Here is a 72,089-nt window from a genome sequence, read left to right as displayed (position 1 = left end):
TGTAAATGTTTACATAGAACTTAAACTTTTTTTGTTACAAAAAGGAAAAGAGAGAGAGAGAGTGAGAGAGAGAGAGAGTGAGTGAGTGAATGAGAGAGAGAGGGAGAACGAGAGCGAGAGAGAGAGAGAGACGAGAGCGAGAGACGAGAGAGAGAGAGAGAGAGAGAGAGAGAGAGAGAGAGAGAGAGAGAGAGAGAGAGAGAGAGAGAGAGAGAGAGAGAGAGAGAGAGAGAGAGAGAGAGAGAGAGAGAGAGATCGTAAAATATTGCGATATTATTTTGATCGCAGTACTAAACATCAATTTGCCTTAAATATTTTTAGATTTCAACTCATTTATAATAGCATTATCATGGAAGATAATGTCACGCCCTGAAACGACGATTTTTGAATAACTTTCTATTTTACATTTTGAACACTCGTCCTTTCATTCCAAAGAACCCTACATAATTTTTCTTAAGTAAGTACTATAATTTTATAAAGTACTAGCAACCTCAGAATAAAAATCACGGAGTTTCATGTTGATCATTACACATTTTATTATTTAAATATTCGATTGTGTTAATCAAAAATTCTTTTGTTTAAACATTCGGTTGTTTCAACTGTTTTGCTGCTTCCTAGGCACAAGTTTTATTTCTCTGTCCAAAAGTTTCCGCATTGCCAGTCACCTTTCGCATTCTTTTTTTAACGAATCTTGAACTTTGCACTACAAGCACGCAATGTGATACACGTTACCGCAGTTCCTGGAACATTTGAGCATACGTTTTTCATTCTCACACACAAAACTACACGCAGAGCAGTTATCCGGCAATATTTAATTCATTATTTAAATATAAAAACAGATACACAAACAGGTTACGAACAAGCATGCAGGTTAAGTGATCAGGTTATTACGCGTCCGCACACTCGATTGACTGTTAACGATTGATAAGCACTGTCATTGTCTCTATCTTGTCTATATAGAAACAAGGTAACAAGGTAGAAGTGCTGATAGTACGAGATGAACATAGCTTTCTAGTAACACTTAGAAAAACCCAGTTCATGATTTGTATAGTCAAAATTTGACTCTTATAAGCGCTTCCAATATTTGTCTAGTTAGGTTTTGGTTCCATAAAATGTTTCCCTTAATGATCTTGTTTTCCTGTGATGGATCGATCCTGTGCAAGAAGGTAACTCAAATAACGATTCTCTCCTTTTGGGATTACTCGTGAATGGTATCACTTGTTTAAAACTCTAACCATGTGTGTGTGTGTGTGTTTTGTGTGCGTCTTCATGTGTCTGTTATTCAGTCACGTAAACACTACTAGACCGTTTGTATTGAAAGTTTATAAGGATAATCCTAAAAATGAGTTACATACGTATGTATATATGTCTGTGAAGTGATCTAGGCTATTGAATTTTTCATTACCAGCAATTCTATTCAATGTTTACAACTGTGTTTATTAACACCTCATTTTTTATATATTGAATTGCTTCTATTTGCTTTTACATTACATTTTATATTATTATTAAAAAAATAATTAGATTAATAATACTAAAGGCAAACCTGCTACCAGAGTGTAGTGTGGAGGCATTATTGGAACAGCTTTGTCGATCTGATTACTGCACGATCCATTCCATATCGTGAATGGAGGACTGGGTTTATTGGCATGCTGAATATGCGCTTGCACATCTCCGCAAGCTACTCTCACGTTTCGCTGATACATTTCATTACTATATCACGTATAAAATCTAGTGAATAATGATACATTTTATTTAGCACTCATGAATTAAGACAATATTGACGTAATTAGATATTTTATTCCGTAAAATAAACTTGGCCAATGACTTTCAACAAATGATTACGTCTTTTATAAGTGAACACTCATATTTGAGTAAAAGTTATTTTACTTTTAAGTAAAATTCCGTATACTTTTAATTCTTTTCATCCTTGTGTGTTTATGAGCATTTCTGGTTAGAATTAGTTGTATTTGTATCGCCATGATTGAGGTTAGATTTTTGCCCTGATCAAGATAATATATACACACACACACACATAAATACTAGGTTCTGACAAGCCCATTTCTCCCATGAAACGTCTATTTTGGCTACTATAATTTTATTCCTGTATTGATTTAAATTATGTTTGCCATCCCTATTAAGATAATGAACTCTGAGACTGTACCAACAGCAACAGGTTGTAACACTAACTGGTAAAAAGAAAGTTTCAGGAAGTTTTAGTTCAGTTTTATTTAGCCTCGTTTAATCGAGGAAAGTATATTTTATTTTGAATAATATTATAGATTTGATCTTATTTGAGATTTATAATAAAGTTAAATTTTTAGTTTGATTTTATTTTTGAGTAAAGAAGTTAACTTTAATTTAATTATTTTTATTTAAAGGAAGGTTACCTTTCTTGAGAAAACCTTTACAACAAAGGTTGTTTTGTTAATTTGTAAGAATTGAAATATAAATATCTATCAAGTACAACCATTGTTATTTTAATCCCAAATTACTGAACTGATAGTTAATAATCAGGTTTTAAAGTGATTTGAAAAATGATTCTCCTGTATATCTACCTAAACCAAAACAATTCAATAATTTTGAAAATGGATAATAAGTGCAGTTAAACTAACCATAAAATTATATACATGGATTTTGTCGATCTTGCGGATCTCCTTAAAATACATATTATAATTACTTGTAGATACGAAATGTTAAATTATTATTATTGAAATATATCATTTTAGTTAAAAAAATGTTAATATGCAATTGAATTAGGAATAATATTTTTAAAATGTGACATAATTTTAAAATTACTAATCAAAATGTTTATTCTTTTGTCTTGGAAAAAGATTTTGTATTGCAGTTAAACTAAATATATTACAATGCAAAAGTAATAAAAAAGTAACTAATTGTTATAGTGACAATATTATTCAACTTAAAATCACAGTTCATTTAAATTTGAATTTTATCAGTATTTAAAGACTGCTTCGTTTCTGCTCGACCAAACAGTAATTGAATTATAAATATTTTTGAAACTAGTGTTACAGAACTTTGCTATAAATTATTATTTATTCTTTCTATACATATTTTTAAACTAAGTTCCTTTATTCTTGATATGCAATATACTGAATAACTGAAAACATCACTAAATATCCCTATTAGCCACATTCTTCTAAAATGCATACTTTTTATACTAAACTTATATAAAAAACCAGCTATTTCCTGTGGCTTTCTCCTCAATCTACTACTGATAACCAACTACATCGTGGGCATATTCTTTTCAAATTACATTTCATACCCTCCCTATTTAATGTGATCTTCAGATAAACCTAATTTTAAGTTTTAAGAGCAATATTTTGGGACCATCAAGTTAAAGGAAGAAAACGTTTTAAAAATACCAGGAAATAACTTGAATTTCCTTCCAATATTTCTTGATAAACGATTTAAGTACCAATTAAACCATTAACCGGCATGGAGAAAATCCGCAAGACGAAGTTCTTAGCATTTAATTAATGCACTATTGATCTAAAGAATCATGAAGAGCTATATAATTTTAAAAGAAGTCGATTGTGCCATTGTAGAACTTCTGAGTTCATCAGTATTTACAGATAAGTTCAAAATAAGAAGTATTGTTACTTGTAAGCTGACTCTATGCTTTCAATATTGAAAACGTAAAGAAATTATAAATGCTATTTAAATTAACAAAACGTACGATTATTTTGTCATATTATAATTTTTACAAGAAATATTTGATAAGAATAGTAATTTTTTACCTGCTAATTAAGCCAAAAAGGAAGTTTTAAGACCGGTGGGGAGTAGCCTGTATGGATTTTCTAAGTACGAATTTTCTAAAGATGAATTATTAATTTAGACGTTCAATATGTACGAAATGATTAGGTATATAATTGTTACTCAGAAAACATTCGAATGTTAGAAACTTCTTCGCTTTGAAACCTTAGAACAGATATATCTTTTTTAAGCATATAAGTTTAATTGTTCAAAAATGGACTTAATTTAGTTTTAGAACAAATAATATGTATATACGTTATGTTTGTAATCGTACTCCACTTGTTACCATTAAAAGTTTTTTACACTTGCAAACATGTTGTGAAGACGTTTTGGTAAAAAATATCCAAACCATGTAAGTACACACTTTGAAATTTGAAAATAAATTAATTACCCCTTTTCCCAAACTCAATGTGTACACCATCTTAAGATATAACACATAAAAACTAAAAAAAGTGTTTAAAAACTTGTTAAATATTTTAAAGAAACGTGACATTTTTATTCTTTATAATTATTTACACATATATTCAAAAATTCAAAATATTAAAACCATTTTAAAGGATAAGTGTTGATAATCTGCACTAATTGGTGACTGGTTATCGAAGTACTGAAAGGTGTTTTTTTTATTTACCCTAACTTATCGAATTCGAAGCAAATATTTTATTATTAGAAAAGATACATTTATGATAATGAGTAATAGAACTATTTGTAATAACGCAAGTTTGAAATGTTTAAAATTTAGCAACCAACAATAGTAAGACAAAACTCGCAACTGTAATGTTTTGTAAATGTACTGTATGATTTTTTGTGCCTGTTCTAGTGTAAGAGTGGACCGTTGGTCAAAATCCAGGGCAGGCTAAAAGAAATAATTTATCAATTTCTCTCTCTCTCTCTCTCTCTCTCTCTCTGCTCTCTCTCTCTCTCTCTCTACTCTCTCTCTCCAAAATTCCTGAGGTAATTTTTGGGTTAGGAACTGATTACAAATTAAACAATATGTGGTGAGTCATATAACTTTTAAACGTATTACAGGATTAAGGGATTTGCATAGGAACTGGCTGGCTGTAATTTAGTTTTAACATTCCAACAAGAATATTCTGAACTAAAGAGTAACTCTGGAGTTTCAATGACTTTAAGAGAATGTAACTTAATTCCATGTCAAGGCTCCAGTGTAACCCGTCCTCAACACGCTCCCGACTTTCTTTAATGAGTTATTTTGGAGTTACCTTATGTTGTTTCGGTTTTAATGTATTCATTGTGTATTACATTCTACCGAGTTTGCTGTCGTAAACTTAGATTTTATAACAGTCGCAGTTCTCTTGTAGTTTGTGCATTATTTTACCTAATGACATTGATTTTAATATAAGACCGACCTGCCTCTAGACAAAAAAAAAGTTCTTTTGGAAAAATATAATACTCTATAAGGAAGGGAAAAGCACGTAACCACCACGTGCCGCTAAGGTTACATGAAACATTTCAAGTCTAAAGATTAGAAATGTTTCCCTCCTACCCCTCTCATCAAACGGCAAACAAAAGAGGTATTGTGTCAACCTACGGAGTGGTCCAGCTGAAATTCCTTTGTTAGATATGTATCACCTTATAAGTCATTCTAGTCTATGTAGAAATGAATTTAATCCAAAATATAGCGTCTGCCGTTGATCTTCACTATATATCTTACCACATGATAAATTCATACTTCGTTCATTGAGTTAGGTTTCATTATAGTGTTTTTAAATAATAAACGTGGTATTGAAGCCAGAATATACTGAATCAGGTTTATTAAAAAGTTTTAATATTGATATACCACTTTTATGTTACACATATTTACCCTGTAAATATGTTAAAATCAAATATGATTGTAAACCTAGATAGTTTTCAAAACTTGTTTTATACTGATATTTTCTCGTTCCCATCATGGTTACCCACAAGACAAATGTAAAAATACTTCATAATTCTTAGTAAAAATCACATGGAGTGACATGATATATTATCTAACTAAATTTTGATATGACGCTTAACATTTCACAGAGAAATTATTAGACACAACTAAAAACTACCGGGAATGATAGAAACGTGTTGTCATCGATGTGGTTTAGCAAGATGATGGGACAGTTAATTTTAAAATCATGTGACAATATAAAACTACATTCCTAAACGTATTCAAAGGATAGAAATTGAACCAATGTAATAAGTAATGTAATTTGGAACTATTTCAATAAACTGTTAAAAACGAAAACTAGTAGGATTTTTACGATTCTCTTCATACAAGCATAGAATTTCGCAAACAATCTAGGAAAATTCAATTCACAATTAAATCAAGAGTACCTACAACATAATTTGTCCAAGGTGACCCAAAGGATTATCAACTAAACTACATTATAGTGAGAAAAATCCAAACATATTGATAGTGGTGGATGTATGTAACCCTTAAAACGGATTCTTCACGATTGTGCCTGGAAAATTAGATCATTAAAAATGAGAGACTTGCAATCTCTAAGTTTCCCGATGGAGCTACTAAAGTTCAAATACTTGATGGTTATCAAACTAAATCGTAATTAGTGAAATTGTTAGAGATAATTAGAGGTTGGTCACACTGGCCTATATTGTTGGTATGTGGATCATTATTTCCTTGAAGTTATATGGAAATTAGTTTTAAATCCGCGTTTTGTCATTTTAGTATTTACCAGTGTAAGCAGTATAGAATGCTCTTTTAAAAACAGAGGCACGCAAATGTTTTAATCTGAACATTTTTTATTCGTATAGGTTAGAGGTTCATGCCAGTGAGTGGACTGGCCTCATTTAAATTTGATTATGTTCTTGCGCATCTGAGCATTAATGAAGGAAACAGGATGTTTCCGGACATTTTCCATCGTTCAGCGAAACAAAAAATTATTAAGACTACCTTTAGAGATTAGATTGCAGATCTCAAAACGTAGTGTTACAGATTTTTTGTTTCGCTGAACGATGAGGAATTTCCGGAAAATTTGTTTTTTCCTTCACTATGCTTCCATCGTAAAAAATAATCTTCAAGCAAAGAATTGATCATTCATTTCCAGATATACCTGTAGAAGACAATTTATTTGCTTACATATTACATAAGGCTGTCATCAATAACTACATTTTAGTGACTGCCTGAGTGTCTTACCTGTCTTCAGAAACCAGAGCTTTGAGTACTTATAGCTTACAACACTGATAACATCAAACAAAAGTAAATAGTAAATAAAACTACAACAGTTAGAGAGTGTAATGATGGTTTATCTCTGTACGAATCCAACTGTTTATTTATAACGAATTGAAATTGTATTAGCAGCAAATATACGTAAATCACTCCAACTGGAACTTCCCAAATACAGCTGTTGAGTTCGTTAGTGGATTTTACAGCCAATCAGTTGATATTTAGTAAATTGAGAATAAAGCCTCTATTAAGTCTGAATATCCCTTGCATATTTTGGAAATTATCTGTTTTTAAACTAAAAGTAATACTCTCATAGAAAATTAACGTAGAAACTTAGGAGGCACGTGGGACATACCTATATTGCAGGTTACATTATAAATCCACAAAAGACGCATCTAGAGCTTTTGATTACTGCATATGGAAGATATAAAAAAGCATGCTGGAGGAGATGAAGAGAGAAATCCTTGAAGGCCAAAGCAAGGTGGAGTCTGAACTCTGGCAAAAAATCCATAAACCACTGTCTGGAACTGATATCTGATAACAATAAGCTGATTGAGAACTCAGAAGAAATTAATAGATGACCAGCAAAAGAAAATTTCCAGTCTGCAGGAGGAAAATAACCGACTACAAAGTTAAATTCAAGGACATTTCGGATGCCAAGCTGAACTGGATCAGTACTCAAGACGGAACACCCTGGAGATTTTTGGAATTCCTGAGGAGGGTCCAGCTGAGTCGTCTGATGCCCTTAAGAAGAAGGTAATAGAGATCGGAACTGCTCTGGGAACTACATTGAGCGAGATGCCATAGACGCCTGTCATCGGATTGGAGGGGGCAATAACCGCCCAACATCGGGGATAATTGTGAAGTTTCTTCGCCGGGACGGACGCTGACAATCTACTACAGAAGCGGAAAGTGAAAAGAGACTTTTCTAACAAGACATCTGGCTGGCTACAAGAGCGACTCACCTGTGTACATCAACGTCTCCTTGGCTCCGGTAAAAAGAGTTCTCTTTGCAAAAGCTCGTAAATTAAAATCTGACTTTAACTACAAGTATGTATGGGTAGATAGGGCAGGGAGGGTGAAGGCTAGGAAATCGGATGACAGTTCAAGTAGAGTGGTAGTCATTGGCAATGAGGATATCTTGGCGAACTTGATTGATAAGGAAAATAAGAAACGTCAACCCCAATAAGTTCCGTTCTGCAAAGTTTGAGATGATTTTCATTTGTTGTTTTCCCTTTGTTACTGCCCAATGAAATTGTTCGCTAGTTTGTTACAATTTAGTTCGAAAGGCACGCTAGGCCTATTATTTGTTATTTAAATATGTTATATATTGGATAGTTTAAAACTAAGTATTTATTATCAAAACGTGCGGGGACTGAGAACCAAAACATTAGATTTATACGAGTCAGTGCTGGGCGAAAGATTACGATTTAATCGCTTTTACAGAAACCTGGCTTGAAACCCGGCATAGATAACAGTGAATTTTCGATTGTAGATACGAATGTTTCCGTGCAGACAGAGATCAAGTGACCACAGGTCAGGAGTATAGAGGGGGGGAGTAATGTATGTTTGGCGGTAAACAATAACGCAATATTCAAGCTGGTTGCAGCTGAATATTATAAAGATAAAAACTGGTTCCACATCTGATCGCGTCTAACATCGATTCACCTCACTGGGTCAAAACAGTCACAAGGCCTTGTGCCGTTCAAACACAGTAATTGTAAGTGTTGTATACATTCCTCCTGGCCAAGTTCTCAGTTTCCTACACAAATTATGGTAATTATCGCTGTTGATTTTAATTAATAGATGTTCATTATAATAATTTTATAATCCTTGGAGATTGTTTAACATTCCGACAATTTAATGGCAACTGCCTTTAGATTTTTTTCTGTTTGCATAAATCTTTCAGCTAACATTATTAACAATATAATGTGTGAACATAACCATTTCATTCATACAAATACACATTTTTTGAAAACTGTAGTAATGATTGTGAACTTTAGATTTAGGTGTTAAGTAAATTACACAATAATACCCATTGTTGAAAACGGGAGCTTTAGGCCCGTTTTATTGCCAGTTGAGCGGATTTCCACCCAGCTTTAATGTTATGAATTTGCAATAGATAAAACCCAATAGAGAGCACAAACCCATAGCTCCTGATATTTACATCACAGAGCAGTATTACTCCTTTTAAACATGCAACAATTATTTTCCGAGGCTGTACTGTAAACATTAGAGACTAATGATTGGGGACTTAATGTAACAAGTCTTAACCGTCTGGTTTAATGAAATTGATGTTAGATTATTACTCATAGTGTGATATTGTTCTCTTTGTATCAGTCAGTTGTGTTCCACGAGAAGAAGGTGAGAGTTCCAAATAAATATCCAGTACTGGTTTACCTCGTGAAATACATTATGGGATTTAAAATTAAAAAAACAAATGTGCTGGAAAAAAAAACTGAAGTCTATTACTCCTCGTCATCATTAATGAAATTTAATTTAAAGATCTTTTAAGACACGAACTGTTAAGGAATAAAAAATACAAGTAGCACATAGAGATATTACATTTCTTCTTCGTAGAGAAATAACATAAAAATTATAATTCCCTAATAATTTCTGGTCTTTTATCAAATCAAAACGAAAGTAATAAACCATTTGAGTGTGAGTGAAATTGAATAATATGTCCTTGTTTTGAATGACACATAATACTGGAGATAATATACCTGATGCTTTTGTCAAGTTACTTTTTCATCTGTTTATATGACCCACAAACCCTCCTGTTAACAGATCAGGACCAGTTCATTAGTAAGTCCCAACTCCTTAGACAATTTTTTTTTATACCCCAGTTTTTAATTTTCTAGGTGATGTAGTGAGTACCATAAGTAGAGATGAAAATCAAAAAGGTCTTCTGGGGGCCCAGATGGGAATTCCAGCGTATATTGTAAAAAGGTTGTGGGAGGAGCTATACTTAGCAAAACCACTGTGTTATTTAAATATTTTAATCTTTTCACTTTCGTTATAGTGTGTTTCCTCCGGACAAATGGAAGGAGTGCCAAAGTTACACCCTATTTTTTCAAATCTGGAGAAAAAAATAAAATTGAGCATTATCGATCCTATTTCGTTGATAAATTCATTCTGCAAAGGTTTAATGAGCTTCTTTTGTATACAGTGGATATTTAGTTGCGAATCCAAGTCTAGGATTTTCCTCAGAAACAAACATGGGTTCTTACCCCAAACGCTCTTCCAGTCAACAAACTTTAATTGGAGCTTTCTATGAATATATCTGGGGGGGGGGGGTGGGGGGGGGGGGGGGTGGGGGGGGGGGGGGGTGGGGGGGGGGGGGGGTGGGGGGGGGGGGGGGTGGGGGGGGGGGGGGGTGGGGGGAACACCCTCAAAAATAGACCCCAGTGTGTCATTTACCCCCGGTAACATTAACCCCCCCCCCCGGGAATTTACTGGTAAGACCAGATAACCTCCTGAGTAAAATAAACCCCCTGATGTCTTAACCCCCGATAACATTAAACCCCCCAAGGGAATTTCTCGGCATGACCTCATGTCCGAATTTTACCAATCACCAAATCCCTCTCATCCCCGATTTTGCCTAGCGTACATCAGATCTACCAATCACCAAATCCTTTAACCACCCCCGGGAATTTCCTGTTATGACTAGATAACCTCCTGAGTAAATTAAACCCCCTGATGGCTTAACCTCGGTAAGATTAACTTCCCCCCTGGGAATTTCCTGGCATGACTATATACACTCCTGAGCAAATAAAACCCCCTAAGCAACTTAAAAATGTTGACTTAGGGTAGGTGTTTTACTATATTTCCACTCAACAATTTACAATAGTTGACAGGTGCAGACTTTACTACCACACTCTGTACTTCCTAAACCAGAGCTCGTAGCTCAAATCTGATGGCATAATCGAAACACAAAATTAAATTTCCGACAAGAAAGGTCCGGTCACTTTTTGTCGTATCTCTAACGGTTTAGCCGCAAAATGCCCTCAAAGTCAAAAGTTTGGACGAATCGGAAAAAAATCAATAAAAAGGTCAATTTTTAAATCCCTTGTCATTTACCTAATGTCCGGACTTAACCCAGTCCACCGAATTCCGCTTATCCCCGAATTTTAAGCATCTACCTTGGGGGCCTGGGGGCGTAGCCCCAGCGAGCCGAAGGCGAGTCTAATATATATACAACCGCATGCGTGTAACTGGACTGACTCACTCACTCACGTATAGACTAATTCTAACCTACTTCCAGATGAGTTTAGAGACCTTGAAATTTGGTACACAGATAGCTTTCCACGTGTAACCACCAGGAAAATCCCGAAAAAGTGAGAATTTTTCATTTTCAAACCCCCTCAAAAAAATTTCCCAAAAAATCGCGCATTCTTAAACCCCTGCAGGCATTTTTTGTAAGCCCGATAGCGGGCCGAAACCGTTGGAGCTAGCTCGGATCTGACGGAAAATTCGATGGTCAGGAAAATGAAGTGAACTACAAAAAAGGTCTAATGACTTTTTGCTCTATCTTCCATGGTTAAGCGGACAAAACGCTCGAACATTTGAAATTCCAGAGATTTTGTTTCGATAAAAAATAATGTTTTCAAGCCCGATAGCGGCCGAACCGTTGGTTCGTAGCTCAAATCGGATTGACCCATCAAAATTAGCAAATTGCGCGATCTTACAGAAAAGGTCTAGTAATCTTTTGCCCTATCTCGATTGGTTTTTGGCAGGGCCGAAAAACGTGATTATGGTACAATTTTGTTGTAACTTTTACGCGAAAACTTTTGTTTTTGGGGTTCGATAGCGGCGAAACCATTGGTCGGAGGTCAAAAATAAGATCTAACGTTTTATTTAGGAAATAAGATGAACCTACAAAAAAGGTCCAGTGACTTTTTACTATATTTCCCCTTAGTTTGACCGCAAAACGCGATTAAGTGAAAATATTGGACATTTTCGCCTAAAAATTTACATTCCGGGCTTGATAGCGGCTAAACGGTTGGTCGTAACTCAAAAACAAATTTTAAACGGGATTTAGGAAATCACGTGGTGATCTACAGAAAAGGTTCAGTGACTTCGGGAGTTTGGCTGAGCGTTAGCTAAGCGTCAATAGTAGATAGGGACAGAGGAATATTTATTATGTTCACAGACACAATACCCTCTAAAAAAGGTCCCAAGTGGTGTCATTAACCCCCGGTAATATTAACCCCCCCCCCGGGGATTTCCTGGTATGACCTGATAACCTCCTGTACATTCAACCCCCTGATGTGTTAACCCCCCCTGGGTAAACATTAAACCCCCCCAGGGAATTTCCTGCCATGACCTCATGTCCCGAATTTTACCAGTCCACCAAATCTCTCTTAACCCCCCCCCTGGGAAGATCCTGGTATGACCAGATAACCCCCTGGAGACTTATCCCCCGGTAACGTTAACCCCCCCTGGGAATTTGTTCATATGACCAGACAATATCCTGACGAAATTAAACCCCCTCTTGTCTTAACCTCCTTAACATTAATCACCCACCCAGGGAATTTCTCGCCTTGACTAGATAGTCTCCTGGTGATATTAAACCCCCTGTTCGACTTAAAATACTGCCTTGAGGTCGGTTTTTATTATGTTTATACTAAACAATTCAAGATAGCTGACCCGTGCAGACTTTTCTCCCGAGCTCATTTCTGGCTAAACCATAGGTCGTAGATCAGATCTGAGGGCACAATCGAAAGACAAAATTAAATTTTCCAACAAGAAAGGTCCAGTCACTTTTTTGTCGTATCTCTAACGGTTTAACCGCAAAATGCCCCTCAAAGTCAAAAGTTTTTTACGAATCCGGAAAAAAATCTATGAAAAAGGTCAATTTTTAAATCCCTTGTCATTTACTTAATGTCCGGACTTAACCAGTCACCGAATTCCGCTTATCCCCGAATTTGCCAAGCGTTCACTTTGGGGGCCTGGGGGCGTAGCCCCAGCGAGCCGAAGGCCGAGTCCCATATATATACAGCCGCATGTGTAACTGACTGACTCACTCACTCACTGATAGGCGATACAAAATTTTCTAACCCACTTCTAGAAGTGCCTGGAAACACCAAATTTTGGCACACACGTAGCTGGAGTCTTTCAAAACCACCGGGAAAAGTCTGAAACCCGGAATTTTTTTGATTTTGAAAACCCCTTAAAAAAATTCGCGAACTGACCCCATTTTTTTTGCCCTTTCAGATTTTCTTTGAAGCCCCATAGCGGGCTGGCGAACCGTTGGAGCTAGCTCGGATCTGACGAAAAATTCATAATCAGGAAATGAAGTGAACTACAAAAAAGGTTTCAGTGACTTTTTGCTATATCTCAATTACTTTGGCCGCAAAACGCGATTACATTAAAATATTTTGAAATTTTCGCCTTAAAATTTACCTTTCGGGCTCGATAGCGGCTAAACGGTTGGTCGTAGCTCCAAAACAAATTTTCAAAGGGATTTAGGAAATCGCGTGATCTACAAAAAAGGTCTAGTAACATATTGTCCTATCCTCAACGGTTTGGCCGCATTACACGTTTTAAATTATTGATTTCTTGAGTTTTACTTTAGAATTTTTGTTTCAGGGCTCTGTGTCAGCGGAACCTTTATAGTTAGGGTAGATTAAAAATCGCATTTTTAATACGAAACAATGTGGTTCTACAAAAAAGGTCCAGTGACATTTTACTCTATCTTCCATGGTTTAGCCATAAAAACGTGATTATGTTGAAAATTTCACTCAAAAAAATTACCTTCTGGGCTCGATATTGGCCGAACCGTTAGCCCTAGCTTAAATGTAAAATTTTTTGTAACTAGCTATTCATAGGATCTAAAAAAAAGGTTCAGTAGCTTTCTATCGTTTATCTTTCCGTAAGGCCTGATAAATGCTCTAAATGACAAATTCTTCGTCGTTACTTTTAGGTGTTTTAAATTTTTTCAACTATAATTAGTGCGCTTCATGCTGGTTCCAGCTTGACCTTGTATTACTACGTTAACGAGTGGACTAAAAACCCCCCCTCCACGTCGGGAATTGGATGAGCGTTAGTGAAGTTTCAATAGTAGATAGGGACAGAGTGTTTTTTATTATGTTCACAGACACAACACCCTCTAAAATAGGCCCACGTGTGTCATTAACCCCTTGTAACATTAACCCCCCCCCCCGGGAATTTATTCATATAACCAGGAAAATATCCTGACTAACTTAAACCCCCTGATGTCTTAACCCCCTTTAACATTAATCTCCCCCTCCGGGAATTTCCTGGCATGACAAGATAAACATCTGAGCAAATTAAACCCCCTAAACAACTTAAAAATAATGACTCAGAGTTGGGGTTTTGTTATAATTTACACTAAACAATTCACAATAGCCCACCAGTTGCAGTCCTTTCTCCACAGCTCCGTACTGGCTAAACCAGACGTCGTAGCTAAAATCCGAGGCCAGAATCGAAAGATTAAAATTAAAATTTCCGACAAGAAAGGTCCAGTCACTTTTTGTCATATCTCTAACGGTTATCTAATATACTATACAGCCGCATGTGAAACTGATATATGTATACAAATTCTAACCTACTTCTAGGAAAGTGCTGGAAACTTGAAATTTTGCACGCAGGTACCTTTTGCCGTGTAACCAACAGGAAAAAGTCTGAAAACCGGGAATTTTTAGTTTTAAGCCCCTCAAAAAAATTCCCCAAAAAAACACGCATTCTTTACCCTTGCAGGCCTTTTTTGTAAGCCCGATAGCGGGCGAACCGTTGAAGCTAGCTCGGATCTGACGAAAAACTCATGGTCAGGAATGAAGTAAACTACAAAAAAGGTCCAGTAACTTTTTGCTGGTATCTTCCATGGTTAAGCGACAAAAACGCTCGAATATTTGACATTCCAGAGATTTTTTTCGATAAAAATAATGTTTCTAGCCTGATAGCGGCCGAACCGTTGGTCGTAGCTCAAATCTGATTGACCCATCAAATTAGCAAATCGCACGATCTACAGAAAAGGTCCAGTGACTTTTTTGCCCTATCTCCATTGGTTTAGCCGAAAATAAAAACGTGATTATGTGCAATTTTTTGTAATGTTCACGTGAAAACTTTGTTTTTTGGGGTCGATAGCGGCGAAAACATTGGTCGGAGGTCAAAATAAAAACACAAGGTTAGATTTAGGAAATAAGATGATCTACAAAAAAAGGTTAAGTGACTTTTTACTATATCTCCATTAGTTTGACCGCAAAACGTGGTTAAATGGACATATTTGGAAATTTTCGCCTACAAATTTACATTCCGGGCTTGATAGCGGCTAAACGGTTGGTCGTAGTCAAAACAAGTTTCAATGGGATTTAGAAAATCACGTGATATACAAAAAAAGTTCAGTAACATTTTGTCCCTATCCTCAACGGTTTGGCCGCATAACGCGTTTTAAAAGTTTTAATTTTTTTGAGTTTTTACGTGAGATTTTGTTTTCTGGGCTCTATTTCAGACAAAATCTTAGTTCTAGCTCAGATTAAAAATTTTATTTTAATACAAAATAATGCGATCTACACAAAAAGGTCAAGTGACCTTTTACTCTATCTTCCATGATTTAGCCGTAAAACGTGATTATATTGGAAAATTTCACTTAAAAATTTTACTTTTCGTGCTCGATAGTGGCCGAACCGTTGGCCCTAGCTTAAATGCAAACTTTTTGTAAGTAGCTATTGATAGGATCTACAAAAAAGGCCGGCAGCTTTCTATCGTTTATCTTTCCGTGAGCCTGATAAATGCTCTAAATGGCTAATTCTTTGTCGTCACTTTTTAGGTGTTTTAAAATTTTTGCAACTATAATTAGTGCGATTCATGCTGGTTCCATATTGGACCTTGTATTACTACGTTAACGAGTGACTAAAAACCCCCCTCCACATCGGGAGTTGGCTGAGCGTTAGTGAAGCTTCAAGAGTAAATAGGGACAGAGTGTTTTTTTTTTATTTAATGTTATGAAATATTAGTTCATTGTCAAAAATCTGGCGTGGAATGATAATTTCCGAAGTAATTTTAACCCCCTGATCAACGTTTTATTTTGATAAAAAATTCCTCGTGCCTAGACACAAATTTACTAGAAAAGTAACCACACGTTCTTTAACCCCCGAGAACATAAACCCCCTCTCACGGGATATTTATTGGTTGATGAACTCCTGATTAAATTAAACCCCCTGATCAACTTAATAATCTAATAAAGGTAGTTTTTAATTTATTTACACTAAATCTGTTTACACAACAGCTGACCAGTGCAGACTTTTATCCCAAGCGTTTTGTACCGACTAAACCAGACATCGTAGCTAAAATCCGAGGTCAGAATCGAAAGAGAAAATTAAATTTCCAAGAAAGGTCCAGTCACTTTTTCTCGTATCTCTAACGGTTAAGCCGCAAAATTCCCTTAAAATCAAAACTTTGATTAAAACTGATGTCTTAACCCCTGGTAACATTAAAACCCCCAGAGAATTTCCTGGTATGGCCTCATGTCTGAATTTTACCAATCACCAAATCTCTTAACCCCCCTGGGAATTACCTGGTATGACCAGATAACCTCTTGAGTAAATAAAACCCCCTGATGTCTTAACCCCTGGTAATATTAAAAACCCCCCCACCCAGGGAATTTCCTGGCAAGAACCTCATGTCCGAATTTTAACAATCACCAAATCTCTCTTATTCCCGAATTTGCAAGCGTACATTCATGGGGGCCTGGGGGCGTAAGCCCCAGCGAGCCGAAGGCGAGTCTAATATATATACAACCGCATGTGTAACTGACTGACTGACTGACTCACTCACTCACGTATACTAATTCTAACCTACTTCCAGATGAGTTAGAGACTTGAAATTTGGTACACAGATAGCTTTCCACGTGTAACCACCAGGAAAATCCCGAAAAGTGAGAATTTTTCATTTTCAACCCCTCAAAAAAATTCCCAAAAAATCGCGCATTCTTCACCCCTGCAAGGCATTTTTTGTAAGCCCGATAGCGGGCGAACCGTTGGAGCTAGCTCGGATCTGACGGAAAATTCATGGTCAGGAATGAAGTGAACTACAAAAAAGGGTCTATGACTTTTTTGCTCTATCTTGCATGGTTTATTTAAGCGACAAAACGCTCGAACATTTGAAATTCCAGAGATTTTTTCGATAAAAATAATGTTTCAAGCCCGATAGCGGCCGAACCGTTGGTCGTAGCTCAAATCTGATTGACCCATCGAATTAGCAAATTGCGCGATCTACAGAAAAGGTCCAGTAATCTTTTGCCCTATCTCGATTGGTTTGGCCGAAAAACGTGATTATGTACAATTTTGTTGTAACTTTTACGCGAAACTTTTGTTTTTGGGGTCGATAGCGGCGAAACCATTGGTCGGAGGTCAAAATAAGACCGACGTTTTATTTAGGAAATAAGATGACCTACAAAAAAAGGTCTAGTGACTTTTTACTATATTTCCCTTAGTTTGACCGCAAAACGCGATTAAGTGAAAATATTGGACATTTTCGCCTAAAAATTTACATTCCGGGCTTGATAGCGGCTAAACGGTTGGTCGTAACTCAAAACAAATTTTTAAACGGGATTTAGGAAATCACGTGATCTACAGAAAAGGTTCAGTGACTTCGGGAGTTGGCTGAGCGTTAGCTAAGCGTCAATAGTAGATAGGGACAGAGGAATATTTATTATGTTCACAGACACAATACCCTCTAAAAAAGGCCCAAGTGTGTCATTAACCCCCGGTAATATTAACCCCCCCCCCGGGGATTTCCTGGTATGACCTGATAACCCTTCTGTACATTCAACCCCCTGACACTTATAGTACTGAAAGGATTTAAAAACACAAATTTCAAGTTCTAATTTTAGTTCTCAAAATATACGAAAATAAACCTTCAATTTAATCTTTACAATTTTTATCAGATATGTATGAAACGGATATTATGTAGGTTGCGGATGTGTTGGAAATAATTGTAAACTGATTCTTTCTGTACACTTAGAGTACTGAAAGGATTTATAAACTTAAATATCAAGTTCTTTTTAGCTCACAAAATATAAGAAAGTTATTTGTTGATCAGATAATCTTCCTCATTATAAAAACCCTGTTAATTTTAAACGCAATATAACTAAATAGAAAAACTGTTTTCACTGTCTACTGTAGATTTAAAATGCAATTATTTAATTCCTTAGAGGAAGGGCAAATACTATTTTTATGAGTTAATTTAAAACAATGAATTATTTGAAACAGTTTTGTGAAATTAAAGATAAAATTATTTTCACAGATTTTTTAAATATTTTACTGTGATTTTTTTGTAATTAATAACTCCTGTAAACGACTAATAAAATGAAAGCTATAACTAATTTTATAACCATTCTGCAATGTTCAAACCACTACCATAACACTAATAGTGTAGTCCACACTAGATTAATTAACTTTTCATACTTATTGCATAGTTGACTTTGATTACTCTCTTGTACTTTAAGGAATTATTATTTTATTTTTGCTACGCAAGTTACGTCAACAAATTTATGTTTTTATATTAAACTATACAAGGTATTTTGATCAGTATCAACTATAAAACATATTAGAGAAGTTTAAAACATAAGCTGTTATATACTTGATTTTTGTGCTTAAGGAGGCGTCTGCCATATATGTACAGGACTTAAAATTATTGTCAAACAAGTTCGCCACCAAAGTTTTACAGCAGCAGCACGCCTAACGTCAACCATTACGTGACTCGAAGGTTGAAAGTTGACATTTATGATGTTTGAAAATCCCGTCCCGTACATCTTTCAAGTCTGATGTTATAACGGCAGTTTCAAAATAGTGAAGTCAGAGACGTAATGTTGCATTTCGTTGGCAGAATCGTGTGCGCGAGGAAGTACCTCCAGATCTGCAAATCACAAGTCACCTCTTTGTCTGAGGTCATTCAAGATTATCCCCCACATCCCAAGGCTAAAGAAAAGATTAACGTCACCGCGCTGTAGCAACATTCACTAAAAACTTCTTTGTCTCATTATAACCAGAAATTGTAAACTCGTTTTTTTCTGCTATTTTTGTAATACAATAAAATGCACAACTACTGATTATTACATGTATTAGTTATAAATAATATTACTACTAGTTTTAATCGAAGGTAGTGGTGCCACAGAAGAAATGTCTTTTCTCTATGATAATACATAAAATAGACGGGAAACGAAATTTCCCACAACACAGTTTTACTAAATATAAATTATAAACCATTGGTAGTAACAGAAAATCGTATTTTAATTAATAAATAAACATTAATGCATTGAAATTCTAAGTTTTCTGAAGTCAAAACATTTGTGGATTTGAGGCGAGCTTCTTTAAAACGCAGTTTTAATTTTTAACCATTGGTAAATTTGTAAATGCACAACCGGCAACCGGTTAGCGTTTCCTAAGAGTTAAAATGACGAAGAAAGATATTCAAATTCATTTATTCATTCAGATGCGGGATGATGCATGCCTTTTAAAGATATAGACATTTTTTTACGATAAGTAGCCTACGTTAAAAATTAAATTAGTGGTAATGCATTGCTGAAGAAAAATATTCAGTCTCTCATCTAAATTTTTTAAAATATACTTATAACTCAGCTTTTTTTTTGTATTTAAATTTTCCTCATTATATATAAAATTAGGATTTCTTTGAAAGCCTAATCCAATTTAAGTATATAATTAAGAGTAATATTTATTGACATCAATTCATTCACTTAATAATTAACAATTTTATATTTAGTAATTAAGCTCCAGAAAACGAATCCGGTGTTAAGATGTTTTGATTGCATAGTTGATATTTATTCAAAAATTTAAAACGAGTACACTAAATTAATAAAGTGGATACGAAAGTAGTTCTAAAATCCAACGCAATAGCGAAACAATCTGTTTTAGCATTAAACACTTACGGTGAAGCAATTGGTTTATAACTAACATTATAACTTTTTTAACATTGGCCGTAGCGTTCTAAGAGATATATTTTCTTAATACATAAAAAGTTAAAATCCTTTTATAATTTCAAGAGTTTGTAGCTATTTGAACCAAAGTTTTAGGAGCACCTTGTAGTTAGGTAAAAAGAAAAAACTATAAATTTTATTTAAAAGTAAATTATTTGTTTAAGAACATGTTTATTAAAAACAAATAATTCTTTAGTAACATTTCATACATAAATATATGAGTCTTAACTGATAAATAATCTAAAACTATGACACCCCATGAAACTGTAACTCAAACAACAGGGCCTACTTTTAAAAGTTTATATATTTAAGGGGTTTCGGTATCCAAAAAATGAAATTTTTATAAATTTTCGTGTTTTAATATTTTATTATTCTATGACTAATTCCTGACATTTTAATGCAAAAACTATTAAAATCCGATGATGGGAACTATTTTTATTTTTATTTTGAAAAAATATACTACATGCCAACAATTTAGTGTTTCCATTGCAACTGAAGTATTTGTTATAGTAACACAGTTGTATTTTTCCAAACTATGATTTAGATTTATGGGTTGGTACACCTGCCTTTTCTACTAACAAAAAATACAACTGTCTATAACTGTCTTCAGTTACAATAAATCAATTTTGTGTTTGTAAACAAATTTTGTCGGAACAGACTGACTGAAGCTGTCATATTAGCCATACAAAAATATTATGGTCTAGCAATTCGAAGAAATGCAAGCAATTTAGAAGACATGCGAAAAGCTGTTTGGGCTGAGTATTACCATTTGCTATCCAGCAATACAAATCCTCAACACGGACTTTGCCCAATAGGGAGTGAAAGTTGGTGCAAGTACCAAAAGGCTATGGCTTGTAATGAAACTTATGACCATTCCAAACATTTTCACCTTCCTGCTGTCATCATGAACAAGATAAAGCCTATTTTTACAGACCTAAAGTGCACCTGATTTGCTTCGTAAATGTCTCCACGGTAAGTTACAAAACCCAAATGAGTCCGTAAACCAAGTAATGTGGTCTCGCCTGCCAAAAACTGTCTTTGTTGGCATACACACCTTGCACTTAGGAGTGTATGATGCCATAAGTTCCTTCAATAAAGGAAATATGGCAAAATGTATGGTTTTACAAACATCTTGGAATGACTGTTGGACATAATTTTTGTGAAGCAATGAAAAAGCTGGACATAGCTCACTTACAAAAAGCTCAACGCATGGCTACCGAAGTCGCAAAAAAATCAAGGCAAGCTCGCTCAAGTGCCAAGAGGAAGCTGGAAGATCAGTGGGAAGAGTTGGAGGATCCTGATAACCCTAGTTATGCAGCTGGATGTCATTAATATTATAATAAAGGTCAGTGAATTAACTTATTTGATGTGTGTTGCCTTTAGCTGCAATTTCCCGAAAATTAACTTTTTTATCACTTATGTACCTTTTTCTCAAGATCCACTGATCAGATTAAACATAAAAAATATAACACATGTACCTAAGACCAGTACACACATTTAGAGCGGAAGACATTATAAAAATCTATTTTAAATTTTTATTTAAAAAATTATAATTATAAATTATTTTACAAAAAATTAATAAATTTTTTATTTACAACAAATTAAATAAAAACTTCTTTTTTTAACTTTGTTCCGCTCTAAATGTTAACAAAGGTCTAAATAGTAGTGTCCTAAAGTTTGATGATGATAGCTTTAAAGGTTTCTGAGAAAAAGGTACGTAAAATTGGCCAAATTAACATGGGAAGGATAGGGCATACCGAACCCCCTTAATTTCAGTTGTTTTTATATGGGTCTGATTACAAAATGTTTCTACTTTAAATTACTAATTCCGGGTGAAATGATTAAAAACGTGTTGTGTAATATAACAGGGATACGTCTTTAAAATTAAAAATACATATTACACCCAAAGAATCGCCTGCATCACCTTCAGAATAAAATCTCTTCCCGCAGGATCTTCATGGAATGATTTATTCGTCCGATTTATTTCTATATTGATTGTCCGAAGAAACGTTACAACAGCTGTCTAGATTCCTCCAAGGCGAAAGGCACTAACCATGTTCTGTCAATATTGCTTACGGAAGTACCGAGTGTAACATTTCCCGAACTTGGACGGAATTGTAAAATTTAAATCTGGACCGTGGTTGGTACTCACTGGGCAGAGGGGTGCACCACAGGACCAGGCCAGCCATTGAGGCGAGAAACACCACAAAAGCACAACGGAGCACCACAGCCATCACACACCACGGTAACCACCACACCACACAACAGCCGAGAGTGTTGATGACAGTGAGAGTGAAGAATGATCTACAGCAAGTACCTCCCGTGAGGAAAGTGTCCACTATTGTTGTCGATGTTACTTCCGTATCCGCTGCTGTTGCAGCTTCTGGATCTGAATCTGAGTATGGAAGAGAGGAGGGATAACTCTCCCTTTCAGCAACGCTGGAGAATTGTTGTAGCTTGGCAAAGGAGGAAGGTTCATGTCTAGTATTATTTAGTAATGATTGGCTCTTGAATTCATATTCCATTGAAGTAATACAGTATTACTTGAACAAAAATTAAACTATTATAACTTGCGAGATATAATGGTCGAAGGGTTGTGTACCAGAACTTAGTACATAAATCCCTTGCGGTACGTGATCCAAATCTATTTATGAGCGGTTATGCAGCTATAATAGCGGTCTGTCAAAGTTGGAGAGAGAGAAAAATCTGGTGTTTTCTGAGATCGAATTCTAAACCTAAAAAAAATTATAAATGCAAAAGTGCCGTTTCTTTTTGTTTAGCTTTCAAGCATAAAATATTTAACCGATTGTACTGAAAATTTGCGTTGACATTCTTAGGGCCACTGGGACGAATATAGACCTATTATTGTTTCGAAAATCCCACCGGTCTATTCCTCACTAGTCCCTAAAGAGCAAAAGATCCATCAGCCTCTAAAGTTACAAAATATTAATAGAAAGATCTTGTTAAATGTAATCATCTGTTTGTGTCAACGTTGATTTGTTGAGCTCAATCATATGTTTGAATTTAACCGTTATTTTATGAATAATATTTTATGTTTTATAATAACTATGAATGTTTATGTGCAAGAATCTTTAGACACTCCAGACTGGCTGAATTCACTACAGTCCGAAAAACAATGGCAATAAATGATTACTGAAACTGTTACTTAAACTTCTTAAGGATTTCCTCCTTATACCGGGACTAGATACTTTTGACTGTAGGCAATAGTATCTATTTGTTTTTTTTTACATAGTGACAAAAAGACAAACTCGAATATGGCACTGGATACATCTGAACTGAAAGAAGATTGCAAGAGACGTAAGTAGACAGAAATGGCTTCTCAATCCTTAGTCTTTACATATATTCTATTTATCAGGACAACAGGGTATATTCCACTATGGCACTTGAAATATCTTAGACCGGAAGTCAACGCTTTTTGACAGAAGTAGGAATCCTAAATCTACACACACCCATATAACCTGCTTTATATATTCATTATTGAGTAAATAAAGCAAACTCAAATTTGGCACCGAGTATATATATATATATATATATATATATATATATATATATATATATATATATATATATATGAACAACTAATATAAAGTTATTTAAAGTTTTAATTATATTATGTTTCAATAAAGTTATTAAACTAAACGAGAGAAAAGTAGTGGCATTGTGATTCAGAGGAATGAATTACAAGGAATTAGTATGAATAATTTTCAATGATTGTCTCGATTATAATTCGAAATTTGAGTCTAAACGTAAGAAAGCGGCGGTGGCGTGGCTGTTGAAGTATGAGAGAGACTACTTAAACTGGATATTATATCCCGCTGGAGATAATCCAGTGAAAGTTCTTCTGCCACTGCCAAATAGCAAAAATCAAGAACTGTAGTTTTTTTAGACTGATATATGGTCGTCGCTGTATTTGTAGACATTGTATAAATCTCCCCATTTGATTTATTATACAATAAAAACAAACTAATTATCCTACACTAGATATACTTTGTTTTCTTCTTTTTAAGTAAGCCGAATTCTCTGTCTTTTTTACGTATTTAGTTTTATAGTATAATTAAAATATAATAAATAATAATTTAAAAACTTAAAAAAACACGCTTTTATAGCCAACCAAACTAAAAAATAGAAAATAATTTTTAGCTACAAAGAGTTTATATTATGGTAGTAGAGGCAAAACAATCATTCATAGACATTCACCTCAAAATAAAATTATAATAAAATTTAAGTTATTAACAGAATAAATGAATTCATAGTAAGAAGCGTGGGGTGCTTGATATATTAAATATTACAATCATTCTATCGGTAATTATCTTAGAGAGAAGACGTATGAAATGTAGTAAAATGCACCCCACGCTTTTTAATCTGAATGAATTTATTCTGTTAATAACTTAAATTTTATTATAATTTTATTTTGAGGTGATTGACTATAATTGATTGTTTTGCCTTTTACTACTAGAGTTGTTTCTGTAACAACTCAAATTAGTATTATGTAATGTATACTAAACAAAGAACAAGCATGGATCTTGTACTTGGAGATCTGGCAGAGACCGGATGACTCTATAATATTACTATATTAGAGAGTCAAGCACATCCGAGGATACCTAGACGAAAGGAGACTTGAACGCTGGGTTAGCGCAGATTGAATGGAAACTTGAACGCTGGGTTAGCGCAGATCGCGTGCTAGCTATATCACAGAGGATCTATAAAAGAATTTATCCTGGCTGTACTTATAAGGATAATGAAAAACTATGCTCAAATTATTGCATTGTCATTGGTCCTTGATACGTATGCAAAGTTTCAAATTAATCAGACTTCTGGAAATTGGTGAAAATTATGCTCAAAGACATTCCGTTATATACATACGTAGATAGATACAACCGAAGCTTAGAAACGCGTGTTAAAAATAAATTTAACACTAAAATATATGTATATAACCCGACTTGTGCCCACAAGTATTGTTTTACAAATATTAAGACATTTCCTAATACTTAACCATTTCCAACTCTGGAAAAAATTCAATCACACTTTTTAAAATGGAAAACCATTAAGAGCTATATTTCGCCATTATTTATTTTTGCTAAAATGTTACTTTGCTAAGAATCAACCTGGTTTTACCGACTATTGATTAACATTAAAAGAAGTGTACTATCAACCCTCAGGGCAGGATAAAAGCTGAACGTCGCCATTTTTTACTTAAAGAAGTTCTTCGACAAAATAAACCTCTTCATCTTATATGTAAACTGGAGGCTTCTGAGATCCAAGGACCACTACTATATTGGATGAATGATTACATACAGGGTCGATGTCTGACGGTGAAGTTGCAAAGTTTCACTATCGTTCCATCAAATCACGAGGGTTCCTCGAAGACTTTGTTCGGCTGTAATCTGGTCTCAACTATCTCCTGGATTGGTGGACAATCGAAAATATGAAACCTAGCCCTTCTAGGGCTCTGTCATATTTTTTGGCTTACCGCACGATCTACGTTATTTCCAGTACACTTTGGTAGCTCAACCACTACATAAGGTTACCACTACACAGGACTTGGGTTTTACAAGTTGTGCCGATTTCTACTTAAATTAGTATATATGTATGTATATTGTATGTATGATTTTTATAGACGCGCAAACAAGATATTGGGATTCATTACAATGTTACTCGTGGCATTACAATTCCTGCCGTTTTAAATCACTCTTTTTATCCTTTGTAAGTCAGCTCCTGAAGTATGCAAGTTTTGTCCCATTAAATATGCTTGAAGGTATAGAGAAGACTTTGTTAATCCTGGTGGGGATGTGTCAGGGACTTGTGATTAAGGAAGGTGACACTTACTGAACTTCCGGAGCTTCTTCTTCCGGATGTTCAAGTCACGCGTGAAATCAAAGATGTCTTATTTCTTGCCATATTGATGAAAAGCTGATCGACAGTCCAATAATCCTCTCCCAAGTGAATTTCCGTACTCCATCTAGAACTCGGTCACTTTATTTGTTCTCTCGTGGTAACTTCTATGGTCCATTTGCGGGTATTATGAGGCTGGGAAACGATTTTGTAATCAGCAATGTTGTAACTGTAGCATGACATGTTTTTCAGTTAAACATTTGAAAAATTAACTGCATTGCCTAATAATCTCATTTGGGAATACGTGAAAGATATGAAAATAATTTCCCTGAGCTCATTAGGGTCGGAAATATGGGGTTACAGGTGAAACACTCATTTAATTTTATTTTGTTTTTGCCGATAGTACATGAGAACCATATTGGCGATTAAACCTGTATAATAATTCAATTATTAAATTAAACAGAATTTAATTGTAAAAATAGATTGGTTGAATACGAACTATTTCACAATGTACTTTAGAGGCAGGTTGCAAGTGCATTGTTTACAGTGTCGTTCTATATTTAACTAACGGATAATTGAATTTAAGATTCCTAATTAAGTTTAGTTTTAATTATGTACGCATACATTTGCAGTGCAATGTTTCATTTGGTTTAAATTGGCTTTATTAATATCATGTAATCAACTGAGCTCTTTTCGTGTTGTGGTCAAACAATTACGCAAATGATTTCCCTATACTACGTTTGTATTTAAGATCGGATGAATAAAGATTTTAATTTTGCAACACTTTGAATTAACTCATATTTTATTAGTTTATATATTAAAAATAATCATTATTAACTGTTATTTCTTGAATAAAAGACAATGCTCAGTATGTTAAATGACATATTATATGAAATATTAACTGGTTGCTATATTTAATTGATTGTTGCTCTGGTATGCGAAGAAAATAACCTTGAAATATATTTATTGAGGATTTTCTGTAGAAACGGAGGTATTAATCTTCCAGCAGTGCAGGCTAACCTGAAAAAAACTATTAATTTATGTTTCAACTTTGTAATAATAATAAATACAAATAATAATATTAATACAGAAGTTAAAGAAATATATTATGATATTGGCAATAAAATTATAGTAAATATGAACAAATATAGTAATACATAAATTAAAGTGCAATATCCTTTGATCTAAAATTTAGTTATTTACCCTATTATAAAAGTTTCTTAATCTGTTTCAAGTTGTATAATTCTTGAAACAACGGAAGATAGAGAGGGTCGTTATTCTTATTCATTTTCGGACTGAATCAAAACAAAAATATTTTCTTAATATGGGGTGGTACGATGTTATTCATAATAATTTCTTATAAAAGTGGACTAATTATTTTTTTAATTATTAATTATTTTTTTTTATTATTTTTTAATTTATTTAATTATTTTTAATATTCATTATCATGATAAGGAAAGTTTGTAGAGAATATTAATTATTCAATAAACTAATCCAAAACAATAAAAGTAACATAAAGTCGCAATAGAATGATTAAGGAAAGGTCTGAGAGTGTGCTGATGAAGTTACACTCGACTCTTGACCAGAAACTGAGTCATTTTTCTTGGATAGTTGAAAGTCAGAATTTATCCTTAGTTCAGAATGTTCTTGTGACAGTTCTAATTACAAAGCCTACAGTTGTAATAAAACTGCTTGTTTCCTGAAATACAAAAGATAGATAAAGATGATTCATAATTAGATATTAATTACTTAATACCTGTTCATGGTTATCTTTCAATAAATAACACTGACAATGAAACAGCCGTCATTAATTTTAGAGTATTTAAGAAAGTCTCTAGGTTATCATAATCTAGCTTTTGTATATTTGTTTATAAACTCAATAGTGCCTGTAGGCTATTAAAACTAGAAATTCTAGCATATACAATGGCTCAAATTATGTATTGTTTATGATAGCAATAATGATTAGTATAATAAAGAAATAACCGTTTTAAGGACATTTAAATATGAACCCGGAACAATAAATTCCCCTAATATAGTCATACGAATGCATTCCATACACGATAATTTTAGTGTTATAGAATAAAAAAGAAGGAAATGTAAGAAATAATAAATTAAAAAAAAACACAACCTTTTGGCTAAAATAAAATTAAATTATACTGTAGTATGAATATTATACAAGAGGGATGGACAAATATGTACATGTGTCGGATACTGTTTATTTTTATAATATCACCCGTTTATACAGGTCTTCCCAACCATGCTACTTAGGATTCTGCATTATATATGTATTTGAACCCTAATTTTTTAATGAAAAATGAAATATATGATACTTCACATTTTATAATTTTGTGGTGTTACATGTAATTAGAAATATTTTAAAATAGGTCATTCATAGTATTAACATATCAGTACAGGGATTTAAGTCTATATTGACAATGTCACTTGATTTATAATACTCAGGTTCCAACAATATAGTCAGTAAGGTTTAAATATCAGACTATGTAAGAGACGGTAATAACAGGGAGAATAAAACTAAACTGCGAAAAATAATTGGTAATAAAATTAAATTGACCTGTCATGTTAACATCCTAAATAATAAAAACGTTACGATAAGCGATCTATAAGATATATTGCTTGATATTCTTAATTGTACCAAAAAATAATATTCCTACGGGGGAAAACCCTGCTCCGTCTAAGAATTTGTTAAACAACTTTTGTCCATAATTCCGAACATCCTGATAAGTAGCGTTAATAAATTTAACCAAGGAATGATTAATTAAAATTGTTAAATGTTGCTACACCTATAACTATAGCTCATATAATACTATCCTTAATTAGCCAAAAATATATTTTTAGTAATGAGACATTTTTAACACTGAATGTCGGGGCTTGTGAAAACAACCTAAACGAAGCTGACCGCCCCAGGAGGGTTCACTTCTGGAAGGTGAATATACCTGCCGGTGGGACTACATTGGGGAACACAAAGACCGAAGCGTCACTTACATCTGGGAAAGCCTATGGATGTCCAGGAGCGGCACAACCAACCACAAATCTCGAGCATGGAAACAGTCTATTGTACTGCGAAGGATGACTGTCAGAGTGGGTGGAGCTCCTTAGTGTTAAAGGCTGGACATGTGGGACTGTTTTCTCCTGTCCGTTTTGACTGGAGAGACTGGAACAGAGCTGGCCTTCCCTTCATCGAGGGTGACATGACAGAGACCGAACTCGAGTTTTCATGCAGATCTCAACGGGAAACGGTCCCCCTATCCCCAACCATATCAATCCTGAATATATTTTCACTCCGGAAGTAAGCGCAAAGATATACATGTGTGTGTGTGGTGTGCATATATATATATATATATATATATATATATATATACACACACAAACATGTTTATATTCTGGAGAGGCTGGCCTCTATTTGAAAGTCAATATTTCGTTTTGCTCGATTATTTTATTACTTAAAGACAGAGTATAATCGTGTTTTTAGTTATCAAAGGGGAGGATTAATAAAAATTTACAGCACTGATGAGAAGCGACAGTCAGGAGCTGCGTTAGTTCTAAGACCCGGGATCCGATATCAGTGCGGACACTCCTAAACTTGTAATATTTGATTATTGAATAATATCCGAATTCTATCACGGTCGTTTCTAATGAATGTTAATAAATCTATTAAAAATACAGTGCACCAATATTAATAGAACAGTAGCTTGTAAGATTAATTCCGAAATAAATAATATAGTTTTATAATGATAAATTTTACAAGAAACATACAGACGACATGTAAAGAACTTATTGGTCAAGGTGAAGAACTAAAACATTATAGTTAACAAATGACAGAATTTGGCGTTACATATAATTCATATTCCTGAATTCTAATATTTATGAAAGAAAAACCTGAACTACAAAAGTAATACAGGGTTACCCGCGTCATGGATACTTCTAAGAAGCAAATAACTTGAATAATCGTTTATATTTTGTACAGGTTTAAATAAGAAGGGCCAAAAATGTGAAATAATAATTTTTTCTCATGTTGAACTAAAATATTTGTATTTTGTTATTTACCCTATGGAAAATTAAAAAAGTTATAGTCTTTAATAAGCAAGTATGAATTCTCATTTTACTCAAACTACCTCTTTTTTAACCGTCCTACACACCAGTCTTAAAATTTCCAAAAAAAATATATTCATAATGTGTTTTGATGCATACCTGCTTATTTCCCCAACATATTTTATGGAAACTGCTTACTTTCACAGGTTATTTTTCAAAACGTTTACAAAACAAAAACCAATTTCTGTTGTATTTTATGTATGGCCATTATGGCCATTATATCACATAGGTATGTGATATTTTATGTTTACACACAATTGTATTATTTACATACGCCTTGAAAATTAAACATCTTGGTGTAAATATTTAGATTATTTCTCTTTCTGAAAATCTATACAACTTTGACCTAAGTCTTAAGATTAGTGGATTTCTTAACTGAAAATGACTAAACCTCGTTACCATGAAAACAAAATTTGAAAAACTTATATTCTTTTGACAAATTATTCAGTATAGTGGAATCCTAATAGGCTAAATATTGCTTGAAATTGATAAGGACAAAGTCAGCTACTTTCGTGTTGTCTTCTTCCGACCTGTGACCCTGACTCCACGGTTGACCCTCTGTCGTTTTCGCTGCTATTTTATTCAACTGGATAAGTCAAAACATCAATTTTTTCTTGAATATAACCAACGTAGACATTTACGAGTAGCTACTCATGAATACGGATTATTACCTTTAGTACAGCAGAACTACTATAACATACTCCTTTACTGTACATTTAGCTATATTTAATTACTGCGTGGACTCCGGCCAATCCGCTACACACTTTTCAGTTATTATCACTATTAGGCAGTTAATTAAATAGTTTCATAAATTTAAAACATAACTAATCACTCTTGACATCTTTCAATAAAGTTATACACTCGACTGTTTTGCATTATTCTCAATTCAAAACTCAAATGTATTACCTCAGGAAGTAATCAGTTTTAAATTTTTGACTTTACCAAAGTGAGTATAGTAACATAAACACACAAAGGAAAATAAAAACGTTGCGCGTTTACAAATCTAATAATACACGTATTTAGGTGACAAATTTGCGCTATAATCTTTTGTTGCTAGAACTTGTCCGAAAAAGTTGTCCCCTGTTATACATTGGGAAGTATTCCTTCACTTGTTTATTATTTAAGGTGGTGTACGTCCAATATCAAATTTTCATTGTTCAAATACATAACCTGTTTCTTGAAATTTATACTAAATTTTATCTTAGGAAAAACGTTAATTTTAATTTTTGCGAGTCGTAGTGGAGGTCAAAATGGGACGGTATAAAAAGAGACTCGGATCAACGTATGCTACCATGCAAGCTAGAAAACGAAAAAGAAATGAAGTTAAGTTATTTATTTATATTATTAAAATACCAACTAAAATTCAAATAAGTTTTAATTTTATTTATTTTCTTGTTCAAGTATACTTCCACTACAACAATTATGAAATAATACATGATCCAAAAACCCAAAAATGTTTATTCAGTTTTCAATTTTTATCCAACTTAATAAGGGAGGGAAGGAATGCATGGTAGAAGGGTGTCGATCTGCCCAAGGACTGGCCCTTGTATCATGTAATCCTCTAACCTGGGTGCGTATAACAGTATCATTGCAGCCATAACTGTAGGTTCTAGAAGCAGTGGTGAATGCATGGAAACTGCTTTAAGCACAGGCAGTCCCAATCCCTGCCAAGGTTGGATTTTTTAGAGTAAAATTTTAATAGATCTCATAGCATTTCCTTCGTGAAATATTTTCCGGGAGAGGGTTTTGAATTTTTACCATTAATTGAAATGTTACTAGATATACATGCTAAATTCAATAAAGTTTTCAATAACAAAACAGCATAGCTGAGCAAACATGTTGCTTAGCTTAACGATTGTAAAATTTTTATTAAATTTAGGAAAAAATTATTATACTATATAAAAATTAATTGCAATTAGTACCGAAAAGGGTGGATTTTGTAAAGAAATCCAAACTTGGACAGTCTGACAAATTGTAAGGTTTTGCCTCTACCTTTTTTTACTGATAAATATTTATTGTGTTGGGTTTAAGTTCTATTTTTATGTAAAAACTGGAACATTCGCAATACGATTTATTTCATGAAATTCCGGCACACAACTGTCATTTCGCTGGCGTTTAACATTTATTTTTAAACTCAACTTTCTGTTATAAGAGTATAATAATACTGCTGTATTTATAAAAATTGTTTTGGTATTTTACAACATGAGAGAACCACTATATGCAGCATTGTTTTGACAAATAAAAATCATGAAGAACTGTTCGTTTTGATCCTTACTTGATTTTAAATCTTCAAGTGTTAGGGAAACAATTTTTAGAAATTACGAAACTATTATTCAAGAATATCCTCTCGGAAATGTTAAATTTTTTAAGCGTAGTGTATAAGCCAAATATTTTATAAAAGATATATCAAATTGGCATGTTTTAAATAATCTCTATTTAACCAAGAAAGGAAAAGTCTCATGATTGCAGATCTCATTGTTAAATATGTGGAAACGCGTAATAAATAAACTTATTATAACGTAATAAATATGTGTTTTTTATCATTTTCTTAGCGTAATGACAGCGGTTGTTGTACAACCAATAAAATATTAATGCCAGTTAATACATATAATATCTTCAGTCTTTTATGCAAACTTTCTGTTATAAGAGTATAAACAGAATACTGCTGTATTTATACAAATTGTTTTAATTTTTACAACATTTATAAAAAATTAGTGCCAAAAGGTACCCATATATGTATTTAAATCAATTTCCCAAACGGTGGGTAAATTTTCTGAATAAATGACCTAAAATGACAATATTTCTTTCATTATTTGATATCAAAATTAAAGTTTTTATATAAAATTCAACTTTATTGAAACTTGACTAAATTACAATGTGAATGCCTTAATCGTTACAATCTATAAATAGAAAACAATAAGCAATATTGTCCTTAACATTTTGGTTTCCTGTTCTTCCTCTAGTGGTAATTACATTTTTTCCCCATTTCTTAAAATAGCTGTAGAGCAAAACAACTTATTAGATTATTGTTATATAATTTAGGTTGAAGCAAAACTAATAATATTAGCATTTTAGTATTATACCAGTAACTAAAATGAGGTAATATTCTTTTTATGACTGACTTAGGATTTTATTAATTGCAAATGTCCGCAAAGTTTATATCTTTTCAAGAATGTCTAGTGATACAGCATTGTATGAAAAGATATTTTGCAATTACCAGTAATTTGTAAACGTTAGTTGTTGGTTCGTTAACTTACGAACATCACATCTTTCTTAAAACATTGATAATAATGCACATCTAGTGGTAACAATGTCTAATATTATGGTTTAATTGTCTTATTTAATAGCTTTATAAAGTTATGTGTAAATGGTTTTTTAGCCATTCAGGGTTTCATAACCCGCCTTATTACAATTTGTAGGAAATTTATAAATATAAAAGATCGTGTAAGCTAAAGTCCCAGACTTAATTGACATTTTTAGTATCAAATTCTTGGTAAAGTGTGACCTATAAGAGTTACAATAAAATATAAAAAGCGTGAAGTCAAACAATAACTTCCAATGTGTGTGTGGACTCCCAATTTCAAATAAAAAGCTAGGGGTTTTCATTGTTTGTATGAAGCTTTCCTTTATCCGACTGTAAAATATTTATCTAGTTTGGTCTGTTGATGTAAATTTAGAATATTTTAACAGTGAAATTACAAATTCCAAACCAACATGAATCTTGTGTGTTAAACCAAGACAAAAATTCCCTAATATGTACTCTAGTTGATTTTAAACGGTTATTAGACATTGGAACTGAGTGACGCTCATTTTCATCATCGCTTTCCCTCTCCCCTCTACCTAATCTATGACAAATGGAGTTATATGTACTAGTGGCCACTTATTTTGTCATTTCAAAAAAACTATGCTGAACTTCAACTATTGTGCTTCTTTGCTTCATAGTGTTTTATCGTTTGCAACATTTTATTTATATTTAACCAACTGCACTTTGTATTTTCAATTATTATAATTCAATCTAAAATAAAATATAAAATGTTTACTCATAATATTCAATTAATATTAAAAATAAATGAATATCAGAATTATTAATGCACTTGGATGTAACTCTATTTTAGAGTCTCTCAGAGCAAGTAAGATATTTTACTGTCTTCAGGGCAAATCTTTTAGAACAGTTACATGCTATCCATAAGAATACTATTCTTTATGTCCTATAGTAAGAATTTTTATGGCGTTGAGTGATAGGTGATCATCTGGTCGCTCCTGTCAATTCCCCTTATGGACTTGTTGTACGCTACTACTATGCTAGCTTTCGAAGTAAAACCCCCCTCTTATTGACGAAATTTTACATTTCTGGAGCATTTATAGCTGAAATTAATTTCAATTTCCTTCATCAATATCATAATTTGTTTCGGAAACAAACATAATATATAGCATTATCAAACATGCACTGTTAGAGTCTAAGCCCAATAAAAAGTCAATTTAAATATATATATATATATATATATATATATATATATATACAATAGTAAACCTTTTAACACTTTTATAGAATTTATGTGTACAATGTACATTTAGAACTGAACGAATTGATCATCAGGTACTTGTAGGTTAAGTTAAATGAAGTAAATAAATAATTTAAACCAAATTTCCATATGTTTTAACTACCTTGGTGGCTAAGTTTTTGTATTTAATTTTATATGCGATCAATTTATATCTTTTAATAGTCTATTGAAAATAATTATTTTGTTAGAAATCTGTCATTTAATAGTACGTTATACTTAATTTCGGCACTTCTGTTAATTTAATCATGTTTTAAGGTTGACAATAAGTGAATTTTTCCATATGTGTAAAATTTGATGATTGTTTTCTATTTTTGTGTATTTATGGCTGATTTTTACATACTTGTAAACAATTTGCAAGTCAGATCTTCTGAATTTATATTTTTGGAGACAACCAACGAAAATACCCCTTAGTGGAGTTTCCAACGGCTCTCGTAAACAATAAAACATAGTGGGATTAAAGAAGTCGGTCAGATTAATATCAGATACCAGCTATATTTGGCCAGAACAAAAATTATGGATTTTGTACCTTTCAAGAATATATAATTTTGAGCTAAATTTAAGATCCTCAATTTCCTTTAAATCAAGTTTTGCTAAAGACACCTGGAAATAAATGTAGATGCTTTCCTCATTTGACTATCTACAGCAACGAGAGATAGAATGATATTTTGTCAGTATCCTCTGGGACATGAGGCTACCCATTACAAATGTGTTTAAAATGACTACCTGAATGAACACAGCCCAAACATCTTAACAGTCAGAATTAATCCTAAGTTCGTATAAACAGAAATAAACCTGTAGGGGAATACGCTGAGAAATTATTGTTTTATTAGCTATCTAAATATAACATAGTTATTTTCTGTATTCGATATGAATTGTCGTTAAAACTCTCATCGTTTAATTTTGCAAGTTTTCTAATCTATCCATTTGCCATATAAAGTTAATCAATCCTTTGAATTAACACGGAGTTAATTAAGAAAATTTTAAGCAATTTATCAGAACAGTAGGTTATTTGGATTTTCTTGATAAATTGTTATAAAAACCAGAAGAAACGTAAATATTAAATATTTATAAAAAAAAAACTGAATGAATGAAATAATTTTTCAAATATTTTATAATATTTTAACAATTAATTTGAAAGCGTAAAAAAATGAAAATATCAATTAACCATAAAAATATGTTTTAACATTTTTTATATTATCTGTATTTTAATACGATGAAACAGTAAATTTCAATATTTTGTGCAGGTGGATAGTAAAATATTATTAAACCTCAGCCTTGCGTAGGAGATTTACATTAACTTTAGACACAATAACTAGCTAATGTAACTAAACCTATACCTGACAGTTTGTACTTTTTACGGGAGCTTGTAATCGATTACATCCGTTGCGTTTCTCGACTAATTGTACAAAGAGTTTTCTCATTAGAGACAGCCTTGCAATTTTTGATTCAATAGCTTTGCTTTGATTCCAAAAGGCAATGGATACCCTTTAATTATCCTACTAATTAACGTATGATCACAAGAAACGTTTAACGTTCATGTTGTTAATGTTGTTAATATATATATATATATATATATTATATATATATATATATTAATGTAATGAAAGTAATATACATTGTATGTTTATTACATACATTGTAATATGCTTTATAATATGTATAAACATTGTATGTTAATCACATTATTTATACGTGAGATATATATATATATATATATATATAATATATATATATATATATATATATATAAACAATAGAAGAAAAAGACTTCATATAAATCCTTTAATATTTCGACTTTTATGTCGTTTTCAAAAAGGTACAAAAAGTGTATATAATGTAAGAATTAAAATATATATATATTTATATATATAAGTGATCAATACATAAAAAACGCCTTCGATAATTACACCGCAATGTAGACGCTGTGTTCCGTTACATTTCTATAACCAAGTAGACATTTTGGATTTATCATGGAACATTATTATACAATAAGAAAATATAATAGTTTTTTTGAGTAGTGGAAATAATAGTACATGTTTATTTTGTATAGTAAGGAAAGTGCTTGTGAGAAGAAAACATATTGATTTATACTATAGTAGCATGTACTAATGTAGTTCACGGTTCATGAGAGATTTACTTGCAAAAAGTTTTAACGATGATTTAATTACCTTTTAAATTTTTGCTCTGATGGTGAAAATGTGTAGCTTGGAAAGGATATTAAGACGCATATTTGTATTATTGGCGACTGTTTTATTTTTCTTAAAATAGATTTTTGGCAAATGTTATATATAAGGTTAAGTGACGTTCACCACATACAATGTTATGGTTGAGAAACCAACAAAAGAGGGACATTTGCAGCTGAAACAAATTGTGTTATTTTTAACAGCATTCCAAGAAAACAGTAACTGTTAGTATTTCAAATAAGATATTTATTTTTAAAGTTACTATCCCTTACGATTTAAAGTCATCACTACTTTGATTGGCAAAAGGAAAAATATTTGCCTTTCATACAATTACATTACGGTATATATTAAAACCACTAAAAAATAAATTATTCAGACCACCCCAAAAATAGATGATAGAATATGTAGCAAAGACAAATATTAAAAACATAATTGAGATATACGTTCATTTTTCGATGCCTTTAAGGAGTTCCTATAATATTTGCCACTTTTAATGAACGCATTCTGTGGAATTTTCACATAGTAGAGACAGGTTTTATGTAAATGTAGAACAATTTAATTTTTTTAAATAATCGGATATGTAGTCCTTACGTTCCATCTTATGGAAATTTTTTATATCATTGTTTTTTACGCATAGGATTTTTGTGTCAAAATAATATGTTCACCATTATTTAATCGATAAATCGATTGTTATAAATATTACTACTGTCAGATACAAAAAATAAATATAATGAGTATGAATAAAATCAGAAGTGGACTTTGCTGCGACCCCGATAGTAAAATGAGTCAAGTACTTTAGATTTACTCACAACACAATGCATATAAAATATACAGAGAACGGTAACTACTTGTTGGGATTGTAATGTTAAATTGTAAAGGCAAGGGGTAATGCTTTATTTTGCTTCCAATATCAACTATATAAATGTATCGTCAAATTGTTACAAAAGTCACGTTTCTTTGGGTAATTTTACATATGAACATTAAATATATTTTATTGTTACGAACTGTTTAAACTCCAACGATAATTCATTGTGTTATTTGTTTCTACTTACAAAATCACAGATTACTAAAAATGTATCGTTTTTTAAATATAGAAGTTTCGCAGAGAGTTTTCTCTTTGTGGAGGCATTTTTCTTTGAAATACACATATTCGTCACAATGAATCAATTGAAAGACATTTAAAACCAGTACCGATTGTATTAATAACTGTAAAATTCAGGACTTTTTATCTACTTAATAAAACAATAAATAATAGTTAAGTCCAAACAGTTGAAACGTAATTTTACATCATTATTTTCCAATTCTAGTATTGTATATACAACAGGTCCAGTTTTTATTTATGGATCAACTCTGACCAGGTTCAAAATGCAAACAAACTGCAATGGACCTCGTGGTAAGAAACATGATCTTGATTGTATTCTGCGACTCAAGCTTGCATAAGCAATACCCAGCACATTCAGGTGGGTGTTGTTCCGTAGCCGCAGTAATCACCTTATCATTACGTAGGCTTAGATTGTGTGTATGGATATAGTATATGTTTTGTATGTGTATACACCATATAATGACACATACTGACTGACATACAATGACAAAGGGAGAGGCTTAGGACGATTTTGACTCTCAAATACAAAAAACACAATTTGGGCGAAAAAACTAAATGATTTATAAATTTACCAAGTTCGACTTATTAATGCTTTAATAATCGAATTTGATAGCATTAGACCTTTTTAGTTTATTCATGTAACATATTACTAGTATCAACTCTAGGTGTGGTAGAAAATATAAGTGAAATTCAGAAACAGAGCCGAAACTAACCAATAAGTAGCCGCAACCACCAATGTGGACAAATTCAATTCTTTAAGTATTTTGGCGTACTGTGGAGAGACTTATAACATGTGTTAAAGAGAAAATGCAAATAGTACGCTTCGTATTGACAAGTGGACTGGAAAAGGCGGACCTTGTGGTTGGCTGAACCAATATGGCAAACAGTAATTTGTACTGTTTCGTAATAACTGACTGCTAGCTTTTTGATAATTTGACACTTTATTCTTGTTAGTGTTGTTTTGATTCCTTAACATTTCTTAAAATTCTAATCCTAGATAAATAGTAGAGCTTTCTTGCAATTACTTCTATCCTGCTGTGGATAGTCTGTAGCTGTAAATTTAAACGTTAAGATAAGGAATTGTATATTATTTTTGGGTTTGAACTGGAATGGATATTTAGAATACATATAATAGCGTTGGGTCTGTATTTCATAACATTCTGTTCTAAAGTAAAACTGGTTTTCTTTAAAAACTATTTCGAATTTTGACACAACTATTTTGAATTTTGTATGTACGCTTCTATTATGCAATATATACATGACTGCGATTAATAAATGTGGTTTTAGTAAATATAATAATAACAATAATACTTTATATTTTTTTTTCAAACAAAAATGTTTTTAATTTTCGCACTACATATCAGTACTTAACTAGCTATAAGTATCATTTCAATAATATTTGATGCTAATAAATAATGTTGCGAAGTTTGTCAAATGTAACTTCCAAACAAAATAATTGGGGTGCAAGGTAAATATGTGAGTAAATTGATTTATATTTTAAACAGAGCTCCTGTTTGCACGTTACAACAAGCCCTGATATATCAATGTGGTATCTGACCAGTCAGACTTCTCCACCTTTCCTTAGATAACGAAACTGTGACCTATTTCCTCAAGTCTGAACAAGAACCATCCACACAAGAACTGTAGCTATTTTATGATGCAAAATCTAAATAAACGTGGTGTTGGACCGGAAATAACACACAAAGTGTTAACAGGCGTGCAGTTTTAATGACGCACTTCGGTGAAATGATGAAATGAAGCTTTACACAAGGGGAATGAGCATTCAGAGAGTTAACTTTTTTGTGCCGCTTGTTTTTTAAAAATTTGTAGCGTTTTGTCAGAATTTAACAATTATTTTATTATATGGCCTGCCACTTTGGGACTGAACGGGCCTCAGAAAAATTGTTTTTACATATTAATGTGTAAAATATTATTTAAAATCATATCATATATATATATATATATATATATATATATCATTTTGATAAATTAAGTTGGAAATCCACACAGTTTGTTATAATTTTAGATTGTAATTCTATAATGCCAATTACGGAATAGATTGAATGACATTTACAAATGATTGATAACAAATTTTGAGATAACTATAACGTATAAGATAATATGGTTTAATATTTTATTATTAAGTAATTTATGTAATTTTAATAATGTAATTTTTTATTCAGTTATATTAATGTAGCTAATTTAGTCCGTCATGGAATTTAATCAGGTGAAACCCCATACTAAGGATTTTACACATATTTAGTTTTACTAGTAAAAGTTAAAACTATTGAAATAATTATATAAATGTGTTTTCATGAATTTAAAGTTGTGATATGTGAATATCCTAATTCACTAAGGTAAAATTACAAACTTTATACTTAAAGAAAACGCGAATTGATCCATTTGTTCTAACTAGAAACCTGCGTGTAGTCTGAAAGGTAATAAAATAACCAAGAAGAGTTTATATAAAACGCAAACAACTGTATGGACTTTTGTTGAGGCAGTGCAAACACAAGAAATTCAGGTTAAGGCAAAAGTATAATAAAAGGGTTTCCTTGTCAGTAACTTGTATGGTTTCTTATAAAAACCAAGCAAGATTTTCTAATTTAGCTTACACTATAAATTGTTATAATAGAGCAATGCAATTTTTACTATTCTTCGATTGCACTGTGATTTATACAAGTCTTCCTGAATGTACATAAATAATAAAATAACATAAAATAAATAACAATAGTATATAATAAATACTTATAAATAAAGTTATAGTTATGTATTACATCTATAAAATATATGATACCAAAATATATGTATACGCACAAATTGTGTCCAGAATCAATATTATTAAATATACTAAAAAAATTCAAATTTATGAAATAATTTTATAACTTTCAGATGGGTACATATAAGAGGTATAAAAATTAATACTTCCCCTACAGTCTACAGAGGAATTAAAAAAATTAATGTGTAATAAAAAGTTGTTTAAATCATTTAAACACAAACTATATTAGTTAGGCAATTTTTAAGTTATTCGCGCAGAAACCTTTTAAATGAAGTATAGAGTAACTTATGTTTATTCTTAATATTACAGAAAAATTACTATACATCTTAGTGGTAGGTTGGAAGTGCATTGTTTACAGTGTCATTCTGTATTGTTAATAAACAGATAATTAAATTTAAGATTCCTAATTAAGTTTAGTTTAATTAAGTACGTATACATTTTCAGTGCAATGTCTCATTTGGTTTAAATTGGCTTTAGTAATATAATGTAATCAACTGAGCCCTTTCCGTGTTGTGGTCAAACAATTACGGAAATGTGTTCCCTATATTGCGTTTGTATTTAGGAGGAGATGAATAAATATATTAATTTTGCAACACTTTCAATTGACTCTTGTTTTATTGGTTTATATATTGAAACTAATTATTAATGAATATTTTTTTTGGTAAAAAAAACAATGTTCAGTATGTAAATAACTTAATCTATGAAAGATTTACTGGTTTTTTTTTCGTTTCTCTAACGGGTATACTAAGAAAGTTACCTTGAAATATATTTATTGGAGCCCAGAAATTGAATCATAATTGAATCATCTTTTATAATAAATGTTTTTAATCTCAAATGCTAGTTTAAAGTCTAACTTTTTTGGGTTAGTATTCATGCTGCGCTTTCTCAACTCAAAACCACTCAAGCCCTTGTATCCTTGTGTTGAACTCATAAAGGATCTGAAGCAAAACGTCATGATTGTATAAAGAACGCATCAATAGTGTCAGAAAGAAGGGCAAACACATTTTTTTAATATTCGATATTGGATTCTTCCGTTTTTTACAACCAAAGTTGATGGCGAGTAGATAAAGAAATATTCACAAACGTTTCGTCTAAGCTTGCCTTTTATTATTTAATCATTACAACAGTAAACCCATCGTGCATACGAATCCATGATATAAGTTGATATGATAATTTATCATGTGGAATATAAACCATACGTATAGGATAGAATTAAAATAAAGATTGGAATAATAACAAGAAATACAGTTACGTTATGTAAGTTAAACTAAATGTATAATAAGAAATATAAGGCAACAAGACAGCAGTCTAAGGCAGTTTTTGCAGATATTATTACAGCATTTTAATAAAGCAAACAACTACAATGTAACAGACATTACATATTTTGCGTGTATTTCATTGTTATAATAAATTTTATGGAAGTTTATAAAGATAACGATTAAAAAAAACATGCGATCAGGTATCAAAACTTAATAATAGTTATGGTTATTAAAATATATAATATATTCATTGTAAAATAATGAAAAGTTATTGTGGATAGAAAAGTAGTTTATTATTTAGTTAAACCGACTAAACTACGAGATTAATTATATATTGTTAATTATATTTGTTAATTATATAATTAACAAATAAAAAAATACAACGGTTCATGTATTAAACTATGGCACAATTTCTCCTCTTTTACGCTACTATATTGTGTATTTATATACTATATAATTATAGTACTTCGACATCGGTTCTCTGCCAGAGAATTGGAAATTTTCCAGTATGACGTCATGGGGTTAACTGAAATTTTATTGTAAATTAAATTTAGGTGAAACTTTTTGATTAAAAAAAAAATTGTTCCAAGAAATTGATTAATTATTTCGGATATACAATCCTTGTATTGTTGTAATATCAGATATCACGATAGGGACATTTTGTGGAGAATATTAAGTGTTCAATAACAATATAACGTTGCAATAGAATGATTAAGGAAAGATCTGAGAGTGTGATGATGAAGTTACACTCCAGTCTTAACAAGAAACTGAGTCAATTTCTCTGGTATGATTCAATGTCAGAGTTTATCCTTAGTTTAGAATATTCTTGTTAAAACTTCTAATTACAAAGCTGATAGTTGTAATAAAAGTGGCTGGTTCTTGAAACACAACATATAAATAAAGATAATTCATTATTAAATATTAATTACTAAAAACCTCTACACCGTTATCTTTTAATAAATACAATTGGCAATGATACAACCGTCATTGTTCTTAGAGCATTAAAAAATCAGAACTTAAGCTTAGTTTTTGTATTTGTTTATAAACTCAATTAACGCCTGTGGGCCATGAAAACTGGAAATTCTAGCATACACAATGGCTCAGATTATGTATTGTTTATGATAACAATAATGTTCAGTCTAACAAATGCTTAACCATTTCAATTATAGGTCAACAAGAACCAGGAACAATGATATCCCCTTATATATAACCAGACGAATCTTAACAGAGCATACCAGATTATGGTCGTGTTATAGAATATATCATAGGGAATTGTAATAAATTTTCAATGCAATAACAACTGGCAAAACTAAAATATATTATACTGTATGAATATTATACAAGAGGTATGCTCAAATATTATTCATGTATCAAATACGGTTTATTGTTGCAATACATCGCCCATTTACACAGGTCTTCTGGACCTTGCTTCTTATGGATTCTGCATTATATATAAATGTATTTGAACTCAAAAGTTTTATTTTAAAATAAAATACGATACTTTTATGTTTTTTTAAATTTAGTAATGTTGCATGTCATTAGAAATATTTTAAAATAAGCATTAAGAGTATTAAAATTGTCCGTACAGGAATTTTAATCTCTTTTTAAAATGGCACTTTATTTATAATATTTCACTTTTTCCACCATATATGTTGTAAGGTTTATTTATACGCACAGTATAATTACATATCACGCTATGTAAGATATGCCAATAACAGCGAGAATCACTCTGAACAATGGAAGTCAACTAATAATCTAATAAAAATTATCTCCCATGTTGGTTATCTCAAATAATAAAACGGTGTGATAAGCGGCCTATAAGATATATTTCTTTTTAGTAATGAGAAAATCTTAATACTGAGTGTAACGACTAATGAAAACGACCGAAAAAAGCTGAACAACCCAGGAGGGTTCACTTCTGGATGATTTACACCTGCCAGTATGACCTACACTGGGAACAACAAAGACCGAAGAATCAGATAATCTGGGAAATCCTGTGGATGTTCAGGAGCGACAACATCACTAATTGACAACCATTAGGTCTTTTTATCGCAAAGGATAACTGGTGGAGTTTTCTCAGTGTTAAAGGGTGTCCATGAAAGAGTGTTGTCCTTTGTGCGCTTTGACTGGAGAGATTGGAAAAGATTTGGTCTTTCTTTTTCTAGGGCGATATGACAGTGGTCGAACTTGAGTTCTCATTCGGATCTCAACAGGAAACGATCCCTACCCCCAACCATATCAATCCTGAATATCCTGTCACTCCGGAAGCAAGCGCAAAGATCCTGTTAGAACTAAGACCAATGTGAAGTTACTCAGCTTCTTATAAAATTAAAGAAAAGAAAGTCTTGTTTTACCAAGCGCAAATAGGTTTAAGAAGGCCACTCTAATACACAACATCCTGGGAACCAAGGGCTTAAAGGTGTCTTCAGAATCACCACAAATGATCGGGTATACGAGCTGATTGCATGAACAGGATCGCTCAGTAGTCACCCATCCAAGGGGTTAGGACACTCTTAACTAAAACTTGTAGAAGATAAATAATTATTGTAATATACTAAACCTATTTCTTACTTGCAAATTGAAGCCCCAGCTGTAAATTATTTTAAATGTTCGTAACCCATAATTTCATGAGAAAGCAGAAAATATGGAACAAAGAACCAAATTATTGTTACTAGCACGTAAAAAAGATACTATCGCTAGTAATTAATTTAAACCAGAACCATTCTCCTTGGGTCTTGCTCTGATATCAGGTAATACTGCCAAAAATATTTGGTATTCTATATTTAAATTTTTATCTCATAAAGTACATTTTGTGCATTGCTGTGCAACTTAGTTTACAACATGCTGTGGTTAAAAACAGCAGATTACCATCCACAAGTGTAAGTGACCGTATATTATTTTTGTATTATGATTTGCATGATCAATTTCATTTTTACATAAGTAAAATGAGAAACCAGAATATTTAAGGTAATTTTGTGAATCAATTTGAGTTCTCAAAATTTTTAAGTAAAAAATAAAATAGATGAAAACCAATAAATTTAAAGCTGTTAACGCAATTAAGGATACTGTATTTTTCAGTCATATCCACCCAAGTGCTGATAAAGTTGGTACTAAGCTACGATTTCCTTATAGTTTATTTACGTCTTGTTGAATTCTATTAACCAAACATTTCAACCTGTTTGCTATAGGAAAATGTCTTGTGTCTAGTTTATTAATTGCTAAATAAATTTTGCCTGTTTCAGCATGTTTTATGTCCTTGATTGCTTGTTATTTTCCTTTATTTGAATTCTAAAGTTTTAGGGAAACAGTATTCAGAAAGTGAAGAACTAATATTCAGGAATATCCTCTGAGAAAGGTTTAATCTTGTTAAGAGTCTGGGAGTAAAAGCCAAAATTATGATTAAATGTATGTAATATTCGTAAATTTGAAATAATCTCCCTTTAATATTCTTACGTTAACTAAGGCGGGAAAAATACCCTAATTCCAGATCTGATCGTTAAATACATGGAAACGCGTAATAAATTAACTTACTGACACGTAATAAATATGTACGTTTTTGTCACAATTTTGTTAATGTAACGGCAGAGGTTAGTGTATTTACATGAAATGGTACAAGCGAAATGGTAATGCCTGTTAATACTTATAATATCTTTTATGCAACAACAGTTTTATATAAAGGTTTTAATAAGTCAAATTAAAAATAAAATTGAATTAATATTGTTAAAAATAACAATTGTTCCATTATTGTGGTCTCAAATGCCAATGAGTGTATAACACAGTATGTAATTGTGTATCCAAAACACAGAGAGGACATAATTAATTACAAAATTCATGCCAACTGAAAGACAATCATACATGTGCATAATTAAACTTTTAATTTGGTATCTGAAATAAACGTCATAACTTCATTCACAATAGAATGAAACATTGCTAATTTACGTAGCAGTTCTCCTCTAATCATTGAAAAATAGTTTTAAGTTTAAGAATTTTAAATATATTTGTATACCATTTTCAATCAATATAAAAGAAACAAGTGAATATAAATATATTATTATTCTCATTTTTTAAATTGTAATATATGAATTATTCCAGATCAAAAATAAAGCTGAATTGGTTTTCGAATTTGATTGTTACATATAAATACTGTTTCAGTCCCTTACTTTACTACTCCAAACGCTTGCTCTTTAAACTTAAAGACAAACTATTGTGAAAAGTCATCTACTTATTAAAGTATTTAAAAATATCATACTTGTCACGTACGTTTTGTTCAGTAAGAATTCTAATACAAATCCGTGAGCAACTGCTAGTATTTATATATTTTTTAGGAGCATTTATTAAGAAAATTTATAAAGAAATGCTTATGACGTACCTATCATTCAGAAGGATAACTGCTACTCGCATTCAAATCCGCGTGTAACTGCTACTACATACCGATTAAATGAAACATAACGCAACCAGATTCGTGTGTTCTATTATAAAATGAGTAAAAAATGTAATTATTATATTGAATTCACCTCAAAATTTTAATCATAACATCAAGTTATTTCTTTTAAAACTGAAACATATTTCTAAAATGAAAACAACATGAAAGCGAATGAGAGACAATTATTTATGAAAAACTTAATAAAGTAGGGTAATACTTTACTTATTTAAATATGTAAATGAATTGCCCAACAACAATCACATAAATGATATTTACGTGCTGATCAATAATAAAGGTCAATTTACTAAATCTTTTCAAATAAACTCTGATTTGTTTTATTTTAATTATTTAGATTGAACTAAACAATCGCCCTGGTCTGACATTCTTATATAAACCTTGTTATCTAAAGTACGTCAGTGTCGAAGTTCCCCACACCATGGAATATCTTCCAAAGGACATACACTGGTTTTTTCCAAACATTTGGGGGTTTACCATTGAAAAGTACTCCAGAGACTAAAAGTATCAAACAATTAACATTTTCCCTGACAGGATTCTTATGGTGTTTAACTTTAGTCTTGATACAAGAAGTACTCTCATCCTTTATCCTTTACTGTACCATCCCGGAAGGAAAGTTCGACCTTAACAAAAATAAAACATTATATAACATTATATATTATATATAACATTATATATATATATATATATATATATATATATTATATATATATAATTTATAAACAATTATATATAGGAAAATGTTGTATTCCTTTATTTAGTGATACTACAATAAAAATAAAACAATTAAGTTCACAGTAACTCTGGACGTGGTGTCTCTGCAAATAGTGGCGGCTGTTACTTTCTTAAGTTGCACCTGTAAGTATCCAATGTTTGTCGGCGTCTTCAACATCTTGGAGCGAGTGAACTGTGATCTTCAGTGCAAGAGAGAAGAGGTCCGGGTCCGAGGAAAGTCAATCTTGCTGTTGACTGTCACAACTTTGTTGTTCATTATCAGCTTTACATACATCGCAATGAATGATGTAAAAGTGTTTTTGTTAATCAGCTACGTCAGCATGCTACTGTTGACTGTCACAAATTTGTTGTTCATTATCAGCTTTGCATACATCGCAATGAATGATGTAAAAGTGTTTTTGTTAATCAGCTACGTCAGCATGCTACTGTTGACTGTCACAACTTTGTTGTTCATTATCAGCTTTGCATACATCGCAATGAATGATGTAAAAGTGTTTTTGTTAATCAGCTACGTCAGCATGCTACTGTTGGACTGGACCCAACTTACCGTTATCCTTAATTTCACTCATGTGGCTCAAAATATTGCAATGGGTTATAGAATGATTAGTGTCAAGATGAAAGAGGAGATTGCCTGTAACATAATTGAACGAACGGGGATGAACCGTAGTCAATCTAATGTTGAAATTACTCATGGAACACGTAAGTAAACCAGATTAATTTTTAAAAGTTGGAACTAAACTTGGAGAAATTAGGAAATAAAATAAAAGTTTAAATCCAAAGAAAATTTAGACGCTTTTTAGGATTAATGCCGACTCACGGACATGGTTTTCCTCCTCTGAAACAAGCAGCAGTACGCCTAATACATCGCTTCCTCCATCGTTTTTCCTTTGCAGTCGACTCGATTTCCTTAGACGGATGAAGATGAATTATCATATTGTAGTAGTCACTTAGTAACTAAGGTCTACGTTAAGGTTCTACAGCAATTTTATTTAAACATACTGTTATATTGTTGTACCGAGCTAAATGATTGCATGCATGATTGCATGGGAGTCAAATATTACAGCCTTCTCTTCAGTTCCAGAAACTATTTGAACGTGTTATTTTTTTCTGATAGCAGGTATCACTAATTTATTCACCAATTAGTCCAATAATTTACGATTCAGTTTGTTGGTTATTCAAAGTGCATCGTTACAGTTGACGTTTTATGATTTTAGGCACTACACTGTCCAAGATAAAGAAACTGAAGACTCTGATGAACACCTACTGGATGTTGTGTGACGCCGTACACCAGGCTAATGACTTCTACTGCGACCAGCTGATGGCCGTTATGTTCTCCTTATTCGTCCACGTCACTATCAAGGCCTACTTCTTCTTCTTGTTCCTCAGAGCTGGTGAGGTGTTCGCTATGATTTCAGAGGCAGCCTGGGTCCTAGTTTACATCTGCTATGCTGTTCTACTAGTGAACTCAGGCACATACGTTACTAAATCGGTAATTACTACCTTTATAAAATATTAATTTCTCAATATATTACTAAGTATGGTATACTTTAAGGCTATTGAGTAATAAACTAATTGTTTGTCCCGTAATAATTTTACCGTGGAAAATAAAGAAAAGTAAATAGCACGTCTAATTAGCCACGTAATTTGTTTTATCTAGAGGAAAACTGAAAAAGAATGTGGGTTGAAGTCTCGAACTAGAGGTTAATTTTTTTGAGTTTTCATGCTAATCTCTTATTAGAAAATTTCCAAAGAAGAGATTACGATAATCAGTAAACCTGGTACGAGGTGGATTATGTATGTCACAAGATTCTCTTCTTATGTAATGTAAAATCATTGACTTTGTTTTGAGGCTGATGAAATGAGGCTGGTGATTAGCCAGTTTGTAAACAAAAATCTGAACCCAAGCTTAAGGAAACAGGTAAAAAGCTCTATTTATCTCTTATCAAGATGTTTAAATCGATGTTAAGAACAGGAGCTGTAGTAATTTCTAGAATTTTCTCCCGAATCCAAAAGAGCTTTGGAGAAGAAGTCAATGAGTGGAGGTTCAAAATATATTTTTAGTCCAATTTAGTGTGTACAGTTTTATATTTAGATAAATGCTACGAATTCATTTTCTTACAGGACTATGCGAAATTGTTTCTTCAACTATTCTGTATTCTATTTTAAAATTGAATTTATTTATTTCTCCATTATAATCTTAGTTGAGGTTATGACGACCACAAACGCGTTTAATTAATCATATACATAATTATTGCATGGTAAAATTTATTTTATACCCATTTAACTACATCTAAAGCTAAGTACTATCTAGCCTCATAGTTCAGGGATTAGTTAGAAGAATGAGGAATATTACAATATTATTTGCTAAAACAATACATGAATTATACACAGCAGCAGTAACACATACACGGGCACGTTCAATGTTGTCGAGTATGCTACACCACGTCTGGCGTAGCAGGCGTAGTTGAGTTTGCATGGAAACATCCAAGTCTATAGTATAATGTGTAATGACAATATAGAATTTTAATTAAAATGTTTTGGTTGAATATGTTTTTTTGTTTTGTATGATTTGAAAATTGTTTAAATGATTGGGAATAAAGGAATTTGCTAACTAATATTTATAAGAGGAACATATTTTATTAACTTATCTAATACTAGTGATGTGATTTGCATTTCCAGCTGGAAGTGTTTCTGCTGCATTTACTTCATCACAATTCAAAATTTTCCGCTCGCGGGTTTTTCCAGAACTACAACGAGACTCTCACATCGGTAACTCGTTTCTCTTTTTTTAAAGATAGTAAATCTTTCTTTAGAAAATTACTTCATATACTTTGTATACAGTGTTTATATACACTTTATATACAATTAATTATTAGTAATGAATTATTGATATGGACATTAATATATTTATACTACCAAAACTACTATTTATTTGAAATTAAGTCAGAAGAAATAAGAAATTAACTGGGCAACACCAGGCATTAAGAAAGTAATTGTTTGTTTTTAATCCAGATGTATGTTCATTAGGTATTTTATATAGTTCAATAAAATTGCCACGCTAAGTTTATGACTATTATGCTTGAATGTAAATTTTAAACTTTTTTCAAAAAAATTTATACAAAATTTTTATTTTATAACATTTATCCCTTGTGTAAAACATAATTTTACCATAAGGGTGATCTTATTTACCATTTCAAGGCTTAGACGAATTAAAAAAATTTTATAAGATATTTTTCTTAAATTTGAAGAAGTTACTAAGTTAGAGTAAGCACACTCCTAATCTCAATAAAAAGTAATACGTCGCATTTCAATTCATCCATCACTATTAGTAAATCCGAAACAGTTCTCATTAGATATCGAAAAGACACGAAAATTTACAGGAAGGCTCTATTTACATTCACAAACTATGACCTCTTGCTGTACCCAACAGCAGAAATTGTTATTAATCCGAATTCTTATCTTAACACCAACAGATATACATCTGACAGTTTTCTCATTGGATTTCTTACTCAAGCTCTTACTGAAATCTTAACTGTTTATGGGTTATATAAATATTCCTTGATAAACCATAGTGTAGTAACTCGGAAAGATTCGAGCTTCACTGGGGTTACAGTTACTAGTTACAAACCGTTCTGCCCACGGTCTCGAAATGGGGGGGGTCATAAAAGATCTTTAACTGGTTAGGTAAATGTGCCATAGTGTACATGAAAGAGTTAATAGTTAATGAGATACAAACGTCACTGAGGAGATTTAAACACATATTGTCATTGGCTCTGTGGATATTGTCCAATATTGTGGTATTTTTTCTGTCTCTACAGATGGCTGGAGCGGTGACAACTTACCTGGTGATACTTATCCAGTTCCAGACCGAGCGACAAACTATCTAGACTAGAGAAACGGTTTTTGGTATTAAGCTTTTTATAAGATGTTACACAGAGTCACTTATATTACATATTCTACTATCAAGAAGTTGTAATTTCCTTCTCAAGTATTTCACTTGTAGATCCACACAAAATTCAGCATAGCGATCTGCATATTACTAATATAACTAGTACACCAAAATTATAAAATTGTAATTAAATTAGAGTACTTGTTAGAATTTAACTGTATGCTAGATATGAAGATATAAAATAATTGTAAAAATAACAATAAAATAACTGTAACTCAATAACCATATAAATAAATTAGAAAACAGTGTGTAGTGATTTTTACTACACGTCTTACAATGTTGATACTAACCTTATAATTTGCTCAAATTTGAGTTGCTGAGACGTAAAATTTTGATTTTAATGAACGCTTGATTTTAATGTACTTGATCAGCTGTTGTTTTGTACTGCAGCTACATATAATTTTAATTCGTTTTATTAATTTGCAGTTGTTATATTTACTAAACTATATTGTATTTTACTATATATGTTGTAAATGTTTATTGTTTGTAGTTATGTGTAATAAAGGCCACTCTCATTTTGTGAAAGTAGATCAGAATGTATTAAGCATTTTATAAATAATACATTTGTTTACTTCTGCGCCCAAAAATGTTTTAGCTATCTGTGATCATCATCTATCAATCTCGAGTGACTGCAAATAAAACATACTCCATTTGGTCTTCTTTCCTTACTGCATTTTAATCTCAACAAATACATCAATGGTTGCTTGTAAAATATGCAGTGAAATTGGAAGACACAGTGAATCAGACTAGAGCAAAATGTTTAGGCATGTGCCTTAATGCTGGTTAATTTCACTTTGTACAATAGTACAATGTAGGAGTACGAAACAAATTTATTTATAGCATGATTTTTTTTTTCCTGATAAGGTTACCTATAAGGTAATGTAATATGTGTAGGTAACTAAAACTCAGCCTATTTCATGGAGTGATATGCACCACCACTGAACGATGTGAAAATAATTGAAGGCACTTCATCAATTTGAGAGGGGACTAAACATTCAAAAATATGTCTGGTGATTTGATAAGACACTTAATTAAAACTGTACTTATTAAAATGTATGGCATTATTGTGCCCTTAATATAGAATGACTAGTCAGAGTTGCTCACAAACATGAGGAACGGTTTAGTTGTGGTATAAAGGGTCACTTTTCTTTTATTTTTTGCTGAAAAGAGCAGTTTTAAAAATGCACTAATCACACAGGTGTGGAAGAGTCTTCAGGACAGCTGTCAGTTGTTCCACAATATTTGTCTATGAGAATGAGAACAAGTGGTGATCAAGCAATCGAATTTATCTATCAAAACATTTTCATCTCCCCCTATTTATTCTGTGCACATTATCTAAGTTACTAGAAAATATGTTACAAAAAGACAGATATTATCGTTATAAATAGATAGCATTATTGTATTGAAAATCAAATTATACTACACCATTAACGTACTACAAGCGGAATGGTGGAAATGCACGTAGAATAACAAATCAAAAGAGTTAAATAGATTAAGATTTCATGTAATCAATATTTGTGTAAACATTTATCTCGGTGATTACTGGTAATTGTATTTATCAAACTAGTTCAACAATGTCCAGTATTATTTAAGAATTCCAAGTTGTATTTTAGGTTGCTATAAAACTTTGGGGATTTGCAAGTTTAATTAGCAAATAAAGTTCAAGAAAGGAATTGTTTGCTACCCACAACCAATCAGGAGTCTGTGAATTCAGCAAGGAGTAGTTGTCAAAGTTTCTGAAAGTCAATAAGATTCGTCTGGTTGTTTCTGCTTAGTAATTTGATTTTACTAAAAGTCGTTCCAACTTTATAAATTGAACAGTGCATTTTTAAACCTGTCGCTAGGTCTATTTTTACTCACCAGTGAATTAAAACTATTGTTCTAACAGGATAACCTGAATACTGGTGGTTCGTAGAATCAAAATAAATGAAATGAATATTAGAATTGCGTTGGACTTTCTGCACAGTCATTACTAACTTTCATACCTAATTTAAATACCCGTATAAATGTTATAATATTTGATTTCATTTGATCTATTTAGACAAGAAGCTGTGAAATCCTATCATTGCATTAGGCTAAAAAGAATCTTTGCGATTTGGTTCTGGAGTGACAAGATATTAGTATGGGTAAGGTCAGTAAGAGTATAATCAATAACTGTTATTCAAAGCACGATCAAGTTGCTAATATCATACATCTCATATTGGCCTTCAGGATTTTGGAAATTTACAGATTACTAATACTGGTACCAACAAAATTTCAAAGTTGCATTTTGATTGGAATTATAAAAGTTAGACTAAGAACTGTTTTGCTTGATATAAACTGAGGTTAATATGGATAGAATTAGAAATTAGAAGCCGACCATGGTTATAACTATGGTAACGAAATCTGCCCCACAGTTATACACTATTACACAGGAGCTCAGTGATATTGGTCTGTAATGTGAATAATGGAGAGTTACGGGAATTGGTGAAACACTCCCCTGTGTATTCCAACCCTACTAGCATGTTTAACTGTAACTTCAAACTCATAGATATGAGTTTATGTGTAATAGTTCCACATGTGTTTATCAAGTCGAACTGGTATTACAAAGTATCGTAAAATTATGCAGATGTAACTGTGTATTTTCATGCGAATTGATCAAAATTAGATTTATGGTATTACAATTTGCATTTTCTAAACATATGTTTTTGTAGAAAAACATCTATAAAACAAGCAATATGCCAACTAAAACCTATAGTTTATTAATCTAATTTATGTCCTCTTGATTAAGATGTACTAAAAACGATTATTTAACATTAGTTAGTTAGGGATGATTGGGTTCCCCTAAAGCTAGCGCGAATATAAAGCATAGTAATAGAAACGAAGCCATCTATTCACAATAAAAAACTGGTTATGAGGCGTAAATATCTTTTAGTTAGTAACATTTATTTCATAGGGCTTATCCACGCGAAATGTATAGCCTAGGCACTTAGAGGACCTGTTACAAAGGTAGAAAAGGGGTTTTTTTATTTATTTTTTAACAAAGTATATCTTTAAGGAGATATTACAAATATTTAGTAGCTATAAATAAACAATACCAAACTAATTAGCAATTAGTTTAAACTTGAATATTCAAGATCTTGAATTCGAATTGAACGTTTTTTAAACACACAGAATTTGATAAAGTTTTATCAATGTATAGTAGAAATTGTGAATATCAGGTATATACACTTTAAAAGTTAAAGAAAAATATCTCAGCAATCACAAACGTATATTTTTATTACTATGAAAATAATAATGGTATAAGTGATCGTTATAAGTTACGATAAGCTAAATGAATAACACATATATGAAATAATTATTGTGAAATAAAATAGGCACCTTGTAGACCTGTACATATTTGAAGGATATCATTTGTGCAATTTAATGCTATACGTAATATTAACAGTACATCACAGAAATATTAAAAATACAATTTAAAAATAAAAAAGGAAAGGGGCAGTTAATATGTTAAATAAAAATTGAAGCATAGACAAAAATATAAAACTATATTTTATGAGCAAGTTGTAAAGATCACTTTTGGATTGAAATAAAGATTTTTATTTTGAACATTATAAAAAGTAAATCTGAATAACTAATGACGGAAGTATAAAAGGGGATGTTTAGGGATATCAGCAAAAGGGGTTCTCTTCAGAACTTATGTTGACTTGACTGATGTTTCTGAGGATGTGTACCAAGAGAAAATTAATTAAAATTCTCTCCATCCCAAACGTATTTAGAAAAATTCCACTACCAACTGAAAGGCTAATTAATAGAATTGTTTGTTGTTGGGAAGATCTTTTGGCGATCGCAACAACAAGAAAAATCGAATCAATAAGTAAAACAACAGAAAAATGAGAGGTATATATGATTATAAACATAATTCGTAGTAGTTTAATGCAAACAATAACTGAAGGAAACTAAAAATACTGTATTGTTATTTTGATTAGGTTTTGTGATAATAGGCCTCTAATTATATAATACAAATAGTATGTTTCAGATCAAAGATTATGGTTTAAGTTTAATAATTTCAAAAATAATAATAAAACAAGATCTACTGCTTTAAATGTGCTGTAAGATTAGTTTACTTTACAGGTGTACTATATTGGGATAGAATTTGTAGTTTCTGGATTATACTACAAATATGACTAGTAAGAATCTACATATTAAGAATTACACATTTAGTTTTTTCAAAATGAATGTTTCTCTCGAGTTGACTAGTATAGGTGGATTACTTCTCAGTCTGGAACTGGATCAGTATCACCAGGTAGGTTGTCACCGCTCCAGCCATCTGTACAGATACAAATCACTGTCAGTCTATAAGTAACAGCGAGTGAAACCAGCTGATTAGAAAATTCATTAAAGAGGACTATACAATCATATATTTTCCCACGCATATTTAACTAAACTTAAATTGCAGCAGTTTTGCGTAAAAACCTATAATTATTCTCCCTTAAGATTTCACCTCTGGCTTGGATATGACTGCTAGTATAAAATACACTTGGTACAGCCAAAACAGATTTGGTCACTAACACCTGAGCAACTGTAGAATGTAAAATATCGACAATATTAACCATACAGTTTGGGGTATTAGAGTAAAGAGATTGATCAATACATCTAGTTTACTGCGGATGATGACGAAGTGGGTGAATATTAGTGCTATAGGCTGCTGCTAGCCTGAACTGTTGGGACTGCTGACATCCCCTGCCTACTTTTCTTGCAGACACTGACACAGAGCTAGCCTTCCCTACTTCCAAGACGACATGGCAGAGATATAACCCTCAATATCTTCTGTGGGATTTAAAAAAGCGGCCCCTACCCACAAAGTTCTTAGTTTAATGTTACACAGAATGGACGCACAAAGATCCTCTTAACTGAATAGTAAGTCATTTTGTTTTATGTAAACAAATTATAATTCATATTACTCACATTGATACAAATATACTGGTGCACAGACTTTATTATTAACCAAGCAGTCCATAAATAGTAATTTATAACTGTAAGTTCTCGTGATCCAATATTGCTTTATTGAGAATCGGGAGTTTCTGGACCTGGTTGAATGGGTTGAAAGTTGAAATAATTACTTTGGATTGTGAGTTCTTTAAATAATCCTTCCTATCCTCCGGTATAATCAAAGGAATTTCGATAAAGATATACGATAACTTTTATTCAACTCAATGAAGCTTGGATATAACTTTGAATTCGGGCGAGAACATGCGATCACGTTCATGTTATAGTTTCAGTGTTATACTGCTAATATTTTCAGTATAATGAGCTCTTATATGGAAAAAGAATTATTCCTTCTAACCAATACTGTGGCTCTGCATTCATTCCTGTAGATACCAAGCTATCCAGGCGAAGTTTCACGATGATTCCCTTGATTAAGCTTTGGAATGCCTTTAAATTAGAGAAAGGTGACTTTCTTTTTCACATAAAATAAACCTTGGAGGTGGGGCTTTGGTTATAATCACAGATGAGTACGTTTTGTACTATATTATTAATACAATTAAAAAATAAAAGCATCATTTGAAAGATCGATACAACTTTTATAAATTATTCTGAGCAAAGTTTTCAAATAATTTTAACCCTCAAATTATTACCACGAACGGCCTTTTTAATTTATATCATCCAGTACATAAAAATTTTATTTTTGTATTAAAGCGAATTGTATTCTAATATCATAAAACAAAAAATAATTAGTAATAGATGTTTTATCGGCAAAATAATTAAATGAATAACCATATTAAATAATACAGTTACCCTATGATAACCTATGTTTGTTTAGTTAAATTATTGAACACATTTTTATGTCAGGATTATATTTAAGATTGTAATTATACTATTACAATTTAAACCCTTATCTTGCTTATAAAAAAATTGTTATTTACAATCTTTAAACAACTGTAAACTATAGTAAACTCTGTGGATAAACAAGTTTTGTTCACAACAATTTTACTGAAATTAAAGGCGTAACCAATATGAGTGCTGAAAAATGTTTCATGTTCAATTAAAGATGTAGATGCAGATAGTTCATATGAGCAAAGAGTATTACAGTAAGTAATAAATGTGAGGATAATAAAGTCTTACTGATGTGAGGGTCTCATTATGGATCTGGAAAAATCCACGAGCAGAGAATCTTGCGTTGTGGTGAGGCAACTGCAGTAGGAACCCTTCAAGCTGGAAACACATCACAAGGCTTAAGACATTCCTAAGAAACAACTGATAGGTTAAGTTTATATTAATAACTCAATTGTGTGATTACGTTCATTCTCAATACTCAAAACGTAATGCCTTATATTCAGGTGTGTTAGTTACTACACCGCTTACATCCACCCACTTGTGTGTCAAACAATGTCAGATAGTGTGGGTAAAAATACCTATTATATTAAAGTATAATACTTTTATTTGAAAAATCATGAAAATCAATAAAACATTGTACAATATGACCTAAAAAATTTAATATATGTCGGAACTAACTTAATAATGAAGATCCATACTACCACCTACAAAGTCAGAGTTAAGTACCGGTAAATACTTTATTCTTGTCGTATTAGAATAAATAAATTTTAAATACAAAAACCCTACTTCGATTTTAAATGTTGCTCTGCTTTTAAATCGTCTGTAATATATTTTATATTATATAAATGATTTGTCTTAAAAAAGCTAAAAATCTTTATCCGAGAAATAAAGACATCATAGCCTTTAATAAACCAATTAGACACACCCCACAATTAAATATGCAATTTAAAATCAAAGTTCCTGTGTAAATATCAACGTCCTTTTAGACACAAAGGGAATTTTGACGTGACAACGTCTTAAATTAGGTTGCGGCTCGGAGTCACTCATGAAAAAGTGTAACGCCCGGTAACGTTACGATGCCCGTCCAGTGGGTCCGCCGCACGGGATCCGCACGGGATAAAGCAGATAACTATGTTTATTCGTGAAAATGTGGAGTGCTTAGATTCGTCATTTACAACAACTACAACAATAAAGGTAAATAATTGTAAACTGATATTTCATTATCGTAAACTATGATTGATTGATTAATTGTTAGATTGACACAAAAGTTGAGAAACTGAGTTTATAGGTTATGTCATACTATTGACAAATGTTGATAGTGTTAAGTAAATTATTAGTTTAAATCACTCTGCAATCAATCGTAATTCAGTCGATTGAGAAGAAACAGCGCGTATTGCTAGTCAAACATTTAAAATAACAAATTATAACCTCTAACCTGTCATAACAGTGCGACCAAACAAACGAACTAAACCGACCAATCACCACGCGCGGAGTTAGAATTTAACTGTGTTTAGCAAGAATTTCAAATTCCAATTTTAGTAAATGTTTTATTCAACTTTACCATTTACAATAACAAATTTTAATTAATTTCAAATTATGTACAATGTTTTAGTAAACAAAATATATTTCTATAGTTAAAATTTGTGCAATTCTTATTTTCATTCAATTCCTTGTTCCTATTGTGCAATTTAATAATATTCATATCAATAAATATTCTACCGAGAAAAAGACGTTGTCACGTAAAATCTTCGCCCGTAAAACCGACTTTACAGGCAACCATAATTTTTAATATTTATTTGTCTTGTTATGTGATATAATTTTAGTTAGTATTTAAATTACATACCAACCACTCTAAACAGGAGAAAGTATAAATATTTAAGCACTTTATTGTTGAAAGTTTAATTTTTACTACACTTTGGTGTACTTTTTGTAATATTTGCTACATAAGCTATTTAAAAGTTTATTTACTTAATATTGATAGCAAAACTTATATGCAAAATATTTTCAAATTTAATTAGTAATGTCAAAATAAGGTAAGTAAATTAGGTGAAATACATAATTTAATTTCACAAGAAAGGGTTCGGGATTCTATGAATGTTACAGTAAGACAGAACATTTTTCTGGTAGTCAACTTTAAGAAAGGGATTACAATAGGGGTTGACAATGAGTCTCTTCGGCCTTGAGATTGGATACTTGGTAGTCAATCAAAGGCGTCGGTTTTAGATCGCTGTATAAGGGAAAGGGTTGGTATAAAAACGACACGCGTTTCTTGGGGGTTTTTTAATATATTTTTACAGTTGAACTGTTGGTGCTTTTCGATTAACTTATTACTCTGTGCGGGATTTTACGTAAGTAGCTCTTTTATAGTCGAATTACGATTTTCATAGGGGACATTTGTTGTCAACTAATGTAAAATCTCTCTTACAGGGATTATTGTATTATTTTGATTCAAAGTGAAATGAGATTTTTTTAATTCTATGGGATTTTTTAAATAATAAGTACCGCACGTTTCAAAGTGAGTAAATGTCGTTGCTGTTGTTCAAAATAAGGTCTTCATTATTCTTTTTAATGTAATATTTAAAAAAAACTACTTCTAATAACAATTTAATATACTTAAGGGGATTCCCTACTGAAAAATGGCCAATATTGACCAAAAGTTTTTAAAAAATTTTATTTTTTTTTTCTTGTTTCTATGTCTTATAAGGTATCAGAAAAACACAACATATGGCATAATATAGCTTTTTATCACTGTACAAAAAATATTTGAAGCAGAGTGTGCACACCTACTTTTGGAGCGTTCAGCCAGAACCAGGCTGTGGGTGCCTCTAATGTAACATTACTAATATTTTATTTTGCTCCTTAATTCATCTTAGAAAGTAAATATTTTCACTATATCTATTTTTATATAGTTATGCTAATCATCTAAGTACAGTACTTTTTCTTTTTTCATCTATGTAACTGGCAGAATAAAAAAAACTTAATTACAAACAGTTTATGTAATCTGTCAGCCTGATTCCTGTATGTTTACAATTGTTTTCAGTTGAACTAGTTTTTGAGGTTAAAGTGTTTATTCAGTGTAGTGTACCTAGTTGTAAAAAAAAAAGAGTGTAATTATGGTGAAAGTAAAGAAAAATAAAAGACTACAATCAAAAAGAAATAAAAGAGAAAGCTAACCTAAGGTGGAGTGAGAAAATAAACCTAGGCCTAAGATTTTTAGCCAGCAAGAGAAGTGATGTGGGTTGTGATGCAGAAAACTTGATTAGGCCTAGCACAAGTGATTCAGGTGATGAACAGTGTAAGGACCAAGGTATGCCTTCTAAACCTACAGGTTTTGCTTTTGTACAATAGTTACAAGCTGAAGTAAATATTGAAAACAATAGTGTTTGAATATATTCTTGTAGAGTTCTAAAAAACGTATGGATTTGCTTTCTTCATTTCCATGCAAAGAAAGTTTTCACGACAATGTGGAGGTAAAACTAGTAGTTACTAAAGGTTTTTGCCCACACTTTTAGTCTAGTTTGCTCAGCTTGCGGGAACAAAACTCTCTTTCAGACATCGGATCGACTATCGACCAAGGAATCAAAACGGCCAGCGTTTGATGTAAATCGTAGGGCAGTAAAGGCGTTTTCCTCTATTGGTAAAGGGCACAGAGCTTTAGAAATGTTTTGCGTTGCTATGAACATTGAAGCCTATGCAGTTTTTGTCGTACAACAAAACATATAATAGCTCTTAGAGATGTGTACAGAGACGAAGTAAATAAATCACTCATTGAAGCTCGAAACGAAGTTCGTAAATGCTATGTGGACTTGAATGATGATAATAGTATTCTTGACATTACAGTAAGCTATGACGGAAGTTGGCAAAGAGAGGGTTTTACCTCTAAAATACGGAATTGGGTGCTGCATTGAAGTTCTAACTGGGCTTGTTATTGACTTTGACATTATGTCCAAGTACTGTAAGCGGTGCCAGCTACAGAAAGCTAAAACTAAAGGGTAACATGGATGCTTTTGATGAATGGTTTGAAGTTCATAAGCCTATGTGGTCAATGTAACTATGTTGGTATCTTCCCCTGCCATGGAGAATACCCGCAGCTGAAAGGCTCTGGGGCCCGCTCGGAATCTTTAGGTTTCCGGTATACAACAATTGGTCTCAGATGGCGATGCGAAAACCCAAACTCACCTAAATGAGTTTTGTTAATCCATACCAAGGTGTGCAAATTGAGAAGGTTGAATGTCTCAACCATGTAGCAAAAAGGCTTGGTACTGGGCTCAGAAATTTGGTCAAAAAGTATGTTGGTTCACACACGAAAAAATTGGTGGGAAAAGGGCGAGGAAATTTGACAGAGCCTGTGATCAAAAAACTAACACGGTACTACCGAAATGGCATTACTAAGAACCTGGGAGATGTAAACAAAATGAAAAATTCCATTTTTTGCAACACTTTCACATTGCATGTCTACAGACCAAAATCCACAACACAACAAGTGTCCTACCGGAGAGAAATTCTTGGTGTTTCTATCAAAGAGCTAAGGCCCAAAACACAGAACCAGAATCACATGACACTGCAGTGAAGACACCTTTGAACGAAGAAAATGTAAGGAAAATGTTGCCACTTTTAACCAAAGATTGTCATCAGACAGTTTGTTGGAAAGATGCCTAGCTGGTAAGACTAACAACGCAAACGAAGCGTTACCATAACATAATATTGGACCAAGTGCCCGAAAAATATTTTTACCTCAAAAGTGAAGATTGATATTGGGGTTTGTGAAGCTATCAGTATCTACAACACTGGATACTTGAAAACTAGTGTTAGCTTTTCCAAAATGCTGCTGGTATAAGCCCCCCGGGCGGTACGCGGCAAAAATAAGCAAAACATTTAGACAGTAAAAGACTTCGGCTTTCGCGTGCACGGAGAACTAAAAAATATGAAGCCTACAGAAGAAAGGTTGAGTTAGCACAAGCTGAAGAAGATTGATAAATACATCAACAAAATGAAGGAATGACTTATGTCTGGCTGGCTGTTTCTGAACCTGAAACAACGGGTTCACTACTGTACTGCTATTACAACCTAATAGTGACTTTTTTCATAATGTATTACACATTTTTTTTTTTTTAAATAATACATAAAAAATATGGCCCTTTTCATAGTGTTTTTGTTAGTGGTTTACTAGACCTACATATGTCTTCAATATATAAATATACCATTCATTGAATACAAGTACCTGTGGGGTAAGTTATTTTCCTCCTACAGCTACAAAAATAACTTGTGTAAACTTCAAACGCTGTTTCCCGCAACTTATAAATTTTGATTTATTTCAACACAATGTTCTTATAACTTTTGAACTATTATAGATAGAGCAATGAAAAATTTTTACCATATATTATTTATACTATATTGCCACTTTTCGTGCATGGACAATACTGTAAGTTAAATACAAAATTATTTATAAAATTTTTTAATTATGACAAAAAAAGAAAATAAAAATATATTTTTGTCAAGCCATAACATTACAACTATTCAAGAAATAAACATGAGTATGCACAAAAAGTTAGTACTTAAACACTTTAAGATGAGACATCAAGCACTAAATATGGTATAGTAGTTTAAAAGTTATAAGACATTATAAAACTTATGTATTATGAAGAAAAAAAACTGATAACAATCCAAAACTATATGGAATGGATAATTTTTTTTTTACTTGAACATGGTAAACATTGTTCTATGGACCAAATTAACCTAAAATATGTACATAAAATAATTATTAAAAAATTAATTTGAAGAAAATTACTAGTTTTCAGTAGGGAATCCCCTTAACCCTGCGATTGGTAAGGCGTCGTCTTGATGACGACGCAAAACAGCAGTTTTGTGTGTACTGCGGAAACGGTTTGTTTGTTTTACGTGTCCGTTAGTGCCAACACAGTTGACCTTGATCCGGGTGCGTGAGTGGAGGGGATAGGCGCTAGCCCTGTTGTATCTGTGCGTAAAGTGGTCTAGTAGTCACTCCGACGAACCCTTACCGTGTAAGTAAGTTTTAAGTTTATATTGCGTAGTTCTGTGGACGAATCCTTACTTGTTTCATAGAACGTTTGTTTGACGAAGCAATACTTCTTGTGTGTTAGTTACGTCGTCACAGTGACGAAACGGTACCATTGTTCTGTTTAAAATTATATGTTTACTGACCTGTGTAGTGTTCTTTGTGCGGTTGGTTTTTTTTATTATTTCCTATCCAAAGTAAATATAATTTTTTGACAGGTTTCAAAAATGAATTCTGATGAACTAAAAAAGGCTACAGTGTATTGAACGTTACCTAAATGAGAACACTGACTCAGACAAGTGATGTTTCTGCCGATTGTGATGATAGACCATATTTTTCGGGTTTAGGACAATTGTAAATTGATGATACAGATGCCGACCCTGATTACGAACCAGGTAGCGGGCTTAGTGATGATGAAGACTTAGTATGTATAGTAGAGGACTCAAAAAAAGAATGAAGATGATGCTGTTAAAACAACGATTGAATTTGGTAATCAGAAAATATTTGTTATGCATCATCAGATCTTAAAGCTGAAAATTGTACTGCTGGAACTAGACCTCTAGCTGTAAACCAAGCTCCATTACCCATCTCCTCCTTCTGTTCAGAGACTATTTGAGGCTCCACTCCCTGGTGCTGAAACAGGTGAAGACATGGAGTTTGGATGAAGAAAACTCGGTTTCCGCAAACTATTTGAATGTGTAATTGAAACTTACTCTCGGGAATCACCACTTCCTACTGAAGCACCACTGGCCCCTACTTAAAGCAACACTACCCCCTACTGAAGCACCACTGGCCCCTACTAAAGCAACACCACCCCCTACTGAAGCACCATCGCCCCCAAACAGAAGCACCATCGCCCTCTACTGAAGCAGCACCCCGCCTGCTGCTGAAAAGCACCACCACCTCCGGCCCTTTCTGCTAACCAGTCGCCTACGAGTAAATCTTCCAGAATCGTCTCATCCAAAACACGTTGTCTGCCCTATATCGTGTCATGAGAGGAAAAAATGTAAATTTTTGGAAAAATAATCCTTCCCAACACAACACCCGAGCCGCTGCCCGAAATGTGTGGTGCACATTCGTCAAGGTCCTACTGGTGACGCAAGAAAATAAAATAACTCCTTTACAATGTTTTTCTTTGTTTCTGACTGAACAAATTAAACAAATTATCACTCAACATACAAACGCTAACATACTAAGGCAGCAACAGAATTATGCTTCAATCACATCCACATGTTCTGAGACTCCAACGAGGAATTTGATGCTTTTTTAGGCAATACTTGTATTAAGTGCTGCTCAAAAGGACAATCATCTTCATATTGAAGAAGAACTATTTAATAGCGAGTTTTTGTGTGGGGAGGAGATACAAAGCAGCAATGAGTGCTAAACGATTTTCGTTTTTTGGTTGAATTGTCTTAGGTTTGATGCCAAAGAGACGAGAGAGGAGAGACAAGCAGAAGACCGCTTTGCTCCAGTACGAGAAATATGGGAACTTTTCATTGCTTCTTGTAAAGAAAACTACAGGACCTGGATCATACACTACGATTGATGAGAGCAACTCCTTGCTTTCAGAGGCGGTTGTAAATTCCGCATGTACATGCCAAACAAGCCTGCAAAATATGGCATAAAATTAGTTTATGATGTGTGACTCGGGAACCAAGTATATGTGTAATGCAATGCCTTATTTAGGCAAGAAACACCACCCCACGAGATGTTCCTCAAGCTCTATATTTTCGCCAAAGAATTGATGAGGAGCCAATTTATGGTACAAACCGAAATGTGACATTAGATAACTGGTTCACGTCCATCCCTTTAGCTGAGCAAATGTTAGCACCTCCTATATCTTTTGACTTTGGTCGGGACATTGTGCGCCGTGACAAACCCGACGAAGTACCTCCAGAAATGAAAGATCCGGGAACTAAGAGAAATTGGTTCTTCAATGTTTTGTTTTGACGGTCAGAAAACCATGGTGTCTTACACAAAACTAAGAACAAAAAAGTTTGTTTTTACTTTTATCTACGATGCACGATCAACCCAGTATCATTAATAAAAGCAACAAGCAGAAATAATTGAGAGTTACACAACTCCACCAAAGGAGGGGTTGACTCCTTAGACCCAAATGTGTTGTCAAATGTCGAGACCAGCCGAAAAACAAGGCGCTGGCCTCTTTGTGTATTTTATGGTGTCATTAAATATAGTTTTTGGTTAATTCCTACGTTATATATGTTCATAACAAAGTGTCCCAAAGGAGAAAAACCTATTCCACAGAAGGCAATTTGAGCAAAGGAACTCAGCTGTGAGCTTCTCTCTCCTTGGATTGGAACATCGTATTTGTGCAAATGACTAACTTAAGCAAACCTCTTCTTCTTCAATCCATTGCGAGAATTCTTCATGTATAAAAATAAAAAAAAAGAAGAACCAGCAGCTCGTCCAGTTTCCTGTCCAACAGCAAGGACGGAAAATATGCAGTTTCTGCCCTTCAAAAAAACGCCGGATGACAACTCACTTCTGCGAGCGTTGTTACCAAAAGAGCGATGTGTGGAGGAGCATCAAGGACAATGGTGCAAGGAATGCACAATCTAACGTAAGTTACTGAAACTATTTACCTTGTGTAATATTTAAAACTTCTGTAAACAAAAAATTCATTTTTGTAAAAATAAAATAGTAAAAAATAATTGTTTTTTCTTAAAGTAGTCTCCCTGACGAAGCCTTACCAGTATAGTAAGTTTTTTAGGAGGCGTTACCAATCTAGGGTTAAGTCAGAATCATTTCTATGCATCTAGATATTATGTTTTAGTAGAATTTTTGCGTGAAACATTATCAAATTACAGTTTTTCCTTTGAGTATGCACCAACAGTAACAGATTATCACTCTAGTAGTGTGGAGGATATTTTAGGAAGTTCTTACTCCTGTTTTATTTAGCCCCATTTATACTAGAGAAAAGTACATTTTATTTAGAGTTAATTCATAAACTGTATATTATTTGACTAAAATCTTTAGTTCTATATTATTTTTGAAAAATAAATTAAATTTTTTTATTTGAAAGAAGAACACCTTTACTTGAGGAAACTTTTACATAAAAAGTGGTTGTGTAAGCTTATAGGAATTAAATATAAATATCTAACAAGTACAAGTATTGTTTGTTGAGTAATTTTTATTTTTAAATTACTAAACAGCTAAGAGACAATTTTTAAAGTGATTTGAGATAGTATTCCCCTGTCCATATATCCTATAAAATATAAATAATTAGTGTAAACTATATAAATAAGTCATTTCAATTAATAAAAAAGTTATTTAAATGGATATTGTGAAACTTAATGATTTCTCTACACCGCTCATGGTATTCTTATGAACTCAGGATAAACTGAGATTTTACGGATTAATTCCCCCCCCCCAAGTGTTCCATAATGTTTCAACTTTCTATTAAATCACTCAGTTTCTTAAATTTAAATTCATTTTAATCAAATAGATATTATATTGTAAAGCAGCAGCGTGGTAAGAATTAAAAATTTTCCCATTAATTCACGGTTGCAAGAAGGTGGGCAATGGCTACAGAATAGATTAGGCACTAATGGTAAACCACAGTTCATAAAATTCGTGCTAAATTATATATATATATATTATTATTTGTACTATATATATATATATATATATATATATATATATATATATATATATATATATATATATATATATATATAGTACAAATAATAATATAGTACAAAAAATATAATTTAAAGAAGTAACGCGGTCGAATAAAACAAGTTTATTTACATGTAATGTATGTTGAACTTACAATCCAGTATATCTAATAATATATAACTAAAGAATGTATCAAGTATTATGAAGTGAAATTTCAAAATCTGAGAGTTTCCCTTTGTATTTTATTACACATTATATTTATAGGACTGCAACAAGAGGGAAATGTTTATAATGTACAATAGAATGCATATGCTCCTTAAAATTTCATGATTTGTGTGGTATTGGCGTTGAGTAACTTTAATTTTGTCAAAATAAAACTGATTTTTGGGTTTAGTTCCTTAATTGTAGTAGAGATATTTAAGTAATTTTATTTTTACATTAAAAATGTTATAATTGTCATATAGTTATGGACTCATATATTTTAATTGGACTTACGCTATTAGGTTTAAAGTTTATAACATGTTTGAGCTTCCCTTCTCATCCAAAACCCCTTAGCACAACTTTTATACAATGCTTAAACATCTAATAAAATGGACTGTTTATGTAATAAGTAAACTTCTACTAGTTTATAACATGTTTGAGCTTCCCTTCTCATCCAAAACCCCTTAGCACAACTTTTATACAATGCTTAAACATCTAATAAAATGGACTGTTTATGTAATAAGTAAACTTCTACTAGTTTATAAACTGTTTAGTTACTAGTAGCTATCAGTTCCCCAAACTGAATCTATCATAAGGAGTAATACAAGGTCATGTTGTTATACCTGTTTCCTAAAACTCGGATCCAGATCTTTGTTTATCAACTTGCAAATCATCACCGCAGTATTGTCAGCCTGAAAAATATCAATAATAATAAAAAAATCATTATATGTATGAGTAAATATTTATTGTTAATAACCCATGAAATTGATAGATGGTACATTAGGCAGTCTAAAAGCTTTATTAATCCAAACAATTAGTACTTATTTTTGTAAACATAATTATTTGAACAGTACATTCTAGTTTCGATAATTAGTAGGAAACGCAAAATAGTTTAGTTCTTTTATTCGAAACTTTTTCCTTAGTGAGACATATTAACTTTCATAGAAGACAAAAACTAATGAGGGTTATGTAGATTACTGCTGACTTTAATTCATTAAGCCTACAAATGAAGTAAGATATTATTGATAACTACAATATTGGAATTCTAAACAGGAAATTGGTTAATAAATATTTTCTTACATAAGACATTTTTAAGATAAACCACTATAGAGTATTATTTATGTTCTGGATGAACAAAACGATGTGTTCTAAAAGAAATATACTTAATTAGTTTTACTCTTATTGAAAAAACCTCTCTTATAATAGTTTTTTGTATAGAAAATTAGTTTATTATATTTAAATATTATATTTTAACAAGAGGAATTACCGAGTAAGTGATATGCGTGCTTGAGTTCGCAACCAAAATCGCATAGCAGATGAGAACCAGGACCCATACTGCATCCATAGTCATGCCGACCATGTAACCAGCTCTGACGTGCAAGAAGAAGAAGTAGGACTTGATAGTGACTTGAACAAATAAGGAGAACATGATGGCCATCAGCTGATCGCAGTAGAAGTCATTAGCCTGGTGTACGGCGTCACACAGCATCCAGTAGGTGTTCATCAGAGATTTCATTTTCTCCATCTTAAATACCGTATTGCCTAATATCATATAAAAATATAAGAAATGTTTAGTTTTAGGTAGTAACCATATTATAGTACTTTTTACTGTAAATAAACGAATGGTAATCTACTTGAAAAGTGCAAATTTTTTGGGTGGGATTTTGTTATTTGCAATCTCAAATGTAAAAATTTGTCGTCATTAATTGTAGATGTTATGCAAGTATCTATTACTCTGGCCTCTAAAAGGTATAGCCATATGAACTTACCTTTTCGCTAAAAAATAATAATAATAACTTTCCTTATCTGTTTTTCTCCATATTCTTTTCTTTATATTTGTGAACAATTATATTATTGCGTAAGAGAGGAGTTTTAAGTACTAACTTTGCCTTTATAGTTATGACACTCTTCATGCATTACAAAAAAATTAACAAGTACTTTACTAACGTGTTGTATGAAAGATGTCACCATCAGCCAGGCTGCGCTGCATCACCGTTCGTTCAATTAAGTTGCAGATAATCTCCTCTCTCATCTTGTTACTAACAGTCTTGAAACCCATAATGATACTTTCAGTTACATGAGTGAAGTGGAAGAGAAAGGCAAGTTGTGTGCAGTACAGCAATAGAAGGGTGACAGAATTCAACACCGAGATGTCTAGCCCATTGTTCATTACGATGTTGGCGAAGTTCACCATAAACAGCAAAGCTGTCACGATCGTTACTGCGATGACCTTTACTTGGATCTTGATCTCTCTGTTCTTGAACTGAAGGTCTCGATAGACTCGATCTAGTGTGCCAAAGACGTCAAATATCCTTGGGTACTTGCAAGTGCCGCTGAAGAATGTAGAAGCTGCCAGAATTTGCAGAGCCACCAAGTCTAGAATCATTGCGAACTTTTGGGTTCTACTTCTTTCATAACCGAATCTTTCCTCTGTGATGGTTGTGTAGAGAACGATGCAAGAGAGAAATTCTTGCAGTATGAATAGTATTAAACACCAAATGAAACCAGCTATGGAAAACGTCAGTTCTTTGAGAGTTTTAGGCCCCGAAGTAATTTTCAGTGGCAGACCTCCAAATGCCTGCCAAACCCAAACGATGTAGTTTGAAAAATATTTCATGGTGTATGATGGTGTATGATTTCCGTCGGAAAACTGTTACACTTGACAACCTGGGATTGCCAAATTACTTAGTATGATTTATTCCATTGATTTATTACAATAACATGTATTAAAGATTTATAAAAGAGATTTGTTTGTTTGACCTTTTTTGTTGAGCACCACTTTCATTAAATTTATGTGATTGTTGTCGATCGAATACAATTATTTTCTCAATACAGTAATGCGCAATGAAAAGTTTACAATAGAAACTTGCTTTATTAAAACTTTATTTTTTGAAGATGGAGGAAAATATGTTTCTTTGTAAAACATTACAGCCCGTTTACCTCATTTGATTGGACCTTAAACAATAAAGATCTGAAATAAATGTAAAGAAACTAGTTCTCTATTTGGGAGTAAACTATTAAATAGCATTTAATAATATTTACAATAAAACAAAACAATCTCTTAAATTTTATTTTTCCAATGCACACCTCATTTATAAAAATTGCTTTGTGAAACTGTATTTTTAGAGCATGGATTAAAACAGTTGTCTTCTTTATGACATTACACACATACATTTGTACCCATAGCAAACTGATTGAAAAACCTTCCAATACTTTACTTTTTACTAAAAGATCATGTAAGAAAATCCTTAAATGCGTTTACCAAAGAATAAATAAAATCAAACTAGGGTAGTTTTGCTATAAATAATATTTTCCATACTATTTATTCTCTAGATAAATATATGGAATATATAAATATATTATACTCTCAGATATTCTCTAAGATTCGTAATAAAATACGGTATTTTCATTTACATTTTATTATATTTGTAATAGACTACCATAAACGTTGCATTGCGATTGCCAATGTACATAAAGTACTCTATAACTAATTACAAATATAAAATTTCTTGAAAATATTAACAGAGTGAAATAAAAATATTAAATAATTGTAACATACAAAACAAATAAATATCAAATTAAATACAACAAAAATGTATGAAACACAATAAAAAAAAAATTAAAAAACGTAACCACCAAACTAAAGCCATTATAGTCAGTTGATTTTTCAAAGAAACTGCCAATAATCCGGTGCTATTTCAGCTTTCTTTTGAACCATTTTAAGGTCACGTGGTAACTTTCAGAAGCGTGTAGCGCCTATATTGTGTGAAGACTGGCAGAGTGGACTGCAAAATTTGGAAAAACCTTGTCTCTTAAAATATGTTGGGCGAAATAAAAATATAATTTAATCTACTGTAATTTCAACCCTTTATGTTTTGCACATTCTAAACAAAAGACCCAAAACAAATCATCGGCTAAAGATGAAATAAGTAAAAATTTGGCTAGTACTGATTTCTTATAATCCAAAGAATATAATCTGGAAATGGGCAAGAGAAGTTTATAAACACAATTCTTTCACCAACCAATATGTAATATTGCTTTATATATCGCAGCGTTATATCAAAATAAAATAATTTAAGTACCTACAGATAACCTCTTTCGACCCAAGCTTTTATTAAAATTAAAATTTTAAAAACAATACTGCATTTGGGTTGTAACAAAATACTAAAAACAACAACAAACTTTAGTTTTTGGATTTCTTTATTGTAAATACAAAAAAATCGATGTCACCTATAGGTGACATTGGGGCTCAAATTTATAAAGTTTAACATTCAAAAGTTACATCATTCCTTACAGTTCATGGAACATTTTGAAACAGTACCAATTGTCGTTCAGGCAAAGAAACACTTTACATGTAACACACCAAAATCTGCAATTTTGATTGTTACAACCAGGAAATCTACATCTGTAGAGTTTTGAATTAGCAGGAATTTCCGGGAGATGAAGTACCGCAGTAGTGCGTAGAGCGTCACTGGGAAGGGGTGGTCTTCATTATCTTCCTCACTTCTTCTTCTTCCACAGGATGTTCTTCAGGTGCTTCCCTGTTATCCTCTACAGGTACATCTGGATTGTGCACGGAATTCATTAGTGCATATGAAACTTCCACCTTGAATTCCAGGAAATCTTACTGGTCTCGTCTTGGAGTTCCATCGTCTTTGTCTTGCCTCCGTCTTTGAATCCATGCAGAAGCCAAAGAAAATTCAATATAATGGAAAACTGTTCTTACAGTCATATTCTATGTATAACGACTCGAGAGTGCAGGTTGTGGTTCAGGATGTAGACTTGGTGCAGGTTGTTGAACTGCATTGTCTACTTCCTCTTCTGAGGACTGGTCATCTTCAGGATGTCGTTCTAACACAGCAATTGGAGCAAATGTTGGATCTGCATCCTCATCATCTGAGAATCCATCAACCTCAGATAGATCCCCATCCAAAATTTCATTGACGTATTTATCAAATAGATTTGAGAAAAAAACACAGATTTGTTAGATTTGTTGTCTAAGTTATGAGATTTTTATAGAACTGTTAAATAAGGATTGAGCTAAACAATCACCAACATCTGCTATTTTAACCATATATTTTTTGGTAAAAATGTTTAATTATTGTTAAAACCCGAAATTAATTACACACAAAAATAAATAAAGAATTTTGCAAAATTGTAAACTTTTAGCAATGTTATATTCTGCAAACTGGAGTCCCATTGTCACCTCTAGGTGACACAAACATTAAAACATGGCTAGGTTAGGTCAGAAACGAAATAAACTGAAAACACTGATTTGGTGTGAATGCACAGCTATTGGACAGGACTCTAAATGTTTCTAAAGGTCTAAATACAATTATTTATTATTGTATACAATAATTAACTTCAGAAAACGTAGGACGTCTGCAAAGTCTGTCACGGCTTATTTTTTTGAAATCATGGGCACTAAGCAAGCAGAAGAATAACAATGTTAGATATTCCAGCATGTGGTGCAATCTAGTAAGAAACAAAGTAAATATGGTAGCAGCACTGAACCCACTCTGTCGATAAT

The 72,089-nt window shown here is 32.3% G+C and overlaps 2 protein-coding genes across 2 annotated transcripts; one reads left to right on the top strand and one right to left on the bottom strand.

Annotated features, from left to right (window-relative positions):
• Positions 1 to 23,173: 23,173 nt before the first annotated feature.
• LOC124368127 (putative gustatory receptor 28b) lies at positions 23,174 to 51,000 on the top strand. Its single transcript, XM_046825401.1, has 5 exons — positions 23,174 to 23,216; positions 48,134 to 48,408; positions 48,769 to 48,837; positions 49,599 to 49,688; positions 50,738 to 51,000. Exons 1-5 carry the CDS (start codon positions 23,174 to 23,176, stop codon positions 50,804 to 50,806), a joined length of 546 nt encoding a protein of 181 aa, XP_046681357.1. The 3' UTR covers positions 50,807 to 51,000.
• A 3,101-nt stretch (positions 51,001 to 54,101) lies between these two features.
• LOC124367610 (gustatory receptor 68a-like) lies at positions 54,102 to 68,700 on the bottom strand. The gene is made up of 4 exons (XM_046824571.1): positions 67,827 to 68,700; positions 67,183 to 67,251; positions 56,974 to 57,063; positions 54,102 to 55,177 (listed from the first exon to the last, which is right to left on the bottom strand). The coding sequence occupies exons 1-4, from the start codon at positions 68,109 to 68,111 to the stop codon at positions 55,118 to 55,120; spliced, it is 504 nt and encodes a 167-aa protein (XP_046680527.1). The 5' UTR covers positions 68,112 to 68,700; the 3' UTR covers positions 54,102 to 55,117.
• Between the last annotated feature and the right edge of the window lie 3,389 nt (positions 68,701 to 72,089).

The sequence above is a fragment of the Homalodisca vitripennis genome, chromosome 8 (assembly GCF_021130785.1).
Source record: "Homalodisca vitripennis isolate AUS2020 chromosome 8, UT_GWSS_2.1, whole genome shotgun sequence".
Lineage (NCBI taxonomy): Eukaryota > Metazoa > Arthropoda > Insecta > Hemiptera > Cicadellidae > Homalodisca > Homalodisca vitripennis.
This window is presented reverse-complemented; position numbering and strand designations above follow the sequence as displayed.

Coding starts and splice junctions, on each gene's coding strand:
- LOC124368127 (XM_046825401.1), top strand. CDS start 23,174: ATGGCACTGGATACATCTGAACTGAAAGAAGATTGCAAGAGAC. Junction 23,217..48,133: donor GAAAGAAGATTGCAAGAGAC/GTAAGTAGACAG, acceptor TTATGATTTTAG/GCACTACACTGTCCAAGATA. Junction 49,689..50,737: donor ACAACGAGACTCTCACATCG/GTAACTCGTTTC, acceptor CTGTCTCTACAG/ATGGCTGGAGCGGTGACAAC.
- LOC124367610 (XM_046824571.1), bottom strand. CDS start 68,111: ATGATATTAGGCAATACGGTATTTAAGATGGAGAAAATGAAATCTCTG. Junction 67,252..67,826: donor GCACGCATATCACTTACTCG/GTAATTCCTCTT, acceptor GATATTTTTCAG/GCTGACAATACTGCGGTGAT. Junction 57,064..67,182: donor ATCCGAGTTTTAGGAAACAG/GTATAACAACAT, acceptor ATGTGTTTCCAG/CTTGAAGGGTTCCTACTGCA.